The sequence below is a fragment of the Culex pipiens genome, chromosome 3, assembly GCF_016801865.2.
Source record: "Culex pipiens pallens isolate TS chromosome 3, TS_CPP_V2, whole genome shotgun sequence".
Lineage (NCBI taxonomy): Eukaryota > Metazoa > Arthropoda > Insecta > Diptera > Culicidae > Culex > Culex pipiens.
Genome location: NC_068939.1, coordinates 118,606,720 through 118,678,808, shown reverse-complemented (window position 1 = coordinate 118,678,808; position 72,089 = coordinate 118,606,720). Strand labels below are relative to the sequence as shown.

Genomic DNA, 72,089 nt, shown 5'->3' with positions numbered 1-72,089 from the left:
AAACTTTATGGTTTTTGATACTGGACATGAAATTTGACATTTTGGCAGTAGTGGCCACCACCTGGAGTGGCCGGAGGCCCCGGGGATGTTCCGATAAGGGGACATTTGCGGAACCATAAGAGTTGGGGCAATAAGGGTATCAAACTTTAGGGATTTTGATACTGGACATGAAATTTGATGTTTCGGCAGTAGTGACCACAATCCGGAGTGGCCGGAGGCCCCGGGGATGCTCCGATGGGGGGACATTTGCCGAACCGTAAGAGTTGGGGCAATATGGGTATCAAACTTTAGGGATTTTGATACTGGACATGAAATTTGACATTTTGGCAGTAGTGGCCACCACCTGGAGTGGCCGGAGGCCCCGCGGATGTTCCGATAAGGGGACATTTGCCGGACCGTAAGAGTTGGTGTAATATGGGTACCAAACTTTATGGTTTTTGATACCGGACATGAAATTTGACATTTTGGCAGTAGTGGCCACAATCCGGAGTGGCCGGAGGCCCCGCGGATGTTCCGATGGGGGGACATTTGCCGGACCGTAAGAGTTGGGGCAATATGGGTATCAAACTTTATGGTTTTTGATACCGGACATGAAATTTGACATTTTGGCAGTAGTGGCCACAATCCGGAGTGGCCGGAGGCCCCGTGGATGTTCCGATTGGGGGACATTTGCCGGACCGTAAGAGTTGGGGCAATATGGGTATCAAACTTTATGGTTTTTGATACCGGACATGAAATTTGACATTTTGGCAGTAGTGGCCACAATCCGGAGTGGCCGGAGGCCCCGTGGATGTTCCGATTGGGGGACATTTGCCGGACCGTAAGAGTTGGGGCAATATGGGTATCAAACTTTATGGTTTTTGATACCGGACATGAAATTTGACATTTTGGCAGTAGTGGCCACAATCCGGAGTGGCCGGAGGCCCCGGGGATGCTTCGATGGGGGGACATTTGCCGAACCGTAAGAGTTGGGGCAATATGGGTATCAAACTTTAGGGATTTTGATACTGGACATGAAATTTGACATTTTGGCAGTAGTGGCCACAATCCGGAGTGGCCGGAGGCCCCGCGGATGTTCCGATGGGGGGACATTTGCCGGACCGTAAGAGTTGGGGCAATATGGGTATCAAACTTTATGGTTTTTGATACCGGACATGAAATTTGACATTTTGGCAGTAGTGGCCACAATCCGGAGTGGCCGGAGGCCCCGTGGATGTTCCGATTGGGGGACATTTGCCGGACCGTAAGAGTTGGGGCAATATGGGTATCAAACTTTATGGTTTTTGATACCGGACATGAAATTTGACATTTTGGCAGTAGTGGCCACAATCCGGAGTGGCCGGAGGCCCCGGGGATGTTCCGATAAGGGGACATTTGCGGAACCATAAGAGTTGGGGCAATAAGGGTATCAAACTTTAGGGATTTTGATACTGGACATGAAATTTGACATTTTGGCAGTAGTGGCCACAATCCGGAGTGGCCGGAGGCCCCGCGGATGTTCCGATGGGGGGACATTTGCCGGACCGTAAGAGTTGGGGCAATATGGGTATCAAACTTTATGGTTTTTGATACCGGACATGAAATTTGACATTTTGGCAGTAGTGGCCACAATCCGGAGTGGCCGGAGGCCCCGTGGATGTTCCGATTGGGGGACATTTGCCGGACCGTAAGAGTTGGGGCAATATGGGTATCAAACTTTATGGTTTTTGATACTGGACATGAAATTTGACATTTTGGCAGTAGTGGCCACCACCTGGAGTGGCCGGAGGCCCCGGGGATGTTCCGATAAGGGGACATTTGCGGAACCATAAGAGTTGGGGCAATAAGGGTATCAAACTTTAGGGATTTTGATACTGGACATGAAATTTGATGTTTCGGCAGTAGTGACCACAATCCGGAGTGGCCGGAGGCCCCGGGGATGCTCCGATGGGGGGACATTTGCCGAACCGTAAGAGTTGGGGCAATAAGGGTATCAAACTTTAGGGATTTTGATACTGGACATGAAATTTGATGTTTCGGCAGTAGTGACCACAATCCGGAGTGGCCGGAGGCCCCGGGGATGCTTCGATGGGGGGACATTTGCCGAACCGTAAGAGTTGGGGCAATATGGGTATCAAACTTTAGGGATTTTGATACTGGACATGAAATTTGACATTTTGGCAGTAGTGGCCACAATCCGGAGTGGCCGGAGGCCCCGCGGATGTTCCGATGGGGGGACATTTGCCGGACCGTAAGAGTTGGGGCAATATGGGTATCAAACTTTATGGTTTTTGATACCGGACATGAAATTTGACATTTTGGCAGTAGTGGCCACAATCCGGAGTGGCCGGAGGCCCCGTGGATGTTCCGATTGGGGGACATTTGCCGGACCGTAAGAGTTGGGGCAATATGGGTATCAAACTTTATGGTTTTTGATACTGGACATGAAATTTGACATTTTGGCAGTAGTGGCCACCACCTGGAGTGGCCGGAGGCCCCGGGGATGTTCCGATAAGGGGACATTTGCGGAACCATAAGAGTTGGGGCAATAAGGGTATCAAACTTTAGGGATTTTGATACTGGACATGAAATTTGATGTTTCGGCAGTAGTGACCACAATCCGGAGTGGCCGGAGGCCCCGGGGATGCTCCGATGGGGGGACATTTGCCGAACCGTAAGAGTTGGGGCAATATGGGTATCAAACTTTAGGGATTTTGATACTGGACATGAAATTTGACATTTTGGCAGTAGTGGCCACCACCTGGAGTGGCCGGAGGCCCCGCGGATGTTCCGATAAGGGGACATTTGCCGGACCGTAAGAGTTGGTGTAATATGGGTACCAAACTTTATGGTTTTTGATACCGGACATGAAATTCGATATTTTGGCAGTAGTGGCCACCACCTGGAGTGGCCGGAGGCCCCGCGGATGTTCCGATAAGGGGACATTTGCCGGACCGTAAGAGTTGGTGTAATATGGGTATCAAACTTCATGGTTTTTGATACTGGGCATGCAATTTGACATTTCGGCAGTAGCGGCCACAATCCGGAGTGGCCGGAGGCCCCGGGGATGTTCCGATGGGGGGACATTTGCTGGACCGTAAGAGTTGGGGCAATATGGGTATCAAACTTTAGGGATTTTGATACTGGACATAAAAAGTTGCATTTGGCCATTATCTGAAATTAAGCAGTTAAAATATGCTACTGCTAAGCAGTTAAAATATATTGCTTATTAGGCAGGAAGTAATAAATAGACTACTGCAATGCACATTTTTTTGTGCCACTGTGAAAATCTGTTTCTAAAAATTTAGAATAACTATCTCGTAATCATTAAGAGCCCTGTAAAGGGTAGTTTTTAATGTCTGCTGTTCAAATTTCCTTTACTGCCGCCGATTGCTTGCAACAGCCTTGCAAAAACATTCCCGCATCTTGGTAACTTTCGAGTGGTGAAGGAAAGTAAATTGATTTCACTTCGATGTCTATTTCAGCTCCACTTGCAATTTCCGTCCCCTTAGTTCGATAGGACGGTTATTATAAGAGGGGAATTTGGACCGGACATTCTAATCGAAAATTTCAACAATCATCTAGCAAAGTTCTTTGTCATACTGGTCATGTGTAACATAACCACCTGCACCTTTTTTTAAAGGTCCAATAAACCAAATTTCCAGTATTTGCTTTTTGGGTGTTTTTGAAACCGCCTTGAGTCAGGGGTATTAAAAAACACGAAAAACACCCAAAAAGAAAAAACTGAAAATTTGAGCGAGTTGTGGCGCTATAACCACGGCAAATAGTGTCCAGGGCATTCGTGGAAATACAATGTCCCATCCCAGAGGGTCCCGGAGTACCAAACCTTCTTAGCATGGTGCTCCCAACGAATACAACCAAATCTCGGAGCGTATGGTGGTGTGTCCCCACGCTTCTTCCTCCCCTGTCAATTCAGAATTGTGTTGTTGTTCGAACACTCAGTGCTCAAACTCAACCCAATTACGAGTCATCTCTGCGATACGGCTTTACGCAATAGGCCTGGCCGCTTTAACGCTTGTGATGTTTCAATGCATTCCGATGCAATGGCGCACTACAAATGTTAATAAATGACAAGAAGAGTGCTAGGCGTCATCTAACCTAAGGCACTCTCCAGAATCCCTTCGAAAGATTGGCTGCGCTAGGGTCTGATTAGATTAGATTAGATTAAAAAGCAAAAACTGAAAATTTGGTTCATTGGACCTTTTCAAAAAAAAAACTCCAGATATGTCCTTATATTGGGCCTAGTACCTAAGAAGAGTCCACCAAACTTTATTTAACGAAATGGTGCATTTCACCGAATCTGGCAGGAATCTGCCACATGAGAATGATACGTTCTGCCATTATCTTCATGTTGGTGGGCAAGAATAGTTCATTTTTTCATCTTAAATAAGAAATTAATATATCGAGGTTTCAACCAATCAGAAGGTGGGTCGAAAATTGGCACATTGAAGGTTGGATCCTAGCAGCAATAGGTCCAAAATAGGGACAAATATATTTTAGTTTTGCGGACAGCGATACAAGATATCTTTATAAAAAAAATGATAATAATAATCTAAACCAGCATTTGAGAATATACAAGGCTCAAAATAGGGACACAAACTGGTAAAACTTGTAAAAAAATCGAAAAAATACAAAACTCGACAAATTAAGAGTCCTTGAAAACCAAACCAAAAATTTTGAGTCTTCGGTAGTTTGTATTAAATCATAACTCAGCCAAGACTATACAGTAACAAAGCTTATCAGTTTGAGCAAATCATATCTCTGTTGAACCGATATCCAAACCCTTAACTCGTATACTTCACGATACATATATGTAAATCATACCAAATCGAATGCTTTCCACATTTTACCATGTACCCACACGATTCTTATCTTTCGCGTTGTCGTTACACTATTGACTAATGAATACGTTTATTTGCTTTCCTCTTTTCGACTTCCAGTTAATCGTAACACTCTCACCGCGGGGATAACGAACGGAGACACTTGAGCAGCAACAATGTACTCCACACACGACGTCCCGATATCGATAACCATCGCCTGATGCTTTGGTCGAGTCGTCGCCACTAATCGTGGTCACAGCTGGTCTCAACCCGCCCTCAACCAGTTGACGTCTTCACCGTAGGTCAATCAGTTTTGCTGGAGGTACGTCCCAGTGTTGATCACCTCCGCGGACAAACGCACCACACGTTGACCGCGTGACCGTTCGGTTCGGTTCGGCACGCAATGTCGGAAGGATTCGGTGCTGGCGGCCAGCAGCAAGACGACCTCCTCCTTCAGCAATCGCAGCAGTCGCAGTCGCAGGGTTCCGGCGAGTACCAGTGGTCCTCGTACGCCATGATGGATTCGTCCCGGGTCTCGACCTGTCTCATCTCGATGCTGCTGATCGTGTACGGCAGCTTCCGGAGCCTCAACATGGAGCAGGAGCAGCGCGAGAAGGAAAAGAAGCGTCAAAGCGAGAGCACCAACAATCTGCTGACCGGCGAGCCGATCCCGCCCGAGCAAAGTGAGTTGAGAGTGTCCGAGATTTCTGAAAATCCTATTCAAACATTTAGCTTTTTTCCCAGATAAATTCGCCACACTCGACACGATGCATGCGCTCTGTCTTCCGTTGGGGGCCTCGGTTTCGCTGCTCATTATGTTCTTCTTCTTTGACTCAATGCAGATGCTGTTCGCCGTCTGTACTGCCAGTAAGTATTCCATCACTTATAGGAACCACGGACTCCGTTTTTTTTCCTCTTTCCACAGTCATTGCCACCGTAGCGCTAGCGTTTCTGCTCCTCCCGATGTGCCAGTACATCATCCGGCCCTGCTCGGACGGCAACCGGATATCCTTCGGGGTGTGCGGACGCTTCACGGCCGCCGAGCTGTTCAGCTTCTCGCTGGCGGTTTCGATCGTGTGCATCTGGGTGCTGACCGGCCACTGGCTGCTGATGGACGCCATGGGCATGGGCCTTTGCGTGGCCTTTATTGCGTTCGTGCGACTTCCCAGCCTGAAGGTGTCCACCCTGCTGCTGACCGGACTGCTCATCTACGACGTGTTCTGGGTGTTCTTCTCGTCGTACATCTTCAACACCAACGTGATGGTCAAGGTGGCGACCCGGCCGGCGGACAACCCCGTCGGAATCGTCGCGCGCAAGCTGAACCTGGGTGGAATCGTGCGGGAACCGCCCAAGTTGAATCTACCAGGAAAGCTGGTATTTCCCAGTCTGCACAACAGTGGCCACTTTTCCATGCTCGGCCTGGGGGACATCGTGATGCCGGGACTGCTGCTGTGCTTCGTGCTGCGCTACGACGCGTATAAAAAGTCCCAGTGCACTCAGACGGCGGAAACGGGCGTGCCACCGCCGAGGGGGGTCGGCTCGAGGCTTACTTACTTTCATTGTTCCTTATTAGGGTAAGTTGCTCTATAGTGGTATGCTAGCAACAAAATAAAATCTGACCTTTCTCGATTTGCAGTTATTTCCTCGGTTTATTAACCGCCACCGTTAGCTCGGAAGTATTTAAGGCAGCTCAGCCCGCCCTGCTGTATTTAGTACCGTTCACATTGCTACCTCTGCTGACGATGGCATATCTAAAGGTAAGTACAGTTCCTGCGCCAATAACCACCATTTTGAGCATTTTTCCAAAATTTGGTTGAAATTGGTTGCCGGATTCCCGAGTTACAATCAAAAATGTATACAGTAGTCGGGCATTTTATGTGGCAAAACGTCCTCTGAATAAATTTCCTTTGGCAAGGTGTCGCACTTGCAAGGTGTGACAAGATAACACAATCAGATCGCAAATACTTCTTTAAGAAGAGTGACAAAATTGCACGGGTTGCGGCTTTTGGTAAATATTTAAAACTTTTAATCAAGTTTTGGGAATCTGTGAAGGTTAAAAGGTGAGCCATTCATAAGCATAAAGGAGCTATTACACTATGGCAAACAAACAAACAAACTCGCACTTTTTTGCGTTTGACAGTTTGCCAAACTCGCAAACTTGTTTGCGGCAAACTTGCAAACAAGACAAAATGTATGCAAGTAGACGTTTCTGCAAACAAATGTTGGCGAACAAACAACGTAGACAAACTGGCAAACTGTCAAAATGTGCGAGTTTTTTTTTCACGATACGATACTATACGATTATTATCAAGTTCTTTTAAAGTAAACATATAAATAAACAAGTATTGAGCAATTCCATCTCAAATCAGGAATTTTTCTGGTACTTTTGTACCCGACCCTCTCCGATTTCAATGAAACTTTGTAGACATGTTATCCTAGGCTTTATATAAGCCATTTTTGTGTATATGGAGCCAATTGTACTCGAAAAAGCTGTCAAAGGCAAACTTATTGGAAATTGGACGAGCTTTCCGGTAAAAATATTTTCGAGACTGAAAAATCAAGTCTGTCATATACTGCCGTTCCAAGCATAATTGTCCCATGTCATTTTTTGACGATTTTGACCTTTTGACATTTTCAAGTTTAGTTTATCGTATACTTTTCAAAAATCCATAAAATCTAGTACTTTGTTCGGAAACTTATCAAAAACAACACCAAGTCTGTTTGTCCCATCGTTACACTTCTTCGGATAATTGTCCCACCAAGTATTTTCTTTCACGGAATCATTAGTTTTACGACGCATTGAGTCTTGTTTACATACTGTATAGCAAGAGGATCATAAATAAGAGTGATAAACATCAAACTGGGGCGATTGGGGACACATTGAACGAAAAAGAACCCACGTGACAATTATGCGTAGAAACACAGAAATCGATCGAAAAATTTCAATCGCGTTTTTCTCAGTTGCACTTTTTTGAACATGGGACAATTATGCGTAGAACGGCAGTAAAGAAAATGCAAAAAACCACAAAAAAGCTGTTTTTTCAACATTTTTATTTTTAAAACCGCTGTTACTTCGCAAGGATTGGACTTGGGACAATGGTCAATATAGAGACTTTTATGTAAAATTGTCTGGAAAATCGATTCCCACTATTGGTTTTTGAAAATTTTGACGTTTCGACCACTTTTCAAAAAAACAGTTTTAGTAAATGATTTTTGTATTTTTTTAGGAGAGACATACCATCCTGCATTTTTCGTGAGTCTTTTTGTCACATTTTAGGCTATTTCCTCAAAAATTTTGAACAAAAAAAAATCGTGACTTCACCTTAAAATTTAACTTTTAGACATAAAAATTGAAAAATCCCATAGAAGTGGCGTGTATTTTTCTTTCAGTGTATTTTTTTCAGAAAGCCCGTCCAATTTCCTAAAAGTTTGTCTTTGACCACTTTTTGTAACGATGCAACGCCTTCGAGATACAGTCATTTTTAAATTACAGAATACAAAAATATTTAAATTACTTACGTCAAATGTCATTTTCGAGTACAATTGGCTCCATATACACAAAAATGGCTTATATAGGCCTAGGATAACATATCTACAAAGTTTCATTGAAATCGGAGAGGGTCGGGTACAAAAGCACCAGAAAAATTCCTGATTTGAGATGGAATTGCTCTATTACAATTAAGATTCATATATCTTGATTGATCTTTACTATTTTTTTAAAGATAACTTTCAAAAAAAATTGTTAGATCTTTGTATATTTTTTTTTTTGTTTAAAATTGTATTCTAATTGAAGTTAAATTTTCTCAACACACCAACATATAAAAAAATCAATGAAACATGATAAAAAGTATCAAAACAAAATATGTATCCAAATCTTTTCACAAAAAAAAACTTGTTGCGTTGTTGTGCACCTTAATTCAAATATTTTACAAAATATTTTTAAACAGTGTAGAAAAATATACATTGAATAGTTTTCAATTAGTTATTCTTCAAATCTCTTGAAACTATTGAAGTTTATGAAAAAAAATACATTTTGATCCCTGATTTCTTGACTCATTTGAGACTCATTTTTTGATATTTTAAAAACATTTTGCAGTGATTTTTATTTTCAGTTTGAATAATTTGCTTTTTCAAACTTTTACTTTTACCAAAACTTTATCACTGTAAAGTTGTTCTGAAACAATACATTATTTCTTGCTCATTCATTTAGATATTTATTTTATCAATTTTAATCAAGTTCGTCAAAATAGAAAAACTTCAATTCAAAGTAAACTCAGTAAAAACTGTCAGCATTTTTAATTTAGTGTCTTTTTGTACATTTTTAGACAACAATCCAATCTTTCATATATTTTACATTTTTACGAAATTTATAATTTTGTTGTCTTGTGCAGTTTTTCAGATTGATAATTGATTCTGAAAATATCGATAAAGAAATAATTAGAATTAAATTCAAACATAAAGAATGTTTGAATTTCAAACAAAAGCATTGAATAAATACAAAGGCTAATTCCGAAAAATACGTTGAAATAGCTACTTTTCATTGCAAAAACATTGAAATGTTCCTTATAAAAAATTTGTTTTTTTTTGTCAATCTTATTTTTTTTTATTTTGACACTCAATTTATATAATATTTGAAAAGCCGCATTTTAGTCTATAAGTCCTATTGTTTCTTTTTAATTAAAATCGAGCTAAGGAGTAAAATTTTATAAAAACAAGATTAACGAAACCCACCGTACTTTTTTTTTCAATTTTCAGGGTGATTTAAGGCGAATGTGGAGCGAGCCGTTCATCATTCAGCAAGCATCCAAGCAGTTAGAGGTTTAAGCTGTAATTGCTTTTCTAATGAACACACACACACACACATACATATTTAGTATTAAGGCTACGTTGAGAGAATGCTGAACAAACCCTAGTGGAAGAGAGCAAGGATTTTTAGCTTGTAAGGTACATTATACATGTAAGAGCTATTAGACAAAAAAACAAACAAACAAAGCAGTAAAATGGAGCAGAATCCTTTCTGGTATGAGTGTATTTAGTAAAACAAATAAAAAACATACAAAATCACAAGCAAAGCGAACAAAATTAAACTGCAGTCAACATTTGGACACTTACTCTCTTGTGGCGCGGTGTGTGTGAAACAGAACAAAACTGAACAAAAAAAAAAACAGTGAAATTATATGAACAAAATATAATAGGAAAAAAAACCGTGAATACAAACCACACACACACAGCTACAACATTACAAGTTAGCGTTAGGAGCTAAACACATAAATGTAAGAAATATTTTTGTGAAATTTTTATCATTAGTTTCGTCATTCGAATACTATAGCAATACCGCGTGTATGCATTAATTTAAACTAAATCAGACAAAAAGGAGAAAAACATACAATTAAATTATCTTTACGGTAAGGCCCTTTTCAGAAGTTGGACTTTTGAGCAGGCTGAAACGTTAGAGCAATTATTTTTTATACTCCGTTTGGCAGATGCACACATACACACATGTATTTTCCAGTAAGTTGGCTCTAGAATTGTGTTATTTAATTAATCGAAAAACACACGCGCCAGTCGAACCCAACAGCAAAGCCAGAGACATTCATCCACGCACTTTACAAGCAAAAAAAAGGCAATTTCATCATCATCCAAACTACCATCAGCAGCCGCCGCTTTTAAAAAGCATTGAGACAAATGTTGTGTTCAAAGAGTAACGCGCCTCCCCCTCAGAAGAAAGCCCCTCCCAGTTAAGTCAAATTATTAGAGTGAGCTTGGTGAGTTTGTGTGAGACATTGGAAAATTCAGCAAATTTCAAACAAATCTCCCCTTTTCCTCCCCCAACACACAAACACACTCATTCGTACGCTGCAATCGATCATTTGCGAGCGGTGGCATATCTGCCACATTTGCATTCGTTTCCAAATGGGACAGATATACGCGGTCGTCAATATGGTGAGCATGGCAAAACAAAATGTAATGATTAAAGAATATAAAAAATGTGATAATTTTGTATAATTTCTGCACTCTCTGTGTATGCCTATCTCGAATGTATACTTTATGATTTTTTTTATTAAATATAGAAAAGTCTGTTTAAAATAGTGAAATAAACATCGTTTTGAACTTTCGACAGAAGTTGGGTGTCTTTTGGTGCGAGAGAGAAGAAGAAATATCACAGCCCCTTTGATCGCAAACTTTTGAGAAACGGGTAAGATTTGGGTTTTTCATGTTCTAAAAAGTACAAATAAAGCAACACTAGAATACACTTTTAAAACAACTTATGTGCTGTAAGTTTCTTATGCAGATAGGACCAATTGGAAATTTAATCTAGAATTTTTAACAATTATTTCGACGGCAACATTTCAAAAGGCATCATGTACATTTTGACACTTTCTGGGTTATTGCATATTCTGAAAGTACTCCAAAAAAGCTACCTCTCCACCAAAAATGAGCAAAAGTTACTTCAGTAAAATCTGTTTAATAATGATTTTAAATAAAGTATTGCACACTTTGCACCAAATTCTCCCCCTGTGCAAATCATAACTGCACACCAAATATTTGCACACTGAAAATCATACCCCTTCTCCCCCCGTTCGCCTAGAGTGGTGCGTGTCTTGACTGAGCTTTGATGCTTTCGACCACTTTAGAACAGTTTCAAACTAGGGTGTGTGTCTTAGATAGTTTTTTTCTGCTGTAGTTTGAGGTGTGCACCGTGTGCACTTTTGTATAGAGCTTTCCACAAGTTGCACGATTGTCTAAAAATCGCTGCAATCTGCAATACTTTATTTAAAATCATTATTAAACAGACTTTACTGAAGTAACCTTTGCTCATTTTTGGTGGAGAGGTAGCTTATTAGGTCCTTGTAGATAAAAAGGAAGACACTAGTGGTTGGTACTAGCAATGGTGGCCGACAGCTATAAAGTCAACTTCGTTTTCGTTTTCGGTAGCTTATTAGGAGTACTTTCAGAATATGCAATAACCCAGAAAGTGTCAAAATGTACATGATGGCTTTTGAAATGTTACCGTCGAATTCAAGTCTCCATACAATTTTAGATAGGTAAATAAATTGTTTTTTGAAAACGGTTTCTGAATTATTTGATGCCATCGGCAAAGTTGTTTGTATTACTTAGGACTCCTCAGGAAAAGAATAGTTTAGTTACCCTATAAATCAACCCATGTTTTTAATTCGACTTTTAACACACACAAAAATTTACTGCGCAAAATAACTGTTTTTGAAAATTATCATTTCTGGATATTTTCCAGATGAAAAAGCAGTCTTTTGAGCTATTTTTGAATTTGCTATTGGTGAAATTTCATTTAGCAGTGTTGCCAATTTTTCGAATAAAATCTTGATTTTCGAAAACTGTCGAAAATTTCAATGACTTTATTTTTAGTTGTAAATTGGATCGTGCACATATTTGTATTAATAAAAAAAAAAGTTAAACTGGCAACCATGCCATATTGCTGTCTAACACCGATCGTTTTTTTATGTATTTTTTTCTTATTCATGATAAACATTCATTAGTGTGCATTCTCTCTGCCGAGCCGGACGTGTTTTGTCTTTGTTCTGAAAGTCCAATAAAGAAAACATGTTACTTTCCAGTTTACACCAATTGGCAGTAGACACACACAAAGAAAAAATACTGTAAATTTAAAAAGATCGTTCGTTGGATTAAAAGTTCGCGTTGGTGAATATTCGTAGAAAGTTCAAACTTTTTAATTTAAAAGTTGGAAAGTTTTTGATACTACCATGCATTTCTGGAACAAAATCGTTGTATCGGTAAAAGTTTTTTACTTTTATTATAAGAAGAAACTTTTTATGGCAACAATAAATAACATTTCACATTACAGTGATGATTTTCGAAAATGTGATGGATTTTATTTCTATTTTTATTTTTATTTTAATATTAAAACTGCTACTTATGCTGCTTAACGTCGCGGCCTTCATTTTGGAGCGCGACAGCGATGTAGAGGACAGGGTGGTCTCGTTGCCGGCCATCATCAGGACAGACTTGGAGGAGTTGGCCATTGGGTGTTGATTCGGGAAAGGAAGTCAACGTTTTCCGACTGGGAAGTGAAGCGCCTGAACCGATAGTTTCAGATCACTTGGTCATCCTTCGAGAATGACACAGATGTTGCCAGTTCATCCGGCCGAAGCCGCGCAGTCGCGAGTTGAGCGTTTGCGGGCGGGAGTTGCTGAAAGAGTTTGAAAGTAAATTAAATTGGCTAGACACTGAACACATTCTCAATACTCACCGGTGAATTCTTCGGTATTCCAGATAGATGTTCTTGATCTGGTTCGTCGGATATCGCTCCAACCTCTAGAAGTAATCCGAGTACTACAGCTTCAGGACCTGCGGCTTTACTCGGTAATACTCGTCAAACATGTCCCGCACCGAGAAATAGACTGCGGACCCTCAGGACATCCCACAGTGTCCCGTCATCACTTCCGGCACATAATGCTGCTGGTGGTCGTAAACCGCCGGCACCGAGTGCAACATCCGCGCTGACCACCTCCGATCGCTTCTCTCTTCCGTCGGATCCTTTTTCCTCACCGATAAAATTTTCTTTATCGTACTTGTTCAGAAAGCGGATGTATTAATCTGCTCCAACTTCAATCTTGTCTACCCACCCCGGGCCACCACCACCGAATACAACCGGTGCAAATTCACATCCGCATACACGGCGTCCTACAAAAACAAACAACATCAAACACAAACGCCATAAAACACCCAAGCTTCCTTCTTACCCATTCGGGTCGTAAAACAGCTGTAGATCCGGCAGGAAGCTGGCCTTATCCTTTTGAAAACCAACATTCTCCTAATCCCCCAACCTTGTTCTGCACCATCCTCCTTCGAAGGTATCCGCGTCCAAGTCCTGGCTGCGGACGCGTTCTGTTTTGATTGACGTCGTGGACCACCACTCACTTACCACCGGAATCACCTAAACGTTTGTTTACATTTTGGACTTAGGCGTACACGGTTTCACGAGAACGACAAAATGAAAGAAATTATACACTCGAATTAAAAGTTGAAACTTTTAAATCAGTTAGCAAGGAGATTTTCAAAAACTGTAGCAGTAAAAGTTTTCGTTTTCAAAACAAGAAAAACACTTTTAATGTAGCAAATTTTAACCACTTTTCAATTCCAAAGTAAGTTACTTTTGTCATAACCATAATATTTTTTTGTGTGCATTAAAAAAAATACCGTCAGTGGGGGTGACATTGGGTCTGGGGGATGAGATTGGGTCTGGGGGATGAGATTGGGTCAAAGTAAATTTTTACGGATTTTACCATTTCTCAGGTTCCTACGAAAAAAGCATGGAAAAAAACAAAAGTGCTCGGATCGGGCTCAAATATTTTCTGGGGGTTTCCTGGCCGAAATAACCCAGTCGGCCTGGGTTCGATCCCAGACGTTCCCGGTGGCACTTTCCGAGACGAGATTTGTCTGATCACGCATGGAAATGACGAAATCGGCAAAAAAATCAACTTTTGTCACTAAAACTGCGATAACTTTAAAATTTCAGCGATGACCTATACATGTCTGGGTATTACCAAAATGTTCGTAATTGAAAGACGCAACTTTTGGTACCCAAAAACTGTGAAGGCTCTGAAAGGTATCATTCCCGATCGGCCATTTGGCAGCTATGTTTGATTTAGAAAAACATTCAAATCTTGATTCAGAATGTTTCAATCAAAAAATGGTTTTCTTTGTGTTGTTTGTAGAAGCATTTTACATATAGTGATTATTTTTTCATTTCAATTTACTATTTCTGGATTCTGCATTCAGAACCATCATTGCCCCAAAAGTGAAAGACACCATCTACCACCTTTAGAGCCTTTTTCGTGCACTTTTATTTTTGGTCTTGTTTGATGTTCACCTGATCAATCTTGAAATTAGTTATGAGGATTAAGATTCCTTTTGTTCCACCATTCTGCACCCCAGCTTCATTTTTATTTTATTTATTTTTTTTGTGCTAAATTTCAAATAAGAGCTCATTTTGACTTTAGAGGGGCTTAGAGGTAGAGATTCCTGTAGTCAGAATGAGCTCATATTTAAAATTTAGCCTAGTGATGGGTCAATCTAGACCCACGACGAAATATTTCTATCCAGGTTTTTAAGCGAAGATGGCGTTCGAATGGTGAACGCCCGAAATGTCAAAATCGCGCAGTAGCATTAGAAAAAAAATGTGGCTGTCATGCAATGGCACACTTTTACCGTAATGTTGGTACCACTGCGTGATTTTGACATTTCGGGCGTTCACCATTCGAACGCCATCTTCGCTTAAAAACCTCGATTCGACCCGCAAAATGTCGGGAAGAACCTAGGGGTTAATCACTTCAAATATATCGCATGGCATAATATCGTACCAATGGACTCCAATATTGGCTTCATATTGGTGCAATATCAGAAGTAATTTGCCCTTTGGGACACTTCTTGAGTTTTTTTTTTAAAAGGTCCAATACACCAAATTTCCAGTTTTTGAAACCGCATTGAGTCAGGGATATTAAAAAACACTTAAAAAGCAAAAAACTGAACATTTGGTTTATTGGACCCTTTTAAAAAAACACCAGACTTCTTTTATGGTTCCGATGGTCCTGCCAAATTTTTTACCTTAAGTTTGTTCTACGAAACACACCGTGACCTCGATAACTAAAAATTTCGAATCCATCTCCACCGAGTCTTATCATTTCCCATCTCACTTCTCACTCGTGAGCAACATCACCGATCTCATATCTGACGTTTCAGACGCTCGCCGCGGCAGTGCTGCCATCACACACCAACACAAAATCGCACTCACTCACACACAAGCGCGCGCGCGTCACCACTCCCGTACGTGTGTTTTGATTGCGCTGAGCCTGCTGCTGTCGTCGTCGTCGACTTGATGTTTTTCGCGTTTTTTTCCGCCCCAACCGGACTGCGTCGAAATTCGCTTCGGAACCGCTAAATCGCGCTCGAATCCGCTCCAAACCAGTGCCAATCGGTGCCCCGGGGCTCCGTGCATCGCGGGGTGATATTTGCCGGTCGCGGCCAGTGTTTTCCGGCGCGTGGGGACGGTTTTTCCGCGCGGGTCTGTTCGAAATTTGGTGAAGCCGCCGCCGCGCGACGAGGCGAGAAGAGCAAGCAAGCGAGAAGAAGAGTCTGTGTGTGGAGGGGAAGAAAACGAGAGCAGCCTCCTCCTTTTTGGGCTGCTGGGCAGCGGCCAGACAGCGGTGAATCTGGTCGGGAACGGATCCGGGGTTTGAAGCGGATCGGATCCACACCGGAAGAAGAGAGGTACGCCGGAAGCGGTTTGTGGTGGGTGGGGAATGTGATGTTCCGTTAGTGCAGGAACCTGTTTCATACGCATTAGGGACAGGTCAGTGTTTTGGGTCTGGACCGGAAATTGAATGTCATATCTGGAGCAACATTTGAAAGGGGCGGTACGACATTGCTCTTACGGCCTTTCGTCCCATTTAAACGCGTGTAATCAAAGGCCGTAAGAGCAATGTCGTACCGCCCATTTCAAATGTTGCTCCAGATATTTGCATCTTCGATGGTGGAGCCGAAGTAACTATTGTAATGTGATGAAATAGTCCAAGAGATTGACTAAATGTGATAATGTAATTGCATGGATCTTCTCCGTGAAATCAACAATCCACCCAACATTCTGTGCGTGTCACGCTCAGTCTGAAATAAGTTTTTCTGTAATTTTAACCTTTATCGGCCAGATTTTTTTTATTTAGGACGTAATTATTCAATCTAAGATCGTCATTTTTAGATTATGATTTACTAATCTCGATCTAAATCAAAAAATTACGATCAAAATTTGTAATAGGGTATTTGTCCCTATTATGGGCCTACTAAGCAGAGCTTACTTCAAATGTGATGTATTCTCAAAGGCTGCTCTAGTCAGCTAAGCTAATTTTACATGAAAAAGCTCGTACATTATCAACTGGTAGCCTCTCACCCCAGTATGGCCTGGGTTCAATCCCAGACGGACCCGGTGGCATTTTTCGAGACGAGATTTGCCTGATCACGCCTTCTATCGGATGGGGAAGTAAAACGTCGGTCCATTAGCGTAAAAGAGGTTTTGAGTGACTCACCACACATAACCTTCGTACGCCTAGAAATGAGCAGAAACTTGCAACAGAGACCACAAAAGACCCGGGGTCGTTAAAGTGGATTGCTTTGCTTTGCTATTATCAACTTTTTGATAAAAATACCTTGTATAGCACGAAAATCTTATTGCGTCTATTGCTCCTAGGATCCTACCTTCAATGTGCCTGTTTTCGATCCACTTTCTGGTTGGTTGAAATTCCGAAGTACGTGGCGTGCAGTTCAGCCAGGCTTAATCATTGTGTTGTTTCAAGCCACAATTCAACATCAGAAAATTTTATTTTACCAGTAATAGTTAAATTTCGTGCATAAATTGCTTGAGAACCATTTATAAATTTATTAATGAGCTTTAAACAATTAACCCGTAATACGCGAGTAAGGACTTGGACCTAATTTGCAACTAGCCATTTGCTTTTGTCTTGATCATTTTTTTTTTTTTTTGCAGGCCAAGGATTGATACCTAAGAGCATGCAATGGCACTGACCTTGTTTCGTGCTCTTCGGTTGACGTCCACGTAAGGAACATCCTGGAAGGAGCGCAACTAACTACATCCGTAGTTCTGTTAGATCATCCGAATTATCTTGATCAGAACAGTATAGCTCTGGTTCCTTGTAAGTGTCCTATTTTCTTACCTCCACGTTGGCTTGGTTTTCATGATGACCTAGCTGGTGGCCTGTGGAAACGGATCGTAAACCTTTGACCACCGCGGGTCAGAGTCGAGACGGCTAAAAGAAAGGGGCGCGTCAATGTGGGAAAGGGAAGTAATTTGTGATTGTAGACGGTATTGTTTTGATTCGCAGTATGTTGAGTCAACTGCTGTGGATGTACCTGAAACATCGCACAAAGGGGTTTCTCTTCTCTTCATTCTCAGCTACCACCTATCTCCTATTTTTATTTTGCTCTACTGATTCTCACTTGTTCATTGATTCTTCTATTTAATATCCATCATTTGATTTTGATTTTTCTTACTTTTGTTTCTCTTGTCTCTCAAAGCTTTTCTAATCTTTTTTTACCAATTGATACTGCTTTAACAAACTTTGTGTTTTTCCTTAAAAAATACTTTTCCTCAATGTACTAGTAATATCAAGTCTATTTATCATTAGTCTTTTCTCTTTTGATTTTATTGCGAATTTATTTATTTGAATAATTCTTTATCTGTCCTATAAGTTATCATTACTATAATCTACGCTTGTTTTTTTTATCTCTATTTATTAACTATTGTCTGATTTTATATCTACTACATACAGCTTCTCATTTTTATTCTTTAAAATAAAATCAACATTCTCTTACTATTGATTCTTGATTTTTTATAAAATATATTCTCTTTAACTGTCTATTGTTTTCAATCTTCACCCTTTTTTTCAAACAAGTGAGGTTTGAGCCCTTACTCAATTTATGGAATGGTTAATGGATTAACACAAATATTACTATTGTACTTTTGGTAAACTTTTATAACATGCTTAGGACCAAAAATTGTAACAAAAAACCGCGACAAAAGAAATAGCAACAGATTAACACGACTCAACGTTAGGCAAGATTTCAGGAGAAAACAATACTCTGTAAATAACAATTAGTTTTTGAATTCAAACTTAAAATTAAACAGTTTTTTGCTTTAATGAAAGTTGATAGGCACACTATAGATGGTTAGGCGCTTATACTTACATCAAACCCTACGTAATGTACCACCCCCGGCCGAGTTAAAATGCGTAACCGGAAAAGAAGGTGTGCATGCCTGGCACGAACACTCAAAGCGTGTTCTAGCGTGTTGCTCGTACTGACTCAGAGCAAGGGTGAGATGTAGGTGTAAGGGCAGTGCGTGTTCGTCGGGAACCTAGTGCATAAGATCGGTCAAGGCCCGTTCTTACACTGAAAATTGCGAATTGCGAATTGCCTTTTTTTTCTAAGTAATTCTTGCCCACCAAAATGACGATAATGACAGCACGTATCATTCACGAGTGGCAGATTCCTGCCAGATTCGGTGAAATGCACAAATTCGTTAGATTAAGTTTGGTAGACCCAATTTAGGTACCAGGCCCAATATAGGGACATAAACCCTAGCATTTTTTGAATTTGTGACTTTAAATTCAAACAAAAATTAAATTCAAAAAAGCTTACAAATTAAAAAAAAAAGAAAAATTGGACACTTTATAGAAATTCTACAAAAAATAGGAAATTTAAAAATATTTAAAATAATTAAGAGCGAGTTTTTCACCAATGTGCAGGGTTGTTACGGACGGCGCGGATCGCGCGGATGGCGCGTTTCGCGCGGATAGCGCGGATCTGGCGCGGATTTGCTGGCTAATTTTGCTCAGGCGCGGATTTCGCGCGGATGGCAATTTTGATAAATAAATTAATTGAAAGAGATAGAATTACTTTCAAGTTATTAAGAAAAATATTATCAGGAATTACGATAATTCGTTTTTTCCTTTGAGTGCAAGAATTTCATAATTTTTATTAATTAAATTTTCTTCTGAAAATGTTTGTTTGTATTTTCTTAGTACGAAACGTCGAAAAATGAAGATGAAGATTATGTAGAAATTATTTTTTATATGTTTCTTGAAATTTCTTAACATCTCCGGCTCTGAATATTTAATTTCTTTTGAGTTTTGAGTAATGATTTTTAACCTTATTTATTTTTAATTTTATACTGGATTTATTCAATTTTTAATTTTGTAAATCAAATATTACAAACTTTTCCCGAAGATATAGACATTAGAATGTGTAACAAAAACTATTATTGGGGCTTGTTCTGGTGGGCGCCAAATATGAGCTTGATAGGACGCAACAGAAGCTGGCCTCCACTTTCGAATTTTGGAATGGAATTTAATCGGAAGAAATATTTTTTTTCTAAATTTAAACATTCTTGGCGAAAATAAAAAGATCAGAACATTCCTAATTCAAAGCTTCAGAAATTCAAAAATTGTTTGAATAGTTTTTATTATAACAAAAAAAATCAAAATACATATTAATTTTTTTTCGATATTTCTAAAATCGTAATTTAAAAAATCTGAAATTTCGAAATTCAAAATTTTGGCAATCTGAAATTCAAAATACCAAAAATTTGGGTAATCGAAAATTAGGAGTTTTAAAAAAATCAAAATTAAAAAGTCAAAACTTTCAAATTCAAAACAATATAGAAAAAAATCTCAAATCTAAAATAATTTTAGTATTTTTAAGCTTATACATTCTAAAATTCTTAAATTTCTAAATTCTAAAACCTTAGATTAAATTCTTAAATTCTTAAATTCTTAAATTCTTAAATTCTTAAATTCTTAAATTCTTAAATTCTTAAATTCTTAAATTCTTAAATTCTTAAATTCTTAAATTCTTAAATTCTTAAATTCTTAAATTCTTAAATTCTTAAATTCTTAAATTCTTAAATTCTTAAATTCTTAAATTCTTAAATTCTTAAATTCTTAAATTCTTAAATTCTTAAATTCTTAAATTCTTAAATTCTTAAATTCTTAAATTCTTAAATTCTTAAATTCTTAAATTCTTAAATTCTTAAATTCTTAAATTCTTAAATTCTTAAATTCTTAAATTCTTAAATTCTTAAATTCTTAAATTCTTAAATTCTTAAATTCTTAAATTCTTAAATTCTTAAATTCTTAAATTCTTAAATTCTTAAATTCTTAAATTCTTAAATTCTTAAATTCTTAAATTCTTAAATTCTTAAATTCTTAAATTCTTAAATTCTTAAATTCTTAAATTCTTAAATTCTTAAATTCTTAAATTCTTAAATTCTTAAATTCTTAAATTCTTAAATTCTTAAATTCTTAAATTCTTAAATTCTTAAATTCTTAAATTCTTAAATTCTTAAATTCTTAAATTCTTAAATTCTTAAATTCTTAAATTCTTAAATTCTTAAATTCTTAAATTCTTAAATTCTTAAATTCTTAAATTCTTAAATTCTTAAATTCTTAAATTCTTAAATTCTTAAATTCTTAAATTCTTAAATTCTTAAATTCTTAAATTCTTAAATTCTTAAATTCTTAAATTCTTAAATTCTTAAATTCTTAAATTCTTAAATTCTTAAATTCTTAAATTCTTAAATTCTTAAATTCTTAAATTCTTAAATTCTTAAATTCTTAAATTCTTAAATTCTTAAATTCTTAAATTCTTAAATTCTTAAATTCTTAAATTCTTAAATTCTTAAATTCTTAAATTCTTAAATTCTTAAATTCTTAAATTCTTAAATTCTTAAATTCTTAAATTCTTAAATTCTTAAATTCTTAATTCTTAAATTCTTAAATTCTTAAATTCTTAAATTCTTAAATTCTTAAATTCTTAAATTCTTAAATTCTTAAATTCTTAAATTCTTAAATTCTTAAATTCTTAAATTCTTAAATTCTTAAATTCTTAAATTCTTAAATTCTTAAATTCTTAAATTCTTAAATTCTTAAATTCTTAAATTCTTAAATTCTTAAATTCTTAAATTCTTAAATTCTTAAATTCTTAAATTCTTAAATTCTTAAATTCTTAAATTCTTAAATTCTTAAATTCTTAAATTCTTAAATTCTTAAATTCTTAAATTCTTAAATTCTTAAATTCTTAAATTCTTAAATTCTTAAATTCTTAAATTCTTAAATTCTTAAATTCTTAAATTCTTAAATTCTTAAATTCTTAAATTCTTAAATTCTTAAATTCTTAAATTCTTAAATTCTTAAATTCTTAAATTCTTAAATTCTTAAATTCTTAAATTCTTAAATTCTTAAATTCTTAAATTCTTAAATTCTTAAATTCTTAAATTCTTAAATTCTTAAATTCTTAAATTCTTAAATTCTTAAATTCTTAAATTCTTAAATTCTTAAATTCTTAAATTCTTAAATTCTTAAATTCTTAAATTCTTAAATTCTTAAATTCTTAAATTCTTAAATTCTTAAATTCTTAAATTCTTAAATTCTTAAATTCTTAAATTCTTAAATTCTTAAATTCTTAAATTCTTAAATTCTTAAATTCTTAAATTCTTAAATTCTTAAATTCTTAAATTCTTAAATTCTTAAATTCTTAAATTCTTAAATTCTTAAATTCTTAAATTCTTAAATTCTTAAATTCTTAAATTCTTAAATTCTTAAATTCTTAAATTCTTAAATTCTTAAATTCTTAAATTCTTAAATTCTTAAATTCTTAAATTCTTAAATTCTTAAATTCTTAAATTCTTAAATTCTTAAATTCTTAAATTCTTAAATTCTTAAATTCTTAAATTCTTAAATTCTTAAATTCTTAAATTCTTAAATTCTTAAATTCTTAAATTCTTAAATTCTTAAATTCTTAAATTCTTAAATTCTTAAATTCTTAAATTCTTAAATTCTTAAATTCTTAAATTCTTAAATTCTTAAATTCTTAAATTCTTAAATTCTTAAATTCTTAAATTCTTAAATTCTTAAATTCTTAAATTCTTAAATTCTTAAATTCTTAAATTCTTAAATTCTTAAATTCTTAAATTCTTAAATTCTTAAATTCTTAAATTCTTAAATTCTTAAATTCTTAAATTCTTTTGAGATTTTGAAATTATGAGAAGACATTATTTTAAATATCGGAAATTAAATTTCTTTCGGAGTGAAATTTTAGCGAGGATTTTGGATTACAAACTGTATAAAAATTCTTTGATTTTGAATATTTAGACTTTCGAAATTTAAAATTTTATCATATTATTATTTTAGATTTGGATTTTATTTTGAGGTTACATTTTTGAAGTTAAATTTTTAGGTTTTTAAATATTGTATTTTCTATTTTGAAGATTTTTTTTCATGACCCTTGCCTTGACCGTCTCTTGAGGATTTTTTTTCAATGGATATTTTGCTTTCATTCTTTTGGAGCCTTTAAACATAAAACAAGTTTTTTAATCAAATACTTTCTGAATTAGTTTTTCTTCATTAAAAAATAAAATTTCCTCAATGTTGGTCGCGATATATTTTTATATGGTGTGGATTTCGCGCGGTTTCGGATTTTAGGTCGGCGCGGATTTGGCGCGGATTTTTTTTCGACCCTCCCGTAACAACCCTGAATGTGTAACAGGTCGTATCGAGGTGCTCCGATTTGGATGAAACTTTCAGCGTTTGTTTGTCTATACATGAGATGAACTCATGCCAAATATGAGCCCTCTACGACAAAGGGAAGTGGGGTAAAACGGGCAATGAAGTTTGAGGTCAAAAAAACATTAAAAATCTTAAAATTGCTCGCATTTCCGTAAAACTTTATCAATTCCAACTCTCTTAGATGCATTCGAAAGGACTATTGAAGCCCTTTAAAATGTGCTATAGACATCCAGGATTGGTTTGACTTTTTCTCATAGCTTTTGCAAATTACCGTTAAAAATGGATTTTTTTAAAACCTTAATATCTTTTTGCAACAGCCTCCAACACCCATACTCCCATAGGTCAAAAGTTAGGGAATTTCATGGACTATACTGCCGTTCTACGCATAATTGTCCCATGTTCAAAAAAGTGCAACTGAGAAAAACGCGATTGAAATTTTTCGATCGATTTCTGTGTTTCTACGCATAATTGTCCCGTGGGTTCCTATTCGCCCTATGTGTCCCTTATCGCCCCAGTTAGCAGTTTTCACTCTTATTTGTGATTCTCTTGCTATACTGCCCATGATCGCATGAATGTCCCATATGCATTTTCGTCACTTTTGAGTTATTGATGCAGTTTGGTTCAATATCGTGTGCTCTTTCAAAAGAGCCTATAACATCCAGTACTTTGTTCTAAAAATCAGGAGGAAATCCAGTTTTTTCGTGAAAACTTAACACGTAGCCTTATGTGTGGGACAAACTTGTTTAGCGTTTTTCTCAGCTTGCTGTTTTTGCATATGGGACATTTATGCGAACATGGGCAGTATACAACATGTAAACAAGACATAATGCTTAGTAAATCTAATGATTCCGTGTAGTATAAAACTTGGTGGGACAATTATGCGTAGAAGTTTAACGATGGGACAAACAGACTTGGTGTTGTTTTTGATGAGTTTCCGAACAAAGTACCAGATTTTATGTGTTTTTCTTAAAGTACACATAAAACTAAACATAAAAATGTCATAAACTCAAAATCGTCCAAAACTGACATGGGACAATTATGCGTAGAACGGAAGTATAAGCCTACGGTAATAACTTTTTGGCCAATCGCAGTTTTTCTCATAGTTTTTCGATTTTTCTATAACAAACATTTTACAACGTTAGTTTTTGCCCTGTAGGCCACCATATCGGCACTTTTTGGTCTCAATTTTGTCATATTCGGAATCCTCGGACAATTTCACGTAAGTTAGAAGTATTGTAGTTGTAAATTTGATATTGAAAAATAATTAAATAAAACATTTTTGAAAAAGAGTTAGATTTGGTTTATTCTGTGATCAATACGTCAAATGCTGTATCAAGTAGGCGAATATCTGTTTCACCCCTAATCCGACAAAATGTAAAAAAATATTTTAATTCATTCTAAATGGCATGTTTTCAATCAAATTTACAACTCCAATACTTCTAACTTACGTGAAATTGTCCGAGGATTCCGAATATGACAAAATTGAGACCAAAATGTGCCGTCTTTTTGGCCTACAGGGCAAAAACTAACGTTGTAAAATGTTTGTTATTGAAAAATCGAAAAACTATGAGAAAAACTGCGATTGGCCAAAAAATTATTACCGTAGGCTTATACTGCCGTTCTACGCATAATTGTCCCATGTCAGTTTTGGACGATTTTGACTTTATGACATTTTTAAGTTTAGTTTTATGTGTACTTTAAGAAAAACACATAAAATCTGGTACTTTGTTCGGAAACTCATCAAAAACAACGTTAAACTTCTACGCATAATTGTCCCACCAAGTTTTATACTACACGGAATCATTAGATTTACTAAGCATTATGTCTTGTTTACATGTTGTATAGCAAGAGAATCACAAATAAGAGTGAAAACTGCTAACTGGGGCGATAAGGGACACATAGGGCGAATAGGAACCCACGGGACAATTATGCGTAGAAACACAGAAATCGATCGAAAAATTTCAATCGCGTTTTTCTCAGTTGCACTTTTTTGAACATGGGACAATTATGCGTAGAACGGCAGTATAGTCCATGAAATTCCCTAACTTTTGACCTATAGGAGTATGGGTGTTGGAGGCTGTTGCAAAAAGATATTAAGGTTTTAAAAAAATCCATTTTTAACGGTAATTTGCAAAAGCTATGAGAAAAAGTCAAACCAATCCTGGATGTCTATAGCACATTTTAAAGGGCTTCAATAGTCCTTTCGAATGCATCTAAGAGAGTTGGAATTGATAAAGTTTTACGGAAATGCGTGCAATTTTAAGATTTTTAATGTTTTTTTGACCTCAAACTTCACTGCCCGTTTTACCCCACTTCCCTTTGTCGTAGAGGGCTCATATTTGGCATGAGTTCATCTCATGTATAGACAAACAAACGCTGAAAGTTTCATCCAAATCGGAGCACCTCGATACGACCTCTAGAACAAACCGAGCAATATTTACTAAGATATTATTTTTTTAATTTCCAACGCTTTCGAATAATCAAGTCTGGAAGAATTTCAAAAATTGAAAAAAAAAATCGAGAGAAAAAAAAATAAAATTTCAATTCAGTTCAATTAGTGTTTACTACCTAGTAAATAATCAATTTACAATTTCGTGTTTCTACTAACCTAATAGAGTTTTGAAGTTCCTTTCAACTATGGTTTACACTATAATTCATTTAGATGTAATTGGATATTCTAACAATGGATTTGGCAAGAGAAGGAAAAATTAAAAAAAAAAGTTACTTAATCCACCCTACGGTGGTTGGTGCCTTCCTCACATTTAGAAAGGTCTTTTAATTACCTATCCAACGACAGGTCGCATTATAGATCCGGACAACGTTTTCATCAAAATATGTGAGATCCGGCCTCCAAAAAGTGCATAAATAACACTTAAGTGCTTATAACTTTTGATAGGGTTGTCAGATCTGCAATCTATTGAACTCGTTGGAAAGGTCTTTTGAATACCTTTCTAAAAATGTATAACATGACGAGGTTTCTTACAAAAACCACCCTTTTTACAATCTTTCGGACTTTTGTTAAAATCGTTTTTTTAGCATAACTTTTGAAGTACTTAACTAAACTTTATAATTTTCAATAGCAACTTATGGGACCCTAAGACAGATCGAATGAGACCAAAACGGTCCAAATCGGTTCAGCCAGTGCAGAGATAATCCAGTGCAAATTTTTTTGATCAACATCCCACCACACACACAGACATTTGCTTAGAATTTGATTCTGAGTCGATATGTATACATGAAGGTGGGTCTAGGAGGTCAAATTAAGAATTTCGTTTTTCGAGTGATTTTATAGCCTTTCCTCAGTAAGGTGAGGAAGGCAAAAAACAAATCAAAAAGTTGTTCGACATTTTTGTCAACGCTTTGCGAAATATTGGCAACACTGCCTCAAAGGAATATGGACCAACTTGTGCCATAGCTCGAAAGATGGCATTTTTTGTCATCTAAAGGAGGTATTAGGTTATGACAAAGAAACTCAAACTTTTCGTGGTTTACCAAACTCGAAAACTTTTTGCGACAAACTGTCAGAAAATGCGAGTTTGTTTGTTTGCCATAGTCTAATGCCTCCTTAAAACATATCCAAAAATTAGATTTTTCAAAACTGATTAGTTTGTGCAATTCAATATTTTGTGTGAAAGCCGAAAAATTTATAGTTTTTTCTTAGAGAGTAACAATTTTTTTGAGAAGTCCTAAGCATATTGCTATATTTTTTGACGAAGAAACTAAATTGATCAGAAAACCTGTTCTCAAGGCACAGATTTTTACTATTTTGATAGCCTTTTTGTATGGACAGCTGCCAAAATTGTATGGAGTCCCGTTTGTACATACTAATGCAGCATAGTGGCTTCTTTTTTGGTCATACAAAATTTCATCCAAATCTAAAAATACAAAAAATATTTTTTTCGAAAAAAAATGCTCGTTTTTGGGAGAATTTTAACAGAATTGAGAAGAACCATGCGATTTTGAGCAAAAAAACAAAAAAAAAGAATCGCCCAGGCCAGGGTTATTCTACCGAAGACAACGCCAGCAACCAACACACATTCCCGAACGCCTCAATCAGTCACAAGCACTGCGTCCATTTATTCAACGGTCTGTGGCGTCGTCACCACACAGTCGGCGGGTGCCAGTATTGTACAAAGTGACCGTGAAATTCAAAAATCAAAACACTTTACCACCAGCGCAACACCGTTGATTGTGTCGTCGTTGTTAGTTTTTTCACTCTCTCTCTCTCTCTTAATTCACATTCCGACACCAACAACAACTGTATGTTCAGTTCAATCTGACCCAGACACAGAACAGAGCTAGAATAGCTAGTTCAACTGTGGAAGGTAGAGAGGGGGGGACTTCCGGATCCAAGGGGGGAAGAATTCGCTGATTGAATCGTCCTCGCCGTTTGAACGTGGAACAATCGAGAGAGAGAGAGAGCGAGCGAGCTCATCTAATAGCTGCGTTTGAAGTCTAGGCCGGGGAAGGAAAAGCAACAGCAAATAAAGCGCGAAAGAGAGACTTGGAGCGCGGTATCTGATAAGAGAAGTCAACCAGCAAACAACAGAAAAGACACACACAAACACACAGAGCTCTCTCTAGGTTGGGTTGGCAGAAAATGACAATCTGGCGAGCACAGCCAGGAGTAGGTATACTGTGTGTGAACGTAAACAAGGCAGCTGTAGCAGCAGGTTCTTTGGCGTTATTCTACGTCGCAATCAATCAATAGAAGGCAGAAGTTCGTAATAGAAAGCTGCAAAGGTGCAAAGTGTTGGACGAGAAGGATGAGTGAACTCTACCTAAATTGGATTAGCTTGAAGATCTGTTAAGATATCAACCACCTCGCAGTCGTAAAAGGAGAGGAGATTTTGTGTCGACGTCGCCGTAGATATTCCAAAGTATGTAAATTTGGCTCTGTTGCGTTGAGGAGGTTGGGATGCCTATGTAAATACCTATAACGATACGACCAACCTGTGCACGAGAAGAATGCAACGCCACGAATATGTGTGTGGTGTCATTGTTGGTTTTGGTGTTGTTGTTGTTGGTTGGTGGCGTGATAAGACTCAGGACTGAACACGGGCAGTGGATGGGCGCAATCAAAGCGCAGTTTGTTTGAGTGTGAAGGAATATTTATGTTTGAATAGTTGAAATTGTTAGTGCGATGATGGTCATTGTTCACCTCTAAGGAGTTGGGTGAAGTGTAGCTTCAGTTGCTGCACAGTAGAAAATGCCATTGTTACATTTGGGAATGTGGACATATATTTCGTCAGAAGAAATTGTGTAGATTTACATCTATTAATGTGTAACCTTCCATTTTTTTTTTGCCTTCCTCACTGAAGAAAGGCTATAAAATCACTCGAAAAAAGAACTTCTTAATTTGACCTCCTAGACCCACCTTCACGTATACTAATTGACGTATATACCGTATTGACCTCATTCGATCCATCAGATTCCTTTAAAATGCTTTGAAGCACATATTCAAGGTCGTGAATAATGATTTAATGCCAGTTGTAATGCTGCAAAGTTTTGGTACTTTAAGGCCTTCGCAAAGCTTATTTACTACTTCGAAACATTTCAGTGCTGATTTAGTGCTGAATTAGTACTTCAAATAAGTGCTTGTGGTTACTTGGGTATCTATCGTCCATTTGATTTTATTTTTGCTATTGGTTAGGACTATTAAAAAAAAGTGTCTCTCTCTAAAAAATCGTCCATTAATTTTATTAGAGCAATTCTCTACGAAATCGTTATTTTTTCTTAAATTTTAATTTTTGTATTTTTTAATTCGACTGAAACTTTTTTGGTGCCTTCGGTATGCCCAAAGAAGCCATTTTGCATCATTAGTTTGTCCATATAATTTTCCATACAAATTTGGCAGCTGGCCATACAAAAATGATGTATGAAAATTCAAAAATCTGTATCTTTTGAAGGATTTTTTTGATCGATTTGGTGTCTTCGGCAAAGTTGTAGGTATGAATATGGACTACACTGAAAAAAAATGATGCACGGAAAAAAAATGGTAATTTTTTATTTAACTTTTTGTCACTAAAACTTGATTTGCAAAACAACACCATTTTTATTTTTTTTAATTTTTTGATATGTTTTAGAGGACATCAAATGCCAACTTTTCAGAAATTTCCAGGTTGTGCAAAAAATCTTAGAGCGAGTTATGAATTTTTGAATCAATACTGATTTTTTCAAAAAATCGAAAAATTGGTCGCAAAAATTTTTCAACTTCATTTTTCGATGTAAAATCAAATTTGCAATCAAAAAGTACTTTAGTGAAATTTTGATAAAGTGCACCGTTTTCAAGTTAAATACATTTTCAGGTGACTTTTTTTTAAATAGTCGCAGTTTTTCATTTTTAAAAATTGGTGCACATGTTTGCCCACTTTTGAAAAAAAATATTTTTGAAAAGCTAAGAAATTTCTCTATATTTTGCTTTTTTGAACTTTGCTGATACGACTCATTATTACGCCCTTTAAAAATGTTAGTCTTGGTTTAAAATATTTGAAAGTATTTTTTTCGAAAAGATCGGAAAATTTCACGATTGTTTCATATTTTAAAATTGAAAATCGAACCATTAATTGCTGAGATATTGACATTAGTAAATGGTGTGTTGTTTGGGTAAGACTTAGAAAACATAAATTTTCCTGTTTTTAAACCTTAGCATGGCAATATCTCAGCAACTAAAGGTCGTATCAACAAAGTTCAAAAAGCAAAATATAGAGAATTCTCAGCTTTTCAAAAATATTTTTTTCAAAAGTGGGCAAACATGTGCACCAATTTTTAAAAATGAAAAACTGCGACTATTAAAAAAAAAAGTTACCTTAAAATGGCTTTAATTTGAAAACGGTGCACCTTATCAAAATTTTTACTTACGTACTTTTTGATTGCAAATTTGATTTTACATCGAAAAATAAAGTTGAAAAATTTTTGCGGCCAATTTTTCGATTTTTTGAAAAAATTAGTATTGATTCAAAAATTCATAACTCGCTCAAAGATTTTTTGCACAACCTGGAAATTTCTGAAAAGTTGTCGATTTTTGAATTTTCATACATCATTTTTGTATGGCCAGCTGCCAAATTTGTATGGAAAATTATATGGACAAACTAATGATGCAAAATGGCTTCTTTGGGCATACCGAAGACACCATAAAAGTTTCGGCTGGATTAAAAAAATACAAAAAAAAATCGAATGACCGGAATCTGAGAGAACTGCTAATTACTCGTTTTATCACCAAAAGTTGAATTTTCTCATTATTTTTTTTAGATTTTCGATTTTTTATATTTTTTTTTAGATTTTCGATTTTTTATATTTTTTTATCTTTTATATCTTTTACTAAGCAATAGAGAAGTATGGGTAAAAATTTTGCTCCACAGTTTTTTCTAGAAATAGTTTTTTTTTTAAACATGTAAAACAAACTTTTTTACATGATTTAAAAAAAAATTGCATGATTTTTAAAATCGAATTGAAGTAAAAAAGGAACGCTTTTTTTTTCAAAGGCGCCTCGTTTTCCAATTCAGAGCAAAAAGTTTGATTTTGGGAAAAAATCAACATTTTTTCATAAAAAAAAGTTTTTATAAGTGTCCATTTCTTAAAATGTTTGTTTTCGAAAAGTTGAGAAAAGTTACTAAAAATTTGTCTAAAAAACATTAAAGATTGGTCTATTTGTTGCTGAGATACAGCCACTCAATATATAGAAACAATAAAAAAGAGTTTTTTTTTTCAATCTGCGCTAGAAATTGAGTGCAGTCGTGCAAAGTCGATATCTCTGAATTTTTTATGCGAATGCGAATCATCAATACAATTTTCTGATCTCTTTTTTAAAAAATATATGTATTGTTAAGTCGAGTTGTTAAAAAAAAAACACTATTTCTTCGATAATTCATAACTCGGTGGCAACACTTTGCCGAAGACATTAAATTGATCAGAAAATCCGCTCCGAAGATAAAGACTTGCGAATATATACTAGGGTGACAATAGGTAAAAATAAGTAACTGTGTCAATTTTAAATCGCTAATAACTCGTCAGGGTTAACTGATACTCTCAGCGCCGAACACCGAACATAGCCGAACACATTTTTGTGTTTACACACTCGCGTTTGACATCCTTCTTTTCTCTCTCATTTTCGCTTTCACGATCTTCCAAATGCAACGCAACAGCGTTTAACCACAAAAGCCGCCACAAAACCAATTTCGCAAGCGCAATTTTAAGGGAGGGACGTCATGATAGATTTTTTATAACTAGTTTGTAAACCTGCTCGGCGATGTGCCTTCCGAGTTCTGATGCTATTGGAAGAATTTTGCACTCTAGCTTGATTCGATTACTTCTCTTATTCCAGTGATTTCAATTGTTAAAGTCTCTTTCTCACGATTTTTTTCCTTTGTCTCTTTTTCAGATACACCCACGATGAATATGTGTTAAGATAAAAAATAAATGAATTTGTACCATCACATCGCCGTGATATAGATAAGGAAACAGAAAAGTTTTACGTTCCGTGCAACTGATAGCAAACGGCACTGACCGTTTGCAGTGAAAGCTCTTTTTAAAAAATCCGGCCTCCCAGCCGGAACTACAGTCGTTGCACAAAAACCGTAAAAAAAGCCCCACAAAATGGCCAACCTGACCGACGGCGATCAGAGCTTTTGCAGTGCCGGTGGTGGCCCGGTGGCCACGGCACCAACCACGTCCACACCAACCTCGGCCTCGGGAGTGGCCATCGGCGGCGCCACTTCCACGACGGGCCCGACCTCGGCCGCGGCGCAGACCACGACGACGGCATCGTCCGGAGCAACCACCGGCAGTGGGGGCGTTTGGGCCGAATTCTGCGAACGACACGCCCGGGCCGCTTCGGCGGATTTTGCGCGTTCCTGCGTGCACTACGTTACCAACAACCTGCCGGAATCGGCCCGCCAAACCGTCTCGCACCGGGACTTTATGCGGCGCTTCATCGAGTGCTTCCAGGAACACTTTGAGCACGACTTTTACCGGAGGCGCATGCAGAGCAAGGTGAGTTCTGAGTTGTGTGTGGGCAGTGTCGCGTGCCAAGATTAGAAGCTTGAAGCGATTGCATCACACACTATAGATAAGCGGGGAACGGGAATCTTTTTGTTCGTTTAACGAGCAGTTGTTACGACAAAGTGTTGATGTCGACATTGATTGGGTTTGATTAGTTTGTTATTGTTATTAATTAATATAACCATAGCCAAAGTGCTACCAAGTAGCAAGATCGGTTTTATTAGATTGATTTTAGGCGGCCGTTTTTTTTTCTCTGCCTTGATTTACAATTTTGGTTAAACAGCACATGATGTATTGTTTGATGAAATTGTTTGTAGGGGCAGGGGGGGGGGGGGGGCAGAATGGATCGCCGAAGAAAAATGCGCCAAAAACCATAGAAAAACTTAAAGATTTATGAATTCAGTGTAGTAGGCTTATGCTTTGGGATGTTCCCTTCAATGTTCTATACTGCCGTTCTACGCATAATTGTCCCATGTCATTTTTGGTCGATTCTGACTTTTTGTCATTTTTAAGTTTATTTTTACGTACACTTTGAGAAAAACACATAAAATCTAGAACTTTGTTCACAAACTCATTAAAAACAACACCAAGTCTGTTTGTCCCATCCTTGTACTTCTACGCATAATTGTCCCACCAAGTATTTTCTTTCACGAAATTATCAGTTTTACTAAGTTTTGTGTCTTGATTATCTATTGTATAGCAAGAGGATTACAAATAAGCAAAACAAGCCATTTTGTCTAATAAAACGTTGAAGGGAGATAATTAATGACTTGGCGAGATGGACCAACTATGGTCTCAGCAGTCGTATGACAGAAACAAAAAAAAAAATGACTTAAGGGACCTTTCTAACATAGTTTCCATTAAGTTAGACCACTTTTATGAAAATAATCACTTACCAAAACAAACATTTTTGAAAAGAGTTTTAATATGTTGAAATAAGACACTATTTTTACAAATAAGCATCAAAACAACTAAAAAATCAACTAATGTTGCATTAAACCATTAAACGTGATTTGTAAACCTACCAGGAGCGACATAATCCATTTAACCCTCTACAACCCAACCCCGCCTCTAGACGGGCTTCGATTTAAAAAATCGCCAAAAATCCATTTTTCAACCAATTTTTGATCTTCAAAAAGCATTGGAAAGAAGAACTTTTAAAATTTTGGAAAATTTTAGGGTTAGAAGTTTCACTTGTTTTATGTGACTTTGCCAATGTTTTTAAAAATGTATTTTTTTTTGGGGGGGTCAACTTTGGCTGTGTTTTTTACTAACATTTCCTATATTTTAAGTAAAAAGAAGTAGGCAGTAATTTTTCTAGTGCCCCAGACTATGCCTCTACGCATTTATTTACAATTTAAATGATAATGGTTTCATTTTATAGCAGAAAATGTGAAAAACATGCAAACAATTGAAAAAGTTACTGTAAACATGAAAAAATTAAATAGGCAAAATGTAATGATAGGAGGTGGTAGAGTAGGCCATATACTACCAAAAACAAACATAAACTAAACAAGATAAATGCAAATTAAAATACTAAAAATGAAACAAGAAAAACATAAAACAAGAGAAGTAAAGTTTTTCGTAGAACAAAAGTTGCTCAAAATGACCTCCTGAACACGGGAAAAATAAATATTCTCGAAAAAAAAATTTGGGCAGTAGAGGGTTAACCAAAATTTCATAACTTTTGTTTGTTTTTTATAAGGCAGGAAAAGGGTGGTCCATTCTGCCCCCAAGTGGATTTTAATTTAACACTTCCACCACCAAGCCTCTAAATGATTTGAAGGTTCCGTTGTTGTTTGATTACCTTCGTAATAGCTCCTGGTAACATAATAACTTTTTCAAACAATCTAACTTTCGAGAAAGCTTATTTAAGAACCTCGAAATAAACAACATTTGCGTGTTTTTGTCAATAATTCACATTTTTGCTCATAATTCGAAAAATACAATGAATTCAAACGTCGTTTTCGATGTGGTGATGTTATTTGCCGTACTTTATAAGACTCTTGCCTTACAGTTGGTCTAAATCCATTCTAAAGCCTCCCCCCCCTGCCCCTATCAACTATTCTGCCCCCCCCCCCCTGCCCCTATGAACTATTTGAAATTGATCAAAGGTTACTTCTACCCATTTGTAGCCAACAATCCTAGTTTTGTCATATATTTCAAATGTTTATGGAACGGAAATAGTAGTTTATGCAACAAGTTGCAAAAAGAGGATTTTTTCAGCACGAGTCGTACATTTATCCAACGAGGTTCACCGAGTTGGATAAATACGACGAGTGCTGAAAAAATCAAGTTTTGCAACGAGTTCCATACAACATTTTTTGCAATTTCGAAAAACACCCATTGAGTGAAATTTTATGTCGAATTTTCATGTATTTTGTCAATAAATCGTTTAAATAAAAAAATGTTGAAAAGTGTTACTTTTCGAAACAAGTGCTGAAAAGTTCAACTTTTCAGCACCCATTTCAGTGCTGAAAAGTAGAACTTTTCAGCATTTATTTTGAAAAGTGTTGCTATTCGATTCTATTATTTTTGGTACAGAAAAGTAGGCTATTTCGTCGTTCAAGAATGACAGGAAAAGTAAGTAGTTTCACGACGGAATTGCAAAAATGTTATTTTTACCTCGCGAAAAAAAATGTTGTTTAATGCATTTTTAACGCTCTTTTTATTAAAATCTTTAACCCAATTTTTTTCGATTTGTTTTTCTTTGTTTTGTGTTCATAAAGGGCTTTATTTTGAACAGGTATTCAAAATGGCCACGCCTTTGGTTAATATTAACATTCCATAGGTCGCCATCCCTAAGGTGTCATGATAACGTCAAGCTTGTGATGATGTGATGATACTCTTCCCTCCCTTTACAGAGCAATCGAATTTAGAAGGAAAAAAATCACCAGTTGTGTTGGTCTGAGCCGGGGTTTGATTCCCGATCTACCGCGTTATAACTAGGCTACGTGGGACAGACAAGGGGCTTATTATTTTCTCGTCGCTCCGTACCCTAAGTGCCGTTATGGGAGCAAGGGCGTCTATGCAAAGTGTCCGGCGCTTGGGGAGGGAAGCGGGAAATCATTTTTTTTCTTTGTGCCAGTATTTGTAGCATTAAAATTCGTACAAAAAAAAAACTTATGCACGTGGATGTTCAGATTACGGAGTAAAAGATGATCGAATGATCGGGATGATCGGCAAACGACAAATGGTTCGACTGCCAGTCCTCGTTCAGCCTCTGCGGTTTTTGACCACCTAGGGGAAATATGCCCATTTTAAGCCCTGTGTTTGAATGATGCTGGATAATCGGGATTATTCCTTGAAATTCACTAAAACCAAGTACACCAAAGAGTAGAGCAACTTTTTGTGAATATTTCTGTTTATTTTCACTTTTATTAAAAGTTATGCTATTCCTTTTACAAGCATTTAAAAAAAATATTTCAAAAATGCATTCTAATCAGTCGAGTGCATTGGGCCACGCCCATTTTTCTATTTTCAGCTTAGTTTTTTTTTTTTTTCTTCGAGCGCTCTTTTGGGTCTGCTTAGTGCTGCCAAAATTGATGAAATTTTAAGCGAACACTCACGAAAAGTAGCATTTATAGCGAAAATTTCCTGGCAGCACTTGTTCACTCCAACAGGCGCTGCACCAGCATGTTGGTGGTGTTGGTGGCCACCCTTTGTTCTTTATTTACCATCGCTCCTCGCTCGGTTTTCTTCAGCCTTCGATTGGAATGGGTAGTTAAAATTGAAACGTCAGAAGACTTAGCGCGTTTGTTTTTTTGATGGCGCTTGCTAATTATTTACATGTTTCGGGATTATTTTTCAAGTGACTAAGTAATGGCTAAGTAATGGCCAAAAGAACATGTTGCCGGTAGTTGGAAGCAATTTTATATCTTAAGCGCTTTGAAAACGTTAGCGCAAGTGAAAAGATATTGATGGCGACTTTCGTTAAGCAGTTAACCTCAGATCTTGCGTGTGGATGTGTGGGCCACCAAAATGATGAGAAAATGGAAATTATGATCAAAAGTGCATTAAATTTGATCTTTTTGGCCAGTAAATGGCATAAATTTGCGTGCTTACTCGAGGTGTTGCTGTTGCTGGTAAGTTTATAGCCTAAATAGTATTTTTGGAGCTTTAATCGAGCATCAAACTCTCCATATGACGAAGATAGGTGTTTGATTAGAAAGGGTATATTTCCCCTATCATATTCGCATAGCTCGAGTTTGGTAGACTATTCTACTGTTAGGTTGAGATGTTCTGGGTCATAAAAGGACTGCCTGGAGTTAAGATCTGTGGGTCTACCGCCGTAACGAACAAGATGTCGGTGATTTTTGACCACGGATCATATTCGCATACTAATGAGTATGGTGGACTACTCTGCTGTTATGTTGGAATGTTATGGGTCTTCCAAGGACTCCCTGGAGTTAAGATCTGTAGATCAACAGCCTTAGCTAGCAACAGGTTGATTTTTTACCATGATTTACGCGCACAGCTTCAGTGAGAATAGTTACAGCGTTAGATCTACAAATCATAACTCCCTGGAGTCTCCAGGGATGGATGATCCAGAACATCCCAATAAGTTGTTTTTTGTAGTACTGCTAATTATGCCTAATCCTCTTCAATATACACACTACCCATGATTTCAAAATTGTTTTAGATATTGCAATGTAAAAATTGCACTATTTTACAATTTTTTTTAATACCAGTACTATGCGATGATGGTCGCGCTAGATTGTCATTCCTATGAACTTCACAGAGGGTAGCTGCGCTCGTCGTGTTTCGTTCAAACAAAGCGAGTGGTCGTGACCGTAGCGCGAATCAAAACAATACCGTCTACAATCACAAACTACTTCCCTTTCCCACATTGGCGCGCCATTTATTTTAGCCGTCTCGGCTCTGGCCTCCACTGGTCAAAGGTTTACGAGCCATTACCACAGGCCACCAGTATGTTAACACCTTGTCATCATGATGATGTCACCAAGTCAAAGTCGAGGGACATAAACTTTAAAAAATGTTAAAATAATTAGAATCAAACAAAAACTGATTTTTTTGCTATATCTGATGATTTAATATGAGTAGGTATCAAAATAACCACAAATATTTTTTTCTCTTGTTCTTTCAGACCGGCAACGGCACCGCGATGGTCCTCGAGGAAAGCGACTACTCCGAAGACACCGACTCGCCCAAAACCAACCACAAGCCCTTCTTCCGACGGTTGTCGTTCAAGGGTTTGCGCAAGGGCAAGGTAATCCATGTAAGCTACAAACTTCCATGATCCATCTTCGGGATTTTGTAATGAATCTCATCTCCTACGATTCCAGGCCCTCTTCCACAAGCAGCACTCGGACGAGGTCGAGCTGTCCGGCAGCCGGGCGTCCAAAACCAAACTGGCCAAGATCGTGGTCGAGTGTCGGAAGGAGGGCACCGTCAACTACCTGACGCCGGAGAGTCTCGAGCAGCCGAGCAACTCGCACAAGTGGGAAAAGTGCAAACTGGTGCTGGTCAAAACGGTCGGCGGGTACATGCTCGAGTTTTACTCGCCGCCCAAGAGTCAGAAGGTGAGACATAGGGGGGCAATGGGGTTGTGAAATTTTCTACAAACTTTTGTTTGCGATTTACAGCCCCGCAGCGGCGTCTTTTGCTTCCTGATCACGGAGGCGCGCGAGACGACCGCGCTCGAGATGCCGGACCACGAGAATACCTTCGTGCTGAAGGCGGACAACAACATGGAGTACGTGATTGAGGCGCGCGACACCGACGACATGCGCAGCTGGCTGGCGACGATACGCTACTGTATGCGTAGCACTCCCACGTCCCAGCTGCCACCGATTTCGGACCTGACCGGGGCGAACCAGAGCGTTACGACGCCCGGGCAGGGCCAGGGTCAGGGACAGCATAACAACAGTACCTCGATATCGCACGGAGGCGGTGGAGGAGGAGGAGGAGGAGGGTTGTCGAGTAGTTTGGTGAACGAAGTGAACAGCCTGACGCTGAACAACCAGTCGGCGTTGAACGCGGTGCCGACGATGATGGCGCCGGAGTTGCCGCCGCGCCGTCCCGACGACAGAATATCGTCCTCGTCGAACTTTGAGCTGACCGAGACGGACCTGGAGCCTGCGCACGAAACCGACACCGACCTGACGGCGATGATGCGCGAGTATCCCTGGTTCCACGGCACGCTGGCCCGGTCCGAGGCGGCTCAGCTGGTGCTGCACAACGGTATCTCTAGTCACGGTGTGTTCCTGGTGCGGCAGAGCGAAACCCGCAAGGGCGAGTTCGTGCTCACGTTCAACTTCCAGGGCAAGGCGAAACACCTGCGCATGACCCTGAACGATCTGGGCCAGTGCCGGGTACAGCACCTCTGGTTTCCCTCCATCACCGAGATGCTCGAGCACTTCCGGCAGCACGCGATCCCGCTCGAGAGTGGCGGCACCGCCGACGTCACGCTGACCAACTTTGTCGTGCTGCCGTCGCACGCGATGGCCGCCCAGCACCAGCAGCAGCAGTCCAACAGCAACAACTACTCGACGACCACGATCGGCGCCGGAGCCACTTCCGGTGGAACCGCCGGTACGGCCAGTGCCAACAATCCCAACACCAGCCCCAGACATGTGAGATAGTTCTTCTACCTTCTTCCCTTTCGGTTTTGCTCTGTGTTTTTCCTCTTCTTCTTTTTTGTTCGTTTTGAGTTTTTCTCCTTCTTTTTTTTTGTTTCCGTTGCGCGTTAACACAAAACACAAACATACACGCACACGTACATTTACACCACCGCGATTAGAGGGACGGTTCCGGCGAGCGTGTCAAACACGGTCCGCACCGTCCACGCTTTACTATATGTTAGGTGAGAGCTAGAAATACGAGCTAGAGAGTTATACGAGACTCGTCGTTCATTTTTTTTAAACCCCGTTACTTCAGAGAGTAGAGAAAGTTTATTCTAATTTTTTGCGCGATTCAGAGAAAGAGAAGGCGCGTGACTGTTTTGATTCCTATCTGGATGCATTTTTTTAAAAGATAGTTGTCGATAGAAAAAAAACAAGCGTTTGACTGCTACATCTAAAACCTAAACTACTCAAAACGCAAATAAAACAAAACGTCTATTCACAACCACAAACAAAGAGATTACTACTACTACAACACAACACATAAAGACACACGATCACACAGACACACGAGCTGATGACGTCGTGTTAGAAATAGAGAGAAACCAATACAGAGGAAAGGGTTTTGTTGTTGTGCATGCAATCATCACCGAAACAGAACGATACAATATTCGCATTATTATCTAATAACCGCATAACAACAAGAACCCTAGAAAAAAAAACCGTAACTCAACACCAACAAAAAACTACGAGACAGTTTGTGTTGAAATAGTGTAATACAGTTTAAAGAAAGAGAGAAAAAAAAAAGCATGAGCATTATTAATTTATACATAATTTTGCGATGATGGCTGTTTTATTTTATGTTTTATTTATTTTTAACTAAAAACACAACTAGAGAAAGTATCCCCACCATGAGAGAGATTGGCGCCGGTTGAGTTGTTGTAAGTGTTGTCTTTTGTTTATTTCGTTCAGTGAGAAATGTGTGCTACAGTCTTGATCACTTCCTTCGGTTTGCGCAGTCTGTTTCAAGTTTTGGGTGCCCAGTTTAACAACACCCAGTTAGCAAACATGTACTGAAATTCAAAATTTCAAAAATAAAAAAAAAAACAAAATTTACAAATTTTAAATTCTGAAACTCTTCAACATTTCAGAAATTTATGATTCCAAAAATTTATTCAATGAATTAAGAATTCAAAAATTATTTCAAATCTCGGGTGAGGTTTCAAAAAGCCGTAAGAGCCATCGTGACCTCCGGCACTAATTTTCGTTTTTCTCCAAATTGAAACAATATTTCATTTGTTTTGAGTTTAGGGCACTTAAAGGACGTGTAGATGAGCAATCTCAAGCATTGATTTTGCCTTCCTCACCTCAATGAGGAAAGGCTATAAATCACTCGAAAAATGAACTTCTTTCTTTGACCTCGTAGACCCACCTTCACGTATACTAATCGACTCAGAATCAAATTCTGAACAAATGTCTGTGCGTGTGTCTGGATGTGAGTCCGTACACCGAAAAATATGCACACGATTATCTCCGGACTGGCTGGACCAGACTGGTGGCAAGCTTGTCAAAAAGTGAACCTCACTTTTGACAGTCCATATAGGGTGAATGCTCCATAAACTGGTTGCACAAAATAGGGTATACAGGCCATTTATAAGTAAATTTGAAAATAAGTTTATTTAATATTTAGGTTTGTAATTTGAAATTGTTATTTATTGTCTAGTTATTTTTTTTGTTAAGACCGAGCCATGCGGTAAGGCTTCCGCCTCGCAAATGGGAGTTCAGAACCCGGTGCGGACCAACATAGCTGGTGATCGTTTTCCTTCTGGATACGATTTCTAAGTAAAGGAAAGGTAGTTTATCGTCACAAGCTGTACATCTTCTTCTTGGAATATTGACATTTAACCTCATTTAACACTAAAATATGTTAATAAAGTTAACATTAAAAAATGTGAACGATTGATTTCGTCCTCAAAAGGCTGGATAATATTTTATTTTTTCTAGTTATTTATTTTTCGACAAAACATATTCAAAATTATTCATCAAAAACACAATTTGAAATGTTTTTTCACAAAAACAAACTTTTTTTCAATTGCACATTTGCTGGCTCTTTTACCCTATATTTAGCGTCAGAGGGGTAAAGCGACCAAATAGCGGGGTCCACGGTCCAACCAATGTGAGTATCGCGGCCCATACATACAATTTGACAATCTTGCCATCAGGCTGGGCTGGACCGATTTGGACCGTTTTGGTCTCATTCGATTCGTCTTGGGGTCCCACAAGACCCTAGTAAATATTATGAAGTTTAGAAATGTACTTCAAAAGTTATGCTAAAAATACGACATGGCTGGAGTTTGAAATATTATAAAAAAGGGTGGTTTTTGTAAAAAAAAAAAAACCCCGTCTTGCTATATATTGTCAGAAAGGTATTTGAAAGACCTTTCCAACGCGTTCAAAAGCTTGTAGATCTGACAACCCCATCAAAAGTTATGAGCACTTAAGTGTTATTTATACACTTTTTTGAGGCCGGATCTCAAATATTTTGATGAAAAAGTTGTCCGGATCTATCATGCGACCCATCGTTGGATAGGTAATCAAAAGACCTTTCCAACAAGCCCAAAAGATTTAAGATCTGACAACCCTATCAAAAGTTATAAGTTCTTTAGTGTTTTAAATAAACTTTTTTTGAGGCCGGATCACAGATATTTTGATAAAAATATGCGAGGAAGGCACCAACCACCTTAAGGTGGATTAATTAACGTTTTTGAAATTGTTTTTTTGTAAGTAGGTCGAGTACCGATGCAAAAAGGGCTTTGTTTACCAATGGGTCATGCGTATTTTGAAAACTAATCCGAGAAATATAGTCCGTACTCGATTATCCGAAGTGCTCGATAAAATTTCATTCCGGATTATCCAATCAGGTTATTTTTATTGTTTTGAAATTTGGACCGCTGACTTAATCAATGTTTTCTCGATTTTTATTTTATTTTTCCCATGTTTAAGAGGTCATTTTGAGTAATTTTGTTCTACAAAAAACTTTACTTCTCTTGTTTTATATTTTTATTGTTTAATTTTGAGTATTTTAATCATATTTATTCTGTTTAGTTTATGTTTGTTTCTGATAGTATTTGACTTACTCTACCGCCTCCTATCATTACCTTTTGCCTAGGGACCATCCACAAACCACGTGGACACTTTTTTGGAAATCTCGTGGACAATAATGTCGATCCACCGAAATTGGTTCAGCCGTTCCGGAGATATAACTTTTTGCAAAAATCGTTCAAAAACGCAATTTTTTACCACCCTATTTCGGATAGGACCACCCTAATTGTCAAGCAAAAAAGTACGTGTCTATTTGTGTTGGCCAAGGAACTTCCAGGTCATATTTAAAAAAAAATCTGAGCACTTTTGATCTTGATTTTGCTGGATTCACGTGGAATCTCCGGATCTGGGTGATGAATAGAGAAAATCTCGGATTAGTTTTCAAAAAGACGTAAGAACCAATGGTAAACAAAACCTTTTTTGCATCGGTATTCGACCTACTTACGAAAAACCAATTTCAAAAATGCTTATGATTGTTCATCTACACGCCTTTCAAGTACCCCAAACTTAAAATATATTAAATTTTGTAACAATTGGGAGAAAAACGAATGTTAGTGGTCACGGTGGCTCTTACGGCTTTTTGAAAACTTACCCGAGAAATGCGTAACGTGATTTTCGAATGATTCCACTTTGATTACATCTACAAAGTAGGAGGCTGTTCAAGCACAAGCATGACTTTTTTCTTACTGGTAAATGAACTGTTTTATAATCAGTAGTATGTGTTTTATTTTATCTAGTTTTTGATTTTTTTTGCTGGAAAATTGTGTGTTCGATCGGTTAGAAGAGGTTTTTCTTTTTTACGGGTGACGAAGAACTGCGGCGAGAGTGTCATTCTAGCGAAGCTGATCCAACAAACAGAGAAGATTTTCACTAAACCAGGTTTTCAAACGGAATCAAACAATAAAGACAGCTTCTGGATGGATACAACCGCATCGACTCCATAAACAACTTCCATTCATAATTATAAAAAATGACGATCTCGGCTTCAACTTTCTTAACCACAACTCCAGGTTTTCAAAAGCCACACACTATTCATTCTTGCAAAAACAAAAACCTTTTTTTTTAATTATAACAATACTCTCTACTTTTGGCGAACAGTAAATTGGTTCCACTTTAACAGTTCAAAATTGAGGCCGTTTTGCGAACTACTATGCAGCACCCAGCTCCGGATAATCGAGTTTCAAAGTTTTTATTTGCTTTACATTTTGAGCAGTGTTTTAGGTTATCTGAATTTTAAAATTTTGTAATTCATAGTATTTTTTACATTTGATTCATGATTTTTCGAATTTGGAAATGTGGAACCTTGAAATTTGTAAAACCAAATATTAAAAAAAAAAAAATTCAAGAATTGCAATCGAACGAACCGCAAAATAAAATATGGCACATGCTCCCACAAACAAACATACTCGCTGAAACCGAACTGTTAACTTTTCTTCATGGGTTGACCACGTGCCTTCTAAGCTCCGTGCTCAGCTCAAAAATGAAACAGTAGTGCACTGTTCTACTCATCTCAACAAAAATAATTTCAATTTCTTTAAATCGAGCCAATCATTTAAAAAATGCTACTTGTTTTCAGATTATGAAATTAAAATTAAAAATGGCAGAAAATAACAACTTTTTTTAAATTGAGGAAAATTAACTTTTTCCCAAAATACTAACCTAAAAACCTCGATAACGTATAAAGTTGTAAGTGGTTATGTTACAAACATTACCTGTATGACAAAATAACAAAGACCTACAAAAATTGTAGCACTTTATATTGAAACAATATAGACAGGGTCGAATAGTTTTCTGCAAAGTTTGTATGGTTCGCTCCTTGTACATATTGCATGCAAACGGCGAAAACATGGTGTTCTACATGTTTTTTTAAGTACCGTCATCAGGGGTTACATTGGGTCTGGGGGTGAGATTGGGTCATTCAAATTGCTGCTTTTTTATATGACCCAATCTCACCCCCCAAACCCAATGTCACCCCTGATGACGGTAGCATTTTTCATTCCAATTTAGCTCTGTATCCAGAAGCATCATTCATAAGACCATAAAAAGGGAAAAGATTCTAGCACACATAGTTGAACTGGTTGTACTGTCCACCTTGTTTCTTCCTCTGTTACATCGATGTTACCTATTTTCAATGTTATCGAGTTTTATAAGATATTTGATTCCGGTTGTTCAATTATTTCTCTCTGTCAATTTGTTAGTCTACTTCAGTTCAAAAGAGGTAAGTTTTAATCTGATTTTTATTTCGCTTTCTTAACCGTTTCCACCGCCAGTGTTGAATTATGTTTCTTTCTTTTAATTAAGTTGTTTATCATAGTATGGCTTATTTACGATTTGATAACTGTTCACTTGCTTTCAGAACTAAATTGCTCTCAGTCAGTCAGTCTTTGATCAAAATCCACACACAGAAAAAATAAAATCAAAATCATCAAAACAAAAAATCCCTGCAATTCATATTTTCTCCCTGCCAAAATCAACCAAAACCCCTCAAACCGTCCCCGGGAGCAGCCCCTGCAAGTGATCACCATGAACGGCAGCGTGCGCATCAAAACGTGCGACCTGGAGCTGTCCCAGCAGACCGTTTCGACGGTGCACCAACAGCAGCAGCATCAGCATCACCACCACCACGACGGCCAAGCCGGAGCGTCGTCGTCGTCCACTGGACAGTCCGGGGGTGGTGGTGGTGCCAACGCGTCCGCCGGCGGAGCAACCGGTGACGATGGCCAACGGGCCGTCGACAACCAGTACAGCTACGTCTGAAGGTGGCCGATAATCTCGAACATTTACCAGCATGCTTGGAATTGAGAAACACGAACACAAACTTGATTATTACACTAGTAGGTAGTTTAAAGACAGACAGATACTATTGTAATTCGAAAGGAGGAAACGGAAATAGGGCATGTGTTCAAAAGGAGAAGAAGAAAAAAGTAGCACAAAGAGACAGCCTAAACTTGTACATATTGAAAAGAAGCGACAAACCTCCTCCTCCAACCCTATTACAAATAGCGCTCTCGGCTGCTGCATTTTATGCCACATTTATCACTATTACTATTTACTTTTAGTGGAAATGAAAAACCAAAAAAAAAAACGAATGAGCGATTCTATGCCAATTATCGAAGTGACACTAAACTAAAATGAAAAAGGAGGATTGAAAGTTATTTGAATATTTAAAGTTTTAAACTATTTTTACTTTGTCATTTGACTTATTATTAAGAGATTGACATTTTTGCAAAAGTTCTTCTTTACTTCAATTTTAGTATTTTCCCAAGGGGCCAATCATTAACCACGTGGCCATTTTTTTTCAATTCCAGACCTACTCCTTTGTGGACAATTGTGCATACAAAAAAAAATGTTTTTGAGTTAAGCTTGTACAATAGCCTGTCCCATTTTGAGGTCATGTCGAGGAATTTCAAGTGCTCACTTCTTAAATGATAGATTATGATGTTAGGAACAATGTTTTCTTAGAAAAAAAAACTTAGACAAGACAAAATAATAAAATACTTTCTCGCACCCCCTAGTCGATTTACTGAAAAAAGTCACTTTTTTGAACAAATTTTCTAAAATCGCTTGGAATCAATACAAAAACTGTTTTGATCAGGTGTGTATTATCTTCAAACGATAGGTTTTTGTCCATAGATTAAGATGCACTATCAATATTGGACCAAAATTTAAGTTTTTGGACTCTCCCAGGCGGATTTGTGTCGAAAAAATCGCATTTTTTCGAAACTTTTTTCAGAAATGTTCATTTAATTTAGGGTAGCCTATTTTTCCCAGTGAAACCAATACATGCAGCTCCCTCTGAGAAAATGCAATTTCGACACTCCAGAGCCGAGATATTTGAGTTTTAGTGAGGAAAAAAGTGCCAATTTTCAAAATTTCTCAGAATTCAGAAGCATGGCCTACTAATTACACGATGTTGCAAGCATGTGTCGCAAAGGTCAGGGTATGCTTTCTTATAGTAATTTTGGCCGCTGAATCCGCATCTGAAATCAAATTTCGTGTAAACAGTGATGTTTTGGAGCTACACCCTTTTGGAATGTTATTTGCGTGTTTAAGAGGCAGTTTTTGTAAATATTGCTCGGTTTGTTCTAGAGGTCGTATCGAGGTGCTCCGATTTGGATGAAACTTTCAGCGTTTGTTTGTCTATACATGAGATGAACTCATGCCAAATATGAGCCCTCTACGACAAAGGGAAGTGGGGTAAAACGGGCATTGAAATTTGAGGTCCAAAAAATATAAAAAAATCTTAAAATTGCTCGCATTTTAGTAAAACTTCATCAATTCCAACTCTCTTAGATGCATTCAAAAGGTCTTTTGAAGCACTTCAAAATGAGCCATAGACATCCAGGATTGGTTTAACTTTTCTCATAGCTTTTGCAAATTACTGTTAAAAATGGTTTTTTTAAACCTCAATATCTTTTTGCAACAGCCAGCAACACCAAGTTAGGGAATTTCATGGACTATAAGCCTACGGTAATAACTTTTTGGCCAATCGCAGTTTTTCATAGTTTTTCGATTTTTCTATAACAAACATTTTACAACGTTAGTTATTGTCCTGTAGGCATCCATAGCGGCACTTTTTAGTCTCACTTTTGTCATATTCGAAATCCTCGGAAAATTCAAACTTCAATGCCCGTTTTACCCCACTTCCCTTTGTCGTAGAGGGCTCATATTTGGCATGAGTTCATCTCATGTATAGACAAACAAACGCTGAAAGTTTCATCCAAATCGGAGCACCTCGATACGACCTCTAGAACAAACCGAGCAATATTTACAAAAACTGCCTCTTAAACACGCAAATAACATTCTAAAAGGGTGTAGCTCCAAAACATCACTGTTTACACGAAATTTGATTTCAGATGCGGATTCAGCGGCCAAAATTACTATAAGAAAGCATACCCTGACCTTTGCGACACATGCTTGCAACATCGTGTAATTAGTAGGCCATGCTTCTGAATTCTGAGAAATTTTGAAAATTGGCACTTTTTTCCTCACTAAAACTCAAATATCTCGGCTCTGGAGTGTCGAAATTGCATTTTCTCAGAGGGAGCTGCATGTATTGGTTTCACTGGGAAAAATAGGCTACCCTAAATTAAATGAACATTTCTGAAAAAAGTTTCGAAAAAATGCGATTTTTTCGACACAAATCCGTCTGGGAGAGTCCAAAAACTTAAATTTTGGTCCAATATTGATAGTGCATCTTAATCTATGGACAAAAACCTATCGTTTGAAGATAATACACACCTGATCGAAACAGTTTTTGTATTGATTCCAAGCGATTTTAGAAAATTTGTTCAAAAAAGTGACTTTTTTCAGTAAATCGACTAGGGGGTGCGAGAAAGTATTTTATCATAGATCTAGGGTTTTTTTCTCAAAACATATTTTCCCTAAAAGAGCACGCAGCTAGCAACATCTAAACTTAGAAACATGTACCCTCACTGTAAAGGCTTATGAATTGATCTCAGTTGAAAGGTTCTCCAAATCTCTGAATTGCAAATGTAACATCCTGGAGCAGAACTGTTAAATTCTAAAAAACATAAAAAAAAGAAAGTATTTTATTATTTTTTCTTGTCTAAGAAAACATTGTTCCTAACATCATAATCTATCATTTAAGAAGTGAGCACTTGAAATTCCTCGACATGACCTCAAAATAAAATAATGTAAAATCCTACAGTTCCTTCCTTGACTTGACGAAAAGTACACACTACAAGTTATCGTATCCAATAAAGCAACAAATTACAATTACAATTACAAAATGGGACAGGCTATTGTACAATCATCAGCACCTCTGGAAAGTACTTTTTGCAATTCCGCTGTAAAACTGTCAACTTTTCCTATCCTTCTGGAGAAACGAAACGGTCTACTTTTCCCTACCAAAAATAACAGGAAGCGTTTTTCGTTGTAAGCAACTCGTTGCAAAACTTGTTTTTTTTTTCAGCACTCCGCGTATTTATCCAACTCGTGCTGGAAAAATCTTCTTTTTGCAACTTGTCGCATAAACTATTATTTATTTGATCATTTATTTGAGTGCTGAAAAGTTGAATTATTTTAGCGTTTGACACTAAACTTGACGGCAAATAACATTCGAGCGAAAAAAAATAAATGTTTTACTGACATAATCCAATTCAAAACATCCCTGGGCCTTGTAAAGTCAAGGGGCATGATTTGATCCTAGTGCATTAGTTAAAATTTGGGCATACATTATTTTTTTTATAAGCACTATGGACACCACTTCATGCTACGAGAACTCGCTTTGTCGCAGCCCCAGGGCTTAAGCGTTGACCGATAACTCGTGAACTAGGTAGTTCTCCGATAGTGAAAATATCACAATTGCACAAGACACCGCTGCTTCTGTGACTTTTTCACTATCACAATGTGGGATTTAGGTTGGGACTTCAGGATAGTACAATTGATTTGTTGCTAAGCATTAGCATTTAAAATAAATCTGTATCCTTTCCAAATCTATTTGATGATAAATTTAGTTGCAATTGTTAAGTAAGAGTAATGCTGTCAATAAACTTTGACTGATGTAGAATACTAGGCATTCTTTTATGTCAAATTGTCCATAGAGTCTCGATCAATCAATAATGTAATGATATCGGACAAAATTCGTTAATCTGTTGAACTAACGGTTTTCGGATTATGGTTGTATCGACCATTGTTGCGAATCGAGGAACTACGGATCTTTTGACGTAAATGGTAATTTCTTTGTAAAATCGCGATTCTATCCTATTTGTATATCAGTTCATAAATTTTTATTGTTTTTGATTTAAGTAGTACTACAACAGATAAAGGAATATTTAGTTTTGAACATTAAGTTTAGAGGATTTTAGATTAAAGTTTAGATTTTCAATCCAAAGTAGTTAGCAAATGAATATTTGGACTTAAATGAATAATTGAACATTTTGGACTTATGAATAACACACAACTGTGCATTTATTCTAGAGTCAGATCCATACAGCGTCAGTGTTTATTTGGTCGAAGTGTACTAATTCATTGGCAGATCTGATTCTAGTTGTAATGTACGACAAGACCAAGGCTGTATATCATAGGTACTCGCGATCTTGCTTTGCATTAGTGTGAGTGCATGACTCCGTGCCATTAAAACCAAAACAATAACAAACGAACAATGGACCGTGCCAGGAAAACCAAAACATAAACAATGTCAGTGTCAGTGGAGTGAGAGAGTCAGAGATAACGATTTTGACAACCGCACTACTACACATTCAATCGCGAGTACCTTAGGTAGAAAGCCATGCGACAAGACTACTGACGGACGTGACAGGACGAGGGCCCAGTTTAGAGGTTTCAACATCAACGATGTGCGGCTGGACCACCCACCCAAAAAAAAAAAAAAAAACCAATTCAAAACATATTTTTTCGGCACTCGTCGTATTTATCCATCTCGGTGAAACTCGTTAGATAAGTGTACGACACGTGCTAAAAAAACTTCGTTTAACACCGTGTTATTTAAACAACTTTTGCTTGTTAGGGACCATCCATAAACCACGTGGACACTTTTTTGTAATCTCAGACCCTCCCCCCTTCTCCCCCCACGCGGTTAATTTCTATACAAACCAAATCTTTCTTGTAAACAATCGCTGACCCCCCCCTCCCCCCCTCTATAACCACGTGATTTATGGATGATCCCTTTCAAGTTTCAAGTTGAACTGTTCAGAACTGAAATGATTAGCATAACGAACATTCCCGTTTAAAAAAAAAACACTTTTCCTGTCATTCTATAGTGACGAAATTGCCTACTTATCATCACCAAAAATAACAGTGCTGAAGTTCATTATGAAGCACTAATTTCAGCACTCGTCGTAAATGTACGACTTGTGCTGATTCGGGAATACCCAAAATCCGCAAAAAAAAAAAACGGAAAAAGTCGGAAATTGTTTTTTTTATAAGTCTGGGATTTCAAGCTTTCTAGTTTGAAAAATAATTCTAACTTTTGAATTTTATTAAAATCTTTTTTAAAATGTTCGAATCAAATGCACTAATTAATCAAAAGATTTTGATTAAGGTTTGGCTTAGTGTATTAAAATAAAAAGAATACAGTAAAATTTAAAAAGCCACACAACTCAAATTCAACCGTTTTCGTGTAAAAAATGTAAAAATTTAAAACTCTTTTGAAAATATGAATTAATTCCACAAAAAAATATGCCTCATTAAAAAAAATCAAAAATCTGGTGGTACGGCACGAAGTATTTTTAACTGGATTTATCATTGAAAAAAAATTGTATCAAAAAACATCAAGTAAATAAATCAAGGTTGGTTTACAAAAAAAGTGCAGGTGGTTATGTTACACATGACCAGTATGACAAAGAACTTTGCAAGATGAATGTTGAAATTTTCGATTAGAATGTCCGCTCTCAATTTCCCCATGATTCCCTTATAATTAACGTCCTATCGAACTAAGGGGACGGAAATGGCAAGTTGCTGAAATAGAAATCGAGGTGAAATCAATTGTCTTTCCTTCACCACTCGAAAGTTACCAAGATGCGGGAATGATTTTGCAAGGCTGTTGCAAGCAATCGGCGGCAGTAAAGGGAATTTGAACAGCAGACATTAGATTGCCCTTTACAGGGCTCTAATTGATTACGAGATAGTTATTCTAAATTTCCAGAAACAGATTTTCGCAGCGGCACAAAAAAAATGTGCATCGCAGTAATCTATTCATTACTTCCTGACTAATAAGCAATTTATTTTAACTGCTTAACTTCAGATAATGGCCAAATGCAACTTTTTATGTCCAGTTGATACCCATATTGCCCCAACTCTTACGGTCCGGCAAATGTCCCCCATCGGAACATCCGCGGGGTCTCCGGCCACTCCAGATTGTGGCCACTATTGCCGAAATGTAAAATTTCATGTCCAGTATCAAAAACCATAAAGTTTGATACCCATATTGCCCCAATTTTTACGGTCCGGCAAATGTCCCCCCATCGGAACATCCGCGGGGCCTCCGGCCACTCCAGTTCAGGTGGTGGCCAATTCCAATGATCGACTCCCGCGACTGGCATGTCTTAGCTGGTCCTTGCCTCCAAGCCATCTGCTACCGGGCCACCAGGCCGTCTGCTACCGGGCCACCAGGCCATCTGCTTCTGATGTGTTCTCGTCGACGTCCAGCAATAGAATGAATTTTCGGGACCGACCGAGCCGAGTTTTGTTGGCTCGTCGACGATCCGAAAATTATGAGGTGGAGTGGGGGTGATTTTAGATACATCAATCTCACGTCTCTCGATTGACTGATTGGGAAACGTTCGCTCATCCAAACAGCGTGCACCAAAAAGAGGGGCATTTGCCGAGAGGGTAATTCGTCACGTAACGTTATCGCTTCGCGAAAATTTTGGATTGACACCACGTTTAGAAACCTTAGGACAAAGTTCTTTGTCAATAAAATATCTAAATCCGCAAAATGAAAAGAATAGGTACTTGATAAAATGAATATTAACGCGATATCATAGATATTGGAATATTTACTGGAAGAATAATAACTGTCATTAATTTAAAGACAACAACAAAATTTTAAATTTAGTTATTTCTTCCTTTTCCAGCTCTTGATTATCCCATTCAAAAAAGTGTGTGTGCTTTTTTTTATGTTTAGCCAATATTTGAATAAAATATGCCAATTATGTGAGGTTTGGGAAAAGTCGGGAATTCGGAAATGGTATATGAGTGGCCACCCTGCCCTTCGTTTTCCCGCCTTAGGGCCAATACGCACCTCCCATGAAAAGGGGTCAAGAAATGGCTTTAGGAACAGCAGAACAAAGGAGAGAGAACGATTTCTGGGTGCTTTTCTTCACCCTCTCTAGCTTGCTTTCGCTGCCGCTGCTGCCCATTTGATTTTTTTCTTGACCGGTTCCTTCCCTAGTACGTATACCGCTTTAGTTTGGCGTTTCTGAGTTTGGTCAACTCAAACCAGTGTCGAAAGTATATTTTTTCGATACCAGTACTGAAAAATGGTGTACAAGTCGGACATGTTGTCACTATTCTGTTAGGAATACTAGGTATTTTCGAACCAGAATTGCAAAAACTTCTTACAGAGCGGATTCGTTAATACCAGTTTCAAGCATTTGACAGCTGTCAGTCGTTTCAATTAGCGAATTTGTATTCGCTCATTCGAATGCAGTTCCATTCAGTTTAGCGCATCCGCTCTGAACTTTTTTTTACTGAACCTTTTTTTTCTTATGATATTTTAACATAACAGATTGTTAAGCTTTGATTTTTTTAGTTCCCTAAATTTCTCATTTTGCCTTCCGAAAAATGACACAGAATCGCTCAACACACTTTAAAACAAAAAGTTGCTACTTTTTCGCTTAGCCTAGCCAAACTCTCGAGAGCCAGTTTAAAACTGCATTTATGTACTCTGTAATCAAAAGTAAGAATGTTGAAAAAGTGAAAATCAAAAAGATCGAAATGTGAAGTGATGAAACGTGCGCGTTGTTCAAAATTTTCGTGTAGTCAAACTTTCGGACCACCAAACTCCCAAAACCCATCCTCAGAGGCAAACAAAAAACTCAAATTCTCTCTCTTCTCCACGAAAACAAAAAAAAATCGTCCCTAATCGTTTGGTGTGGTCCACTCGAACAGTCTCTTTTGCTGATATTCACCCTAATCAAATCTCAAAACAGTATCGCTGTGCAGTAATCTTTGTACGTAATTTTGTTATTTGCTGGCGTTCTTCGAAAGTCGACCATTAAATTGTTTAATTCTATCTCAATTGGACACTGTTGTTTACTATACAAAAAAGGACATAAACTACTAAAAAACAATTTGGAAACCCAAAACATTGCCAAAAACAACAAAAAAAGAACACACTAAATATTACTCATGTACGTAAACCTGGGCGTTTAAGTAAGCTGTTGTAACATCACATTGATACTAAACTCGTGTAATACGCAAGTAGGGAGAATAACCGAACGATTAGAGCAAAGAAAAAAAAACGCAAGAGAAGGAGAGATTTCTCGCATTACGTAGACACAAACACCTACCTACAGTAACAGAATAAGAACAACAATAAAATCTAACGAATTGATGTTGCTTTCTTCGATATTTTTGAGAAAACTGAAAAAATAAGCTTTAGTGTGTGTTTAATTTTGAGAAATCGTCCCATTTGGTTGAATCTGTCTTGTTAGAAATGGGTTCTTAAAATTTTCAAATCTTTTTTTTTTCGTAAGTTAAGTTTCAAATTAAGTTCTCATCTAATCTAGGGTACGTTATCCATTAGTGGACCCCTTTCCTATAGTGGACCCTCTGAAGGGTTTTTGATGAAAAAATCAATAATATCACAATTTCAAGCGTGTTGTTGTCTACAAATCTTTTATTTGGCATGTTCAGCATCATTTAAAACAATGTTGACTGACATTGAATTGTCCTTTTCACCAAAATAAGTGTTTTTAATTGGACATCTGAAATCAGCCATGGCCACTAGCATTTTCACAACAAAACTGCATTTATATTTTATGATTGAATTAACTATCCAATCATTTTTTGACTGATTATTTAATTTCAGCAAGTCGAAAAAATGTAAGTTTAAGGAACTGCTTATTTTCGAGCAAAAATTAGGGGGGGCCAATATAGGACAACAAAAATCCAAACTTTTCCAAAAGTGGACCCCTGTTAATTTAACCTTCAAAAATGAAGAAAACTGTGTATTTAAGCAAAAGTTTCTCTTTGATAAACAATTAATGCTTGTTGTTATTAACCTAAACGCATTTTTTTTCAATTATGAGTATAAATATAGCTGTTTTCATTTTAAAAGTACCAAAAATGCTGAAATCATAAAAAATATAATTAATCAAAACTATAGTCAATTGTACTTAACTGAAGCATCATAATTGCAGTTTGAAATGATATTTTATAATAATAAATCAAGAACAAAACATTTTTTTAAAATAAACATGTGTGGTTTTATCAGCAACTGTAAACAAATCTATTGTTTAGTTTCAGTCAACCATTTATGTAATTAATATGGAAAAATGTGCATCCAAATTTCTTTTTTTAATAATTTTTATGTTTGTAGTGGTTTTTGAAACGTTTTCTCAGATCTTTTTCGGAAATAAATGTGTTTAAATGTCTGTTAGGTTTTTTGTTGTTTAAAGCCAAATTTGTTAACAAAACATATTTGTTTATGATGAAAAGTGAGCAAAATCCATCTTTTATTCATTATATCTATCATTAGACCTACACCATGCATCAAAACATCAAATATCGGTTAAATTTGATATAAAAATAACAGTCTGCCTATAGTGGACCCGGGTCCACAATCGGATTATGGACCCGGGTCCACTATAGAAAAAGGGGGTCCATAACAAGGCAAAAAAAAAAACTTTTTTTCAAATGGATATTTTTCTGCTCAAAAACAAATAAACTGATGAAACAAATAGTTAAAATTGTTCAAAAGACTTCAGATTTCATTGTTTTGTACAAAGGGTTATGAAAAAGTGCTTAAAATATTGAAAATTTGTGAAAAATGTGCTTCGGCTCTACTAGGGGGTCCACTAATGGTTAAAATACCCTAATCAAACCAAATGAGATTAGATAAAACCTGGCCTTCTTGTCTTTTTTTAATATTTGTAATGTGCCATCGCAATAGAATGCGTTGAAACATCACAAACGTTAGAGCGGCCAGGCCTACTGCGCAAAGTTTACCGCAGAGCTGATTCGTTGAAGTGGGTGGAGTCACAATTCCTCCAAAAGATACAGATTTTTGAATATTGTCGTTATTTTGGCTACAGCTCCAAAATTTTTATGGAGCCTTTTATGAGTAAACCAATGACACAAAATGGTTTCTTTGGTCATTGGGAAGTCCCCCACAAAGTTTGAACCAAATAAAAAAACAAAAAATGGTCAAAATCGGCCGATTTCGTAGAGAATTGCTTAGCCAATGGATGTGATACATCACCATATAAATTTCAATGATGACACCTCAGCTACTGCTTGCAAGCTCAAAAAACTCTTGAATCGTTCTTTATTTTATTCTAGGATTTTCCTTGCACCTGCCTCGTCGTCGCTTCGATGAGCCAAAGCCGTCCACTTCCGCCCAAAAAGCCCATCCTTCAAAGCTTCTCCTTTCCTGCCTTCCTTCCGTAAAAACCTAGCCTACACATTCACGCAAACGCACGCACGCACACAAGCACGTGTCGTCGGCCGAACACATTCTCTTGCTCTCTCTTTCTCTCAAACAAAAAAATTAAGGGGGAAAATTGGTAATATTTTTTAGGCTTTCATCCGTCTTGCGCTGCAAAACTGAACCAAAGGATAAAAAAATCTAAACGTAATCTAGTTTTGTGGATTTTTGCTCAAACTATTCGCATTTTCCTAAAATAAAATTTAAATATTTATATAAAAAAGAGCGCAGCTTTTTTTCTTGTTTTACTTTTGTGAATTCGCTCTGTGACCTATTTGTTTCGTCGCTCTCCTTCTGGATTAATCCTAAAGAAAAACGCGTTTATTTTTTTCTAATCTTTTTTAGCTCTCTCCTCTTGCCTAGGACTTTCTCCGTCTTCGATAGTTTTGCAGTACTTTCACTTTTCACTGTTAAGAGTGTTTGAGTCGGGTCGGTCTTCTTGTAGTACGATTTGTTGTATCTTTTTTTTTTTGTTGCGCACTTTCGCGCCGGATCTATTGAAAAATACGACAACCAGCGAGTTTTAAGCTTATTTCACCTTTCATGTAAAGTTGCTGAGAATTTGCTATTGGTCATTTTAAGGGTTTTGGTGTTGTTTTGTTGGGTTTCTTGAAATGATTATAAGTTGAGGCTAGTACGAAGCTGCAAGAAACGCAAAATTCCATAAAATAGAAAAATAAAAGTATTGAACAATTTCAAATTTTAAAATTCGGAACTTATAAATTCTTAAATTTTAAAATAAAAAAGCGTCAAAATTGTATAGGAGAGCGTTCTTCTACTAGCTCCATAATTTTCAAAATATTTGAAACTTTATCTTTTTTTCAAATTATTTTTTTTTTAGATCATTTCTTTAAATTTAAAATTTTAAAAATATAAAAAAGCAAAGCAATCCACTTTAAGACCCCCGGGCAGGCCTGCAAAAAGTTTCCAACCCAGCGTACACATGAAGCAAACCAAAATGTCAGTTCACTGCAAGCCTACTGTGTCGATTCAACCACTGCCGCCTGACTCGCGCCGGTCGGCTGCTGGAGAATGAGAGCCGTGAAAAAATGAGCTACACTCACTCAATCCGTGTCATATGACTGACTCGTAAAATCCTCTTTAAACACTGTTTTGACTATTTTCAAACAATTGAATGGTTGTAGACTGTGCAAAATACTTAAAACTACCATAACTTATGTTCAAAATTACATTTCCACGCATAAATACGAACTTTTTGTGTAAAAACTTGTTTCTTTAAGTGTGTGCGTGCAACGTGGAATGAGCGTTGGTCGACTACTGCTTCGCATTGCACTGCCGTTCTACGCATAATTGTCCCATGTTCAAAAAAGTGCAACTGAGAAAAACGCGATTGAAATTTTTTGACCGATTTCTGTGTTTCTACGCATAATTGTCCCGTGGGTTCCTATTCGCCCTATGTGTCCCTAATCGCCCCAGTTAGCAGTTTATCACCCTTATTTGTGATTCTCTTGCTATACAATAGGTAAACACGACATAATGCTTCGTAAAACTATTGATTCCGTGTAAGAAAATACTTGGTGGGACAATTATGCGTAGAAGTTTAACGATGGGACAAACAGACTTGGTGTTGTTTTTGATGAGTTTCCTAACAAAGTACTAGATTTTATGTGTTTTTCGAAAAGTAAACGTCAAACTAAACCTAAAAATGACAAAAAGTCAGAATCGACCAAAAATGACATGGGACAATTATGCGTAGAACGGCAGTGCAGCTGCTCAAAGAGCTAGGGCACTCACGACTGCGCCGGGTTTGTTTATGTCACGGTTTTACGGTTCAGTGAATGGATCTCAAAAATTCGTGTCAGCGTCGCCGATTTTCACGTCATAACCCCTGACATTTTCAGCACTGCCCCCGGGTCTTATGTGGTCTCTGTTGCAAGTTTCTGCTCATTTCTAGGCATCCGAAGGTTATGTGTGGTGAGTCACCCAAACCCCCTTTTACGCAAATGGACCGACGTTTTACTTCCCCATCCAATAGAAGGCGTGGTCAGGCAAATCTCGCTTCGAAAAAATGCCACGGAGTCCGTCTGGGATTGAACCCAGGCCTTACTGAGGTGAGAGGCTACCATGCTAACCACCGGACCGGGCTGAGATTAAAAATATCATATCACTTGAATTTTTAAATTATGTTTTCTTAAGTTTTTAAATGCATGAAAAAATAGTTTTTTTTTAATCGATGAATTTTTAAATTTGTGTAACTTTGTCATATTTTTTTTATTTAACATTAAAATTTCCAACTTTATTATTTTTTTTTTATTTGAAATTTAAAAAACAGTATTTTCAAGTTTTAGTTTATTAAATTTTAAAATATCAGGGTAATTCTCTACCAACTCACACGAAATCGGGAAAAGTTGCCCCGACCCCTCTACGATTTGCGTGAAACTTTGTCCTAAGGGGTAACTTTTGTCCCTGATCACGAATCCGAGGTCCGTTTTTTGATATCTCGTGACGGAGGGGCGGTACGACCCCTTCCATTTTTGAACATGCGAAAAAAGAGGTGTTTTTCATTAATTTGCAGCCTGAAACGGTGATGAGATAGAAATTTGATGTCAAAGGGACTTTTATGTAAAATTAGACGCCCGATTTAATGGCGTACTCAGAATTCCGAAAAAACGTATTTTTCATCGAAAAAAACATTAAAAAAGTTTTGAAAATTCTCCCATTTTCCGTTACTTGACTGTAAAATTTTTTGGAACATGTCATTTTATGGGAAATTTAATGTACTCTTCGAATCTACATTAACCCAGAAGGGTCATTTTTTCATCTAGAACAAAATTTTTCATTTTAAAATTTCGTGTTTTTTCTAACTTTGAAGGGTTATTTTTTAGAGTGTAACAATGTTCTACAAAGTTGTAGAGCAGACAATTATAAATATTTTGATATGTAAACATAAGGGGTTTGCTTATAAACATCACGAGTTATCGCGATTTTACGAAAAAAGTTTTGAAAAAGTTACTTTTTGCGTTTCTCTTTGTTTCGTCGTCCGCGGTCGAGTAACGGAAAATGGGAGAATTTTTAAAACTTTTTTAGTGTTTTTTTCGATGAAAAATACGTTTTTTCGGAATTCTGAGTACGCCACCAAATCGGCCGTCTAATTTTACATAAAAGTCCCTTTGACACCAAATTTCTATCTCATCACCGTTTCAGGCTGCAAATTATTGAAAAACACCTTTTTTTTCGCATGTTCAAAAATGGAAGGGGTCGTACCGCCCCTCCGTCACGAGATAACAAAAAACGGACCCCGGATTCGTGATCAGGGACAAAAGTTACCCCTTAGCACAAAGTTTCACGCAAATCGAAGAGGGATCGGGGCAACTGCTGTGTGAGTTGGCGGAGAATTACCCATTAAAATTTTTATTTTTTGAATTTATATGTTTTTTTATTTGTTTAATATTCAAATTTACCATTTTATTATTTTTTTTCAAAAGCTAATTTAATTATTCAAAAAAATAGGGGACTGTTCCATTACTACGTAACGATTTTTTTAAGTTTTGTTAATTTTAAATACAGGGTTTTTTTAAAGGACCCATAAACTATTGTCTTTCATATGTTTAAAGGACCTATTCAAAAAAAAAACTCTAGAAATGCACTTAAAATTTTACTTTTCTTAATTTTTTTAATTGTAAGTTCTTGAAAATTTTTAAATTGCTTTTTTATATTCAAACTTTAATTATTTTTTTTTTATTTTTGTTATTGTCATCAAGGGTGACATTGGGTCTGCTTACCCCCTAACTCCCCAAATCTGAGGTCACTCCTGATGACGGTATTGTAAAATTTAAAACTTCTAAAGTTTCAAAATTTAATAATTGAATAATTTTTAAGTTTTTAAAGATTCAGTTTGAAAACATAAATTTTTTAAACATTAGTTTTTTATTCCCATTATATTTTTTTTACCTTTCGAAATTGTGAGTTTTCAACCCTTTAAAGACTAAATAAAAAACATTGTTTTTAGTTAATTATGGGAAAATGATTCTTACGACCATACCATTTGGACATTTTAAGGGTGCACAGCAACCAAGGAAGTTGTTGTATTCTTATTCCAAAATTGACAAACTTACGGACCCAATCCTGCAACAATCTGATTGTAAAAATAGGCAAATTTTGTTGTAAATCGCTCAGTAGACAATACTTTAGGGGATGAATAAAAAATTATATTGATAATTCCCGTAGTTTCGAAAATACTAAAATATTTGTAACAAAAATCTTGGTGCAAAAACTCTGGTTGATGTGCACCGTTAAATTTTGGGTCTTATATGACCCATCAGGCCTTAACCCTCTACAACCCAACCCCGCCTCTAGACGGGTTTTGATTTAAAAAATCGTCAAAAATCCATATTCATCCAATTTTTGATCTCTAAAAAGCATTGGAAAGAAGAACTCTTAAAATTATAGAAAATTTATGGGTTGGAAGTTTGACTTGTTTTATGTGACTGTCCATGTTTTTAAAAATGTCATTTTTTTAGGGGTCAACTTTGGCTGTTTTTGTTACTAACATTTCCTATATTTTCAGTAAATTGAAATATGCAGTAATTTTTGTAGTGTCCCAGACTATGCCTCTACGTATTGTTTTACAATTTAAATGATAATGGCGCCATTCTATAGCAGAACATGTGAAATAATAAGCAAAAAATTGAAAAAGTGACTGTAAAAACAGGAAAAAAATCAGATAGGCAAAATGTAATGATAGGAGGTGGTAGAATAGGTCAAATACTACCAAAAACAAACATAAACTAAACAAGATAAATGCAAATTAAAATACTAAAAATGAAACAAGAAAAACATAAAACAAGAGAAGTAAAGTTTTTCGTAGAATAAAAGTTGCTCAAAATGACCTCCTGAACACGGGAAAAATAAAAAAAAATCGAAAAAAATGGGGCTGTAGAGGGTTAAAGGGTTAAATCGAACAGTATTTTTTTCCTGGGCCACGAAAAAAATGGGCAACTCTCCCGAGCTCCGTACAAAGCTATTGCCAATAATAAGTTTATTCAGCAGAAAGAAAGAAAATCAGTTGTTTGAGATCGTTCCAACTACAAATTTTGATAATTAAATTCATTAAACCTAAAAAGTAACTAAACTAAAAACAAAGCAAATAAAGCTTAATTCTACACAATGCTTTTTCGTGTAGCTTGTTTTTTTTTCTTTTTCTTGAAACCAACTTCAAACCGCACTTCAACCCCTCATCTGACCAACAACACCATCCGGAAGTGTACGGTTTAACTTTTGTATGTGTGTGTGTGTGATTGTATGAATTGTAATAAATTATAATATGTCATATTATACCACTAGTTGTCCTACAACATACGAGAGTTTCGAAAATTATTGCCAGATTCCCGCGTAGTTTCCTATGAGCGTGGCCGGAAGTGGACCGCCGGCCGTGAACAGTCTGGTGCCGCTGCCGTCGTAACAGTGCGTGTAGATCGCCGGAACGTACTTGATCTGCTGGAAGTTGTCCATCTCTTCCTCGGGGAATTGTGCCTGGAATTGCGAAAAAAATACCATAGAAACCACAATCCCACTCTTTGCTCTCTTCTAATCTCAGTACTCACTACGTAGCCTCGGCTGGCCTTCAGCACGACCGTCCGGGACGCACTCGTCTGCGACTCGAGATACTTGCCGGCGCGGATGTCGTAGAACATCAGCATCCCCAGCCCCGTGCCGATGGTGAGTATGTTGCCCTGGAAGCTAGCGGACCGGATGCCGCAGCCGCTGTACCGCGAGGCGATCTTTTTCACGGCCTGGTTTGCGCCGCAGCAGAATGAGAGAGAGAGAGAGAGAGGGATTTTTTATTTTATTTTGATCTTGGTGATAGTAATAACGCCCTTGATAAGTTTTAGTATTTATAACATTTACAAGACTAAAAAAGTCTAAAAGGAAGAGTAACATTATTGAGATTTATAAAAGATAATAATGCAATCCAACTTCGATTGTCCAAAGTCCTCGGTAAAATCTCCCTACGGATAATTCAATCACGATTAAAAATAGGGTTTCTTTTTTTTGGGTCGTTGAGCTCCAATCACCAATATGACCCCAACCATGTTGTAAGGTGACTTGGAAATTTAAAACTCAAGGTGGCCAAAATGGTGATGAAATATTCAGAAAATGCGTTTGGTAATGTAACGAGCTATCAACCACTCAAAATGCATGCAATTGGGTCGCTGATTGCATTTAATTCAAATCAAAATTGAGCAAAATAGAAATAAGAAAAAAAAACTGTTCATGATTTGATACACAACTCGACAATTTTTAACCCTCTACAACCCAACCCCGCCTCTAGACGGGCTTCGATTTAAAAAATCGCCAAAAATCAATTTTTCAACCAATTTTTGATCTTTAAAAAGCATTGGAAAGAAGAACTCTTAAAATTTTAGAAAATTTATGGGTTGGAAGTTTTACTTGTTTTATGTGACTTTGCCAATGTTTTTAAAAATGTATTTTTTTTAGGGGTCAACTTTGGCTGTGTTTTTTACTAACATTTCCTATATTTTAAGTAAAAAGAAGTATGCAGTAATTTTTCTAGTGCCCCAGACTATGCCTCTACGCATTTATTTACAATTTAAATGATAATGGTTCCATTTTATAGTAAAAAATGTGAAAAACATGCAAAAAATTGAAAAAGTTACTGTAAAAACATGAAAAAATTAGATAGGCAAAATGTAATGATAGGAGGTGGTAGAGTAGGCCAAATACTACCAAAAACAAACATAAACTAAACAAGATAAATGCAAATTAAAATACTAAAAATGAAACAAGAAAAACATAAAACAAGAGAAGTAAAGTTTTTCGTAGAACAAAAGTTGCTCAAAATGACCTCCTGAACACGGGAAAAATAAAAATATTCGAAAAAAAAATTTGGGCAGTAGAGGGTTAAATTGATGTCAGTAGACGCTTCATCAGTAATCGTCAAGGTAAGATAGATTTAGGCTCCGCTACAATCGACAGAATCGAATTTGAGTGAATTCTCCGACAGTAAACAATATTGTAAATTTGGGTATAAATGCTATGGAATCAACTTAAGGGGTTACATACATGTAGAAAATCTCAAAATTTCATAATGTAGAAATTTATCAAATACACTTAAAAGATGATTTTCAATCACTCCTGAAAGTTTCATAAATATATTTCATGATTGAAGTGAGTAACAGACGATTTAAGCTCAAAATTTTGCCATGCGCAAAGCGAACTGTCAAACTTTGTGAGCGTTTTTCTCTGAACACCAAGTTGATTTACGGGTGCCACGATATCTCAAGATGGGATGAACCAATTGGCTGAAATTTTAGGTGAAGACTCCCAAGACATATCCTGTGTGCATGACGAAGCCCGATTTTGAAATTTTGAATTTTCAATAATTACAAAAATCAAAAACTGGAGAGTTTTTCTATGAAAAACATAAGAATATTTTTATCTTTTTTTAAAATAATCGGCCTCCGTCATGCACACGGGACTGGTTTAATGATGCTTCACCAAAATTTTGAGCCGATTTGGTCAAAGCAGTGTTTAGATATCGGGGCACCCGTTTTTTGAAACTGCTTACTTCAAATAGCTATATCTCGGCAATGATACAACCAAATGTGTTCAAATTTGTTCTGTTATTAAATGAAAATGTATATTTTAATGCCTTGAAACCAGATTTAAAAAAAGTTCAATTGCGTGCTCATAATAACCTCTGCAATTTTTGGCGATTTACATGTATGTAACCCCTTAAGAAACCATGCGCATCTCCTTATTTTTGCTTTGATAAACATGGGTGCGCGATGATTCCATAACATACATATCTCAAGTTTATAATGTTATTTGTTGGCCGGGAAATTACTAAAATTTAATTCTGTCGATTGAAGCGTGATCAGGAAGCCTAAACTTCAAACATTTCAAACATTTTTTTTGTCTAAGGGAGCGTTCTTTTATTACGTAACGCATTTGGGGGGGAGAGGGGTCGGAGGCCGTGTTACGCTCAATACAAAATTTTTACAATTTGTATGGAACAGGGGGGGGGGGGGGGGTAAAAAAAACAGATTTTTTGCATTACGTAATAAAAGAACGCTCCCTAACTGAGACGAGCAGAAAAAAGAAGTATCTTCAACAAGAACAGCCGGATAGAGGCACTTCGTTTTTGACAAAGAACTTTGTCTTAAAGCTTAAGGTACAGTCATCCCACATATTCGGAACACCCACAAATTCGGAACACTTTTGTGATAATTTGTCAATAGCATGCCAAATGTAGCTTTTCTCTCGACCCTACTATTTTTATGACCTTTATTTGGACATTTTATTGCTATTTCATTAGTTAAAAGTAGTACTTTTTGAACAAAAAACTTTACTTCAAGACTATTTTATCCAGAGCAGCAAAACACTGCCTCCAAATTGCCTGTTCCATGATTGTGGGATGTTATTGAGCCTCCCACAATTGTGGAACACCTGAATTTAACTGATATTTTCACAAAAAAAGTTATCAGACCATGGATAAAACATCACTAAGCTTGAGTTTCACTGGTTGCAGTGTGAGAAGTCATTATTTTGTTACAAATATGTATTGCTTATTGCGAGATAAAATCACGTTTCTCCATTGCTGTGAATGACAGGAGATTATTGCCGCCTAACTACCGAAGTGTAAAAATCAGCCAGTTGAACTGAAATTGTGCGTTGATTTGGCTGTCAACTTGATTTGTTTTGAATATTTTCCAAAAAGTCAGCTGAAAACTCAAGGCAACCTTTGACAACAGCCAAAAATTTGTTCTGCGGTTGTCATGCGGCTGTCATGCGACCATTATCTTGCGGTCGTATCACCGCGCGTGAACTCTTATTATTAACGCCCGCAGTAATACTTCTGGAGAGATCCAAAGTTTGTTTACATCCGTAAGAAAAAAGTGTTCCGAATTTGTGGATTTCAAGGGTAAAAGTTTTTCTTCAAAAACTTGATATAAAAGTTAAAATTTGCAGTCGTTCGATACAGCATTCGAAAGATCGCATGAAAAGCTTTCAAATGAAGGTAAAAGCGAATCATTAAGTTCAATTACCGATTTGCTATGATTTTTTGAACATTGGCCGATCTGTAAACTGTTCCGAATATGAGGGTGTGTTCTCATAACTCCAGAATTGACGTAAATTCGCAAAAGACGTCTTTGAATTAACGTCGAACCGATTGGTTTGTGTCTTCGGAAAAAGTAAACCGCTAACGTTTTTTTATAGCGGAAACTCCGCCAGATGGCAGTGATCGCACATTTTCTGTAAATGCTTAGCTTTTGAAAACGACGAAACTCTGGAATAATTTTTGAAAGTAACTTATATTTTTAAAGCCAAAAATATAAAAAAAGACAATTTAACTGATCCGGGTGTTTGGGGTGTTATTCCGACTGCTTAATTTGCGTTTAGATTTTCCATAACCATGAATGTTCCGTTAATCAATCGTTCAAACAAGGATCATCGACCAACGATTTTCAATTCAAGTCTAAGTTTTGACTGATGGGGTGGTTTATGCCAAACTGATGTTAGTAAGTATCAAAGAACTCTGGGTGAGACCGGAGCCAACATTAATTTCTCCGTCAATGAGTTTTTTTTTTTTGTCTAAAAAGCATTTTTGGTATGCGAACTCCATTTTCAGTTGATTTCTAAATGATTTTGTTATTTTCACAAAGTTTCTGTATAAATAATGTGTTTTTATGATTGTTGAATATGTATTTGATTGCACCATTGCACAGGCTAAGTCAAATAAATGATATATATATTTTCTTTTTTCGCATTTCGGTAGATATGAGTTCTGAGACAAGCTTTTTGAATTTTAAGAGGCATATATCTATCTATATATATAAAAAATTTAGACGGTTTTGTTCGAACGCGAATCAATTCAACACGGAACGTCGGATCGAGGTGCTCTTTGATGCGTTGGGTTCGTATAAGTCCAAGGAAGGTTCTTACGCCAAAAAGTAACAACTTTGGCCTTCTGGAACCGATTCCGGAAAATCTGCAGATTGTATGGGAAAAGTTACGTAAAATCAAATTTTGATCACAGGAGGCAGAATAAGCAAAAAAGTTAAAAACGTCAACAAACGAAAAAAAGCAGAACGAAGTTTGTCGGGTAAGGCTTGTTTATTATATTTCATCAATTTTCAATACGAAAGCACCGAATTATTGGCAAAAACGTATATGAAACAGCTATAAAAATTTACCCCAAGGACGGTAAAAGTTATGCATTTGTTTTTCAAAAATACTATGTTTCATTTACCGATGATCTATATTTTAAAATTGTGTGAAAATATTCTCTCGAACGATTTGATTTGCAGTATACATTTGTTAAAATTCCCTGAATCCAGGCCAAACATATGTTAATTGGTGTATTTTCATTGTAAAAAACGTTACTTAATCCACCTTTAGGTGGTTGGTGCCTTCCTCGCATATTTTTATCAAAATATCTGAGATCCGGCCTCAAAAAAAGTTTATTAAAACACTAAAGAATTTATAACTTTTGATAGGGTTGTCAGATCTTCAATCTTTTTAACGCGTTGGAAAGGTCTTTAAATACCATTCTCACAATATTTAGCATGACAGGTTTTCTTACAAAACCACCCTTTTTATAATATTTCAAACTCTAGCCAAATTGTTTTTTTTTTTTTAGTATAACTTTTGAAGTACTTTTCTAAGAGATCGCAGCAATCCTTGGTCGCGGTTGGTTGACAAGAATTTGCGCTCCGCGTTTTTTTTTGGTTTCTCCTCGTTTCGAATTTTTCATCGTGACGTTTTACGGTTCGTGATTTTTAGACTTTCCGGCGGGACATTCCGTAAGAAGTTCTTTCGGTAGTGTAGTGATTTTGAGTGGTACAAGAATTCAGACGGATTTTTGCAGGTTTTCATGTGATTTGGGTGTTGTGAAGAAGTGACACTTTGATGAGAAATCTCGGTCACCGAACGGAGTTTTTTGAAGCCATTTGTTAAATTTTGGTCAGTAATTTCTGCCGATACAGGAGGTGGCCCTTAACCCTTTCAAGCCTGAATTTTGAAAAAAATATTTTTTGAGTTAATTATGGGAAAATGATTTTTATAACCATACGAAAATTATAGGCTACTTTTGAAAATTATCATTTTTGGGTCATATATGACCCATCAGGCCTGAAAGGGTTAAGAGAAAAAATGGGTGGATTTTCCAAGTTTTTATTGTTGTAAAGTTGTGAAAATTGCTGAGGAAAATGTTGAAGGAGTTGAGTAGTGAGTGAAGGGGCGGGAGTAGGCAACGTTTGCTGAGATTGGCGGCTCGATTTCTGAGCGGCTCAAAATGCAGGCGGCTCGAGAAGTCGCCGGATTCGTGACGAAATCGGAATGTAATCGCTGCCGGTTTGACGGATGATGCTGCTTTTCGGGTGAGAAACTTCCAATTGGAAATATGGAGCAGCCGTGACTGACTGGTTACGGTGTTCGCTTTGTAAGCGAATGATCCTGGGTTCGATTCCCATCTGCTCCAAACGAGAAAGATCAGGAAATATGAATTTTTGAAACTCTAAACATGAACGAAACATCAAAGTCGCTTGAACCGGGGTTCGATCCCCCGTCGTTTGGATTGGTAGAATTAGGAATACCACTACTACAAACTATATACGTGCTGGGTCTACAAACTATATACGCGCTGGGTCCTTGTCCATTTGACAAGGGTTCGGAAGTTCTAAATAGCGTTTGAACCCGATTGGTGCAAACGTTCTTCAGGGCGGGGCTTGTCGATTCAAGCTGAAGTACCTCGCGCACGGCTAGCCTGCGTAGAAATGGGTCACCGAAGCTCGGCAGAGCTAACACCTGCCAAATGCCTATGCGAGTTATTTGCATGTATAGGATTTAAAATCTAAAATACATGGAAACAACTCAATTTGTAAGAAGCGACCGCGTGGTCCCGTTTGGTTGGTTGCACACACACACACACACACACACACACACACACACACACACACACACACACACACACACACACACACACACACACACACACACACACTTTTGAAGTACTTTTCTAATATTATTAACTAGGGTCTTGTGGGACCCCACGACGAATCGAATGAGACCAAAATGGTCCAAATCGGTCCAGCCAGTCCGGAGATTATCGTGTGCATATTTTTCGGTGCACGGACTCACATCCAGACACACGCACTGACATTTGTTAAGAATTTGATTCTGAGTCGATAGGTATACGTGAAGGTGGGTCTACGGATCAAATAAAGAAGTTCATTTTTCGAATGATTTTATAGCCTTTCCTCATTGAGGTGAGGAAGGCAAAAAACTATCCGGGCCGCATGGCCAAAGGTTGGACACCCTTGCTATATGATTTTAAATGCAAATTAAAATTGCTTACTTGTTGATGTTAACTTAGCTACATTTGCTGACGATTTGATAAAAAAATACACTTTATTCGGCAAAGTCGATTTTTTTATGGCAAACTATATTTGCGACTTCCATAATGGAGACTTGCATGCAATTTACGTCTGACGTTAAATCATTCACGTCACGACGTCAATTCAAGTGAAAGACGTTTTTAGACCTGAAACGGTTCTTCCACCTGGAAAGTTTGAGGTGGAAATTTTCAAGTTTTTCCGGGAAAATCCTTACAAAAACAACTTCAAATATCTTTTTCAAAGTAAGCAAGCATGTTGACAAAGATTTTGGATGAAAAACATGCGTGAATTGGTGAAAAACTATTTACGTCTACAGATGAACCGGTAACGTCAATTCAACGACGTGAATTCAGGAGTTATGAGAACACACCCTGAGGGATGACTGTACTTGAAGTTCCCGTCGGTGTTTGGAAAGTGGTATGCAACGCAACAAGTCATTGGGACCATCCATAAACCACGTGGACTCTTTAGGGGGGGGGGGGGGGGGGGGTATGGCGATTGTCCACGCTCCATACAAAAAAGTTTTTTTTTGTATGGACAATTGTCCACGAGGGGGGAGGGGGGGGGGGGTTGGGATTTACAAAAAAGTGTCCACGTGGTTTGTGGATGGTCCCATTGCAACAAAAGCGAAAGAGGTATGGAAAACCCGGCGCAGAGGGCGGGGCATACGTCTCCATTCTAAGCCAATTTAACCCGACTCGGTCAGTCCAGGGAAATCATTCTATCGCTGGACGCCGAGGAGTAAACATCAACCTGGACCTGGAAGCTGATGGCCTGGAGCAAGGAGCTGCCCATGCAGAGGCAGGCCAGCCTGAATGATTGAGAGCCAGCGGAATATTCCGGTCACATGACCCGAAGTGGGCAGATCCCTCAGGGCTGTACCGATGAAAGGCCAAACGAGACTGGGCAATATTGATATCAAACTTCTTGGTTTTTGATACTGGTAATGAAAACGGCCATAACCTCGAGTGGCCGGTGCCCTCAGGGAAGTTGTTCCGGGGGAACATTGAGTGTATTCAATAAAAATGACTTATTTGTATAAGATTTTTTGCAAAGTTCTTTGTCATATGGGTCATGTGTAACATAACCACCTGCAGCTTTTTTACAAGAAGGGGTTGGCTATCAAGGTCGCAAATTAATGATTAAACGCTTTCTTCGGTTCTGCATAAAAAGCCCGGGTTTTCCAAGGTAATGTAAATTCCCGCATTTTCCCGCAGTGGCCACCCTGAGTTTAATCACGTTCATTTATGTGTTGCCGATATTCAGACATTAGTCGATTCCTTTTCCAGCAACTCGTCAACATCGTCCAACAACGTATCCAAAATCGGCCCTCGTTTAACACAACATGCTCATGCTTGTATCAATAAATTAAACCACCAACCTGTAACGTCCGCGGATCGAGCAGCAGCGTGTACGACCTGCACCCAACGGCGTACAACCCGTTCGGTTGACACGCGATGCACACGTTCTCCTGGCAGTTGGGCAACTTCCGGGACAGCTTCTGGGAGAACGTTTCCGCGTTGAACAGATGCATGTACCCGTTGAGCGAGAGCAGCGCCAACTCGCGGTACTCTTTGTTGAAGCAGATGGCGCGGATCTTTTGCGCCCCCCGGCACTCCTTCACCGAGATTGGACTAATGTGGGCGTACTGCGGAACTGCGGCGGCGGCGGCGGCGGCATTGGCGACAGCTGCCGACGACGTTGTCGCTTCCTGTCCGTTGCCGTCACCTTCTGCGCCGTCTTTCGAGGCCGCCACCGGAAACTCCATCGTGTCCTCGTTGACACGCCACAGGGCAAGTTTGGTGTCGCGCGACCCGGACACCAGAAACTGATCGTCCAGCCAGCACATGTCAAACACCCAGTCGCGGTGGGCGTTCTCGCCGATGCACAGCGGATCGAGCGTCGGCAGCCGGTAGATGGCAATGTCGGCCGAGTGGCGCGCCCCCGTCGCCAGCAGACTGTTGCTCGGGTTGATCTGGCACGCGTGGATCCCCGACTGCGTGTCTGGACTGGCGCCGCGGCTGTTGGGCAACGTCGGGATTGCGTCCACCTTGCGGGTGTTTACGTCGTACACCATCAGCTTGTTGCACTTGGTCCCGAACACGACCTGCCGATTGCTGAGCCACTGCGAGCAAAACACCTTGTTGATGTTCCCGAGCGCAATCGGCGTTTCCTTGAACATGTCGTGCGTCAAGATGTGCCGGCTGGCGTAGGACGGGTCCACGTTCCGCTCCTCGGTCAGGTCCGATTCCCGGCTGCGCACGTAATCGACAAAGTTAAAAGATGTGCTCAGGACCTGGTGCTGTTGGGCCGGCGTTTCTTCCTCCGAGTCTGAATCCTCGTACGTCACAAAATCGTCCGGTTTGTCCGGCTTCCGGCGCCGTTCCTGCCGCAGAATGCGCGCCCTCGTCCGCCGTTCCTCCAGCCGCGACGGAATGTAGCAACTGGGCCGTATCCCGGCCGTAGGTCTTTTCACTGTTTTGGACATGGTGGTTCACCTTCGGCGGCGGCGACGAATTCGGTTCGGTGGCCTTCCGACTGGGGAGCTCCGCCACCAAAAATGGGAAAATGGCTCTCTTTGTCTGTGACGCAGGGCACTGCCAACCTTTGCCTTTCGTGTAGGCCCACTATCAGAACATTTTGCCAGCGTCTACTCGCACTTCCGGATGGGGGCGGTGACGAATCGATTCGCGACGGAACGAGACCGGTTTGCGAGCACGAAAAGCGTACAATTTTTCAACGGGTGAAAGTTGTATGATTATCAAAAATAAAAACTCGACTGCCGCAGTTAGAGCATCTCCACCGGTGCGCACATAACTGAGTGACTATTTTGTTCACCCACAGCGCTACTATTTTAGTTTAGTCACCCTTCCCACACCGGTCGTTGATAAAACGGGTTGGTAAAATAGTTACAGCCAACCCCACCGGGGGTGAGTATCAGCTTATTTTGACGTTTCGAAATAAAATTTGTTTTAATTTATTGGCATGACCAATTTGCCAAAATCTTCAAAGCCAGAAGTAATTATTTCCAAAAAAAACTTGATTGGCCGCAACCTGGATTGGTCCGGGTTCCCCGGGGGATGTTCCGTTGGAGGGACATTGGCGACACCGTATGGATATGGGCAATATTGGTGTCAAAATTCATAATTTTCGAAATCACACATGAAAATTTATGAAAATGGACATTTTCATTGGGCTGGCCACAACCCGGATTGGCCCAGATTCCCCGGGGGATGTTCCGTTGAGCTTACATTGGCGGTACCAATGAATATGAACAATTTTGGTGTGAAACTTCAAGATTTTTTAAATCGCAGATGAAAATTTCGAAAATGGACATTGCGAGTGGACTTGCCTCAACCCGAATTGGTCCCAGTTCCCCCGGGGATGTTCCGCTGAGCGGACATTGGCGACACCGTATGAATATGGGCAATATTGGTGTCAAAATTCACAATTTCCAAAATCACATATGAATATTGCAAAAATTGACATTTTAAACGGACTGGCCAGAACCCGGACGGTTCCGGGTTCCCCGGGGGATGTTCCATTTGAGGGACATTGGCGGCACATATGAAAATTACGAAAATAAACATTTTCAGTGGATTGGCCACAACACGAATTGGTCCGGGTTCCCGCGGGGATGTTCCGTTGAGCGGACATTGGTGGCACAGTGTGAATATGGGCAATATTGGTGTCAAACTTCACGATTTTCAAAATCACATTAAAATTACGAAAACTGATACTTTGAGTGGACTGGCCACAACCTAGGTAGTTCCGGGTTTCCCGGGGGAAGTTCCATTGAAAGGATATGGCGGTATCATATGAACATGTTGGTGTCAAACTTCACGATTTTCAAAATCACCTATCGAAATTACGAAAATGAACATATTAAGTTTATTCGTCACAAACTGCATCAGTCCGAGTTCCGCGGAGTATGTTTCGTTGAAGGGACATTATCGGCACAAATGAATAAATAACAAATATTGAAGTTAAAAAGAAATATCATTTTTTTTCTACAGTCATCCAAATCAAATCAAATTATTCGCTCTACAGCATTGCCTTGGCGTTCTCGATTGCGAGATTCCTACTCGAAACTAGGTGTCCGAAGGCTTGATTGTTGAGGCAATTGCAAACCTCTTTTTACACCTTCCATCCACCCCGGGATTCGAACTGACGACCTTTGGATTGTTAGTCCAACTGCCTACAAGCGACTCCACCGAAACATGACCCAGGGAGACGACTCCTACACCTGGACTGAGCTATCGACCTAACCTCTAGGTTAGACCGGGGCCAACATTTACTTCCCGTCCGACGGAAGGCGTGATCAGACAAATCTCGTCTCGAAAAATGCCACCGGGACCGTCTGGGATCGAACCCAGGCCGACTGGGTGAGAGGCAACTACGCTTACCCCTACACCACGGGTCCCGGCATCCACAATCCACAATTTAAATTAATTCAAAAAATAAATCCCTCCAATGTCCCTTCAACCAAACATTGTCAGGGGAACCCGGAACCATCCGGGTTGTGGCCAGTTCGCTGCAAATGTCAATTTTCGTAATTTTCATATGTGATATTGAAAATCGTGAATTTTAACACCAATATTGCCCATATTCATATGGTGCCGCCCATCTCCGTGCAACGGAACATCCCTGTGGGAACAGAACATCCCCCGGGGAACCCGGATCAATTCGGATTGTGGCCAGTCCACTCACAATGTCCATTTTCGTAATTTTCATATGTGATTTTGAAAATCGTGAAGTTTGACACCAATATTGCCCATATTCATCGGTGCCGCCAAAGTCTCTCCAACGGAACATCTACCAGGGAACCCGGAACCATCCGGGTTCTGGCAAGTCGGTTTAAAATGTCAGGTTTCGCAATATTCATATGTGATTTTGGAAATTGTGAATTTTGACACCAATATTGCCCATATTCATACGGTGCCGCC

General features: G+C 37.8%; 3 protein-coding genes and 1 long non-coding RNA gene across 9 annotated transcripts in view; 2 read left to right on the top strand and 2 right to left on the bottom strand.

Annotated features, from left to right (window-relative positions):
- Positions 1–10,943, top strand: part of LOC120424407 (signal peptide peptidase-like 3) — a 92,464-nt gene extending 81,521 nt beyond the window's left edge. For 3 of the 4 annotated variants that reach the window (XM_039588510.2, XM_039588509.2, XM_052710910.1), the window contains 5 exons: positions 4,941–5,503; positions 5,553–5,687; positions 5,746–6,394; positions 6,457–6,577; positions 9,576–10,943. In XM_039588510.2, coding sequence (XP_039444444.1) covers positions 5,224–5,503; positions 5,553–5,687; positions 5,746–6,394; positions 6,457–6,577; positions 9,576–9,644 — 1,254 coding nt within the window. In that variant the 5' untranslated portion in view covers positions 4,941–5,223 and the 3' untranslated portion in view covers positions 9,645–10,943. The remainder of the gene's footprint in view (positions 1–4,940; positions 5,504–5,552; positions 5,688–5,745; positions 6,395–6,456; positions 6,578–9,575) is intronic. The other variant, XM_039588511.2, reaches the window with a different exon arrangement.
- A 1,923-nt stretch (positions 10,944–12,866) lies between these two features.
- Positions 12,867–13,573, bottom strand: LOC128093565 (uncharacterized). The gene is made up of 3 exons (XR_008212594.1): positions 13,559–13,573; positions 13,066–13,499; positions 12,867–13,005 (listed from the first exon to the last, which is right to left on the bottom strand). It is a non-coding gene; the product is annotated as an uncharacterized LOC128093565 (long non-coding RNA).
- Positions 13,574–15,665: 2,092 nt separating this feature from the next.
- Positions 15,666–44,529, top strand: LOC120424398 (SH2B adapter protein 1). Of its 3 annotated transcripts, none has more exons than XM_052710909.1 (6): positions 15,666–16,085; positions 31,326–31,936; positions 37,053–37,184; positions 37,252–37,488; positions 37,552–38,541; positions 44,137–44,529. In XM_052710909.1, the coding sequence occupies exons 2-6, from the start codon at positions 31,541–31,543 to the stop codon at positions 44,386–44,388; spliced, it is 2,007 nt and encodes a 668-aa protein (XP_052566869.1). In that variant the 5' UTR covers positions 15,666–16,085; positions 31,326–31,540; the 3' UTR covers positions 44,389–44,529. The 3 variants fall into 3 exon arrangements, with proteins under 3 accessions (XP_052566869.1, XP_039444432.1, XP_039444430.1); XM_039588498.2 differs by lacking the exon at positions 44,137–44,529 and adding an exon at positions 43,988–44,100 and having other exon boundaries at positions 15,667–16,085; XM_039588496.2 differs by lacking the exon at positions 15,666–16,085 and adding an exon at positions 27,655–27,825.
- Positions 44,530–59,058: 14,529 nt separating this feature from the next.
- On the bottom strand, positions 59,059–69,931 carry LOC120424403 (DDB1- and CUL4-associated factor 12 homolog). Its single transcript, XM_039588503.2, has 3 exons — positions 68,525–69,931; positions 60,328–60,516; positions 59,059–60,256 (listed from the first exon to the last, which is right to left on the bottom strand). The coding sequence occupies exons 1-3, from the start codon at positions 69,629–69,631 to the stop codon at positions 60,098–60,100; spliced, it is 1,455 nt and encodes a 484-aa protein (XP_039444437.1). The 5' UTR covers positions 69,632–69,931; the 3' UTR covers positions 59,059–60,097.
- Positions 69,932–72,089: the final 2,158 nt, after the last annotated feature.

Excerpts from the sequence above, each read along its gene's own strand:
- LOC120424403 (XM_039588503.2), bottom strand. The coding sequence starts at position 69,631 with ATGTCCAAAACAGTGAAAAGACCTACGGCCGGGATACGGCCCAGTTGC. Across the intron at positions 60,517-68,524 it reads TCGATCCGCGGACGTTACAG|GCCGTGAAAAAGATCGCCTC; the intron begins GTTGGTGGTTTA and ends GGCGCAAACCAG. Across the intron at positions 60,257-60,327 it reads AGGCCAGCCGAGGCTACGTA|GCACAATTCCCCGAGGAAGA; the intron begins GTGAGTACTGAG and ends TCGCAATTCCAG.
- LOC120424398 (XM_052710909.1), top strand. The coding sequence starts at position 31,541 with ATGGCCAACCTGACCGACGGCGATCAGAGCTTTTGCAGTGCCGGTGGT. Across the intron at positions 37,185-37,251 it reads GCAAGGGCAAGGTAATCCAT|GCCCTCTTCCACAAGCAGCA; the intron begins GTAAGCTACAAA and ends CTACGATTCCAG. Across the intron at positions 37,489-37,551 it reads CGCCGCCCAAGAGTCAGAAG|CCCCGCAGCGGCGTCTTTTG; the intron begins GTGAGACATAGG and ends TGCGATTTACAG.